This window comes from Aplidium turbinatum, chromosome 1 (genome assembly GCF_918807975.1).
Source record: "Aplidium turbinatum chromosome 1, kaAplTurb1.1, whole genome shotgun sequence".
Taxonomy (NCBI): Eukaryota; Metazoa; Chordata; class Ascidiacea; order Aplousobranchia; family Polyclinidae; genus Aplidium; species Aplidium turbinatum.
This window is the reverse complement of record NC_137472.1, coordinates 17808425-17880513: the sequence shown is the minus strand read 5'-3', so window position 1 is coordinate 17880513 and position 72089 is coordinate 17808425. Positions and strand designations below refer to the sequence as shown.

At 38.5% G+C, this 72089-nt stretch overlaps 1 protein-coding gene across 1 annotated transcript; it reads right to left on the bottom strand.

Moving 5' to 3' along the window:
* Positions 1-23524: 23524 nt before the first annotated feature.
* On the bottom strand, positions 23525-53807 carry LOC145785834 (alpha-1,3-mannosyl-glycoprotein 2-beta-N-acetylglucosaminyltransferase-like). The gene is made up of 7 exons (XM_082597575.1): positions 53621-53807; positions 52549-52787; positions 33599-33733; positions 32707-32880; positions 24845-24952; positions 24429-24662; positions 23525-24040 (listed from the first exon to the last, which is right to left on the bottom strand). Exons 1-7 carry the CDS (start codon positions 53805-53807, stop codon positions 23525-23527), a joined length of 1593 nt encoding a protein of 530 aa, XP_082453701.1.
* Between the last annotated feature and the right edge of the window lie 18282 nt (positions 53808-72089).

Sequence of the window (72089 nt, the reverse complement as noted above, 5' to 3'; positions counted from 1 at the left end):
TTTTGGCTCATTGCAAAGCTTTAGCAAACAAGAGCACTTGTGAGCAGGAATATTGGAATGAAACAGCAGTTTGTTTATTGAATCAACAATTCAACATGTATCTCACTCTTGGTGTATCGAAGACAATGATACATTTAGGAATGCATTACTACTTTTTTGATCGAGCAATTACAGCTGCTTTTACGAAAAAAAGGATGAGGAAGATGTTCAATCAAAACTACAACAATGGCATTGTTGTAGCAAATGAACAGCACAGGTTTGTACCAAAAAACAAGAGAATTTTTCATTCTTCCTGCTGTTAGTAGACATCGTGTGTACTCTAGTCACTCTAGTGGATGTCTGTCAGAGCTGGAGTTTTAGATTTGCGTTATTTAAAGAAAAGTATTAGAGATTAGGAATCATATCAACAGATTGTAACCCTAATGATTAATGAAGTATATACTGCCAAAAGAACAGAATACAATAATGGTTCATTTGTTGGTGTCATAAAAGATGGTTCACTTGCACTAACAGTGCTTGCTTTTATGGATCAGTCAGCTTGTAGTAATTAAACTTTCTGGACGCTGGAATTGCAAAAATGTGTTAAAAAACATTCAAATTTTGCATTTATTCTTCAAATAGTGTTTAACTGCTTTGCAAAAAGTTAACTGAAGCGATTAAACTACTGCAACATTGACGAGCCCATGAAGAATGAAGATGTCTAGAAAAGTGCGTATACATACAGCTAAAGGATAATTGTTAGGAAGAAAGTTATACTTTTGATTACGTTATAAGTTAATACGTCATAAGAAAGTTATATCGCCATTGATATTATGTAACTCATGACCAGCGCTGCACAATCAGTCACCTTCAGCGTTTTCTGGTACAGACGTTGGAATTGATTACCACTGCACACTCAGTTAAGCAAGTATCAAGGGGTCAATGGATTTTCACTTACTTGGTTGGCTATAATTATTATCACTACGTTTTGTATGACGACAGTTTATTTGCCACTGCGACCTTACTAACTTCATTTTTATTTTATCTGTCTAAAAATGCAGCAATAAGACATTTTTAACTGAGACTAGTCTAGAATGTTGGCTATTTTTTAGACTGAGCACAATAACTTGAAAGACTTGTTGTCAATGTCAACTGTAATCATTTGAGACATGCATTGGACTGGTGCACTAGTAAAGAGCAAATAATTAGTTAATAAATTAAGCTAGTTCATTCTTGAAGAACACAAGTAAATTTGCTCTGAACTTGTGACGTCAGTCTCAGTAGTGGATACGGCACCCTTTGGAATTGCATGTTTTATTGTAGAATCTATGTATTTTTTGTAGAAAACTACAGTATTACAATTTCAAGAGATTAACTTTCAATTAAATACAATCATTTGTGTGTACAGTTAATTAATTTATCGTGCAACACTCTACACCAGAGAGAAATGAAGGAATATACAATAGTTTAGTGGGTGTTGTATATGTGATCTTGACTGTATTAACAGCAACCTCGAGTTTATATGTACCTTAACTTTATTCACAGCAGCTCAGTTGATTTGTCTTTGTTGGTGGAAAAACTGTATAATCACAACTTATAATTCGCACAAGTGTAGTTGGAATTTGATTATCACTTCATTAAAGCATAATAACTTCTCACCACAAATTGATGCTCCAGATAGCAAAAAGTAGACCATTTTGTTTTTACTGATGAGTGAAATAATGGTAAATTAACTACGTATATATGCCAGTGGCTGCTTGTGATTATTTGTAATGGGTGGGCTGCAATCTTGGTTCGATATATTTATTAGCCAATAAATATTTCATTAGAGTATTAAAAAATAAAGCTTTGGTAGAGAGTTTGCTTTGTTGAACTATGTATTAAAAAATGTACAAGAAATATGAGTGAAATATGTACCGTAACCGAAAATTGAGCTAAAAACCTCTCACTGATTTGAGTTTTATTTATCAAGCTATATTCTTAAAAAAAAACTTTGAAAATAATTGTGTTTGGGCTTGAGATGAGGGTAGTTACTTTTCATTACGGAGTGATTTACTCACGTGCTTTGTTTAAATTGTGATGCAATGAACCCCAGGATTTGACAAAAACCAGTCCCTGCGGCCCTATGGATGAGCAGCCACTGATATACAAGAAATTTACAGAACTGAGTACACCCAAAAAAGAACGATGAGTTGAGAAGCTTGTGGAAGATATCAGAAATAATGCAGCCGGTGAAGAACCGCTTGAAGAAATAATCACTCTGAACTTCTTTGCAGCTGATGACGTTTTACAGAGAAAAACACCAGATAAACGATGGATGTGAGAGAGTGAAAAGGTTAACCTGCTGATTGACAACTTGCAGGCATATAAAAATGACATGGACATGAGAGGCCTAGACTTTCAGTCTGATTTGGTTCAATGCTATTCCAAAGTTAAAGAAATGATGGCGGAGTCTTTTCCGATCGATTTTGGGCCTTCTTGCAATGCAGCATCGCAAGACACAGAGAATATGACTCAGCAAGAGTTTCAAGTGCACAGAAGAAATGTTCAAAAACTAGACAACTCAGAAAAGATGGGTACAATCGTATAAAAAGTAAGGTGAAAGAACTTAGATCTGGATACAAGGCTGCAAATTGACAAAGGATCGAGGTCTGGTTCTGGACGGCTTCGTATTTGAGAACTATGTGAGGATGCAAGCAATATGGGGTGGGTCACTTTCAGTTATCTCACTTACTTGTGGAGAAACTGGCTTGAACATCTCCAATAATACAATTGCTGGTGATGACACTGCTGAGCAATGCGATGCTAGTTGCAGCTCGCAACAGCAAGACAACGACAGCAGAAGAAGTAAACTCAGCAAGAAGTTGTCTGTTCACCTACGCGATGTGTTGCAAATGAAGCTCAGTCTGGAAGAGCTGGACCTAAAGAGAGAAGCCATCAACGTCATGAAAGAGCACGCCCAAGCAACCCGTGATGCCATTTGGTCAATGTCACAGTCAATGGAAACGATTGCAGAGAGCTTCAAAGAGGGCTTTGCAGCAATAGCTAGTTCTATTGTGCAATCCCAGCAAGTGCACGTTTCTGAACGTGGCCATAGAGCAAGTGAAGATGACCGCATGTAAGATTATGGTGTATAAACAACTGATTATTCTAATTCTGATCAGTAAATCTGCATATGTTGTCGAGTTTGATGGGTGAACACACTGAGTGCATAGCCGTGTAATACGAACCGCTGTGTATTAATTATGAACCCCCTGCTGTTTACAGAAAACGTGGCAATAAAAATGTTTGGCTTCTAACAGCTTTAATTAAGTAAGTTTGCTGGTCATTCGACCAGAAATGTTTTTGGTGAAAGTAGCCATGCTGCTGAAGTTTTGAGGGCATGAAGGTTTAGAGCTTGTGTGATATTATTTTGCAGATGAAAATTTTTTTTTTTTTATCAGTATATGAATGGACTTGTAATTTTTTGTTTAATATATCCTCAAGTAGACTTGATAGTGGGAATCACAACAAGTTTTGTTTAAAAAATGGATTATTTAGTTGATTATCAGCATTTTAACTGGAACCACCACAAGTGTGCAACATGAACCCTAGCTGAATGTGTAATATGAACCGAGGTTCATATTACCAAATGCTTTATGATGGTGTAATGAATTTTTCTTGGACATAACTAAATTGGATTTGTATTACAGTAAATTTTAACAAAACAAATGTTATTGGTGCACGGTTTATTTGTGTGCTAGTCTTGAGTTTTTTCTTCTATATCAATCACTTTTGCAAGCTGTAGTTCTTTACGTTAAGTAGTATAAACTAAACAAAACTGCTACAGTACTACAGTGGCGCTCAAAAGTTTAAGACCATTTGTCAAAATTTTAAATTCTTATAATAATCTATGCATTCTATGGAAATCATTTTAAATGTTATGTCATATTGGGTTTCATGCCATTACTGCAGTGTTATGTAACAGAGCCTGCTGTTTAAGCCATTATGAATGAGCTAGTTCTTTCAGAAATAAAAAAGTTAAACTCTTTTTCGAGATTTGTTGCTGAAAAAAATGGGCAAAAAAAGGAGCTATCAGCTGTGGAGAGGTCAAAAATTGTTATATTAAAGGAAGAAGGGTACGGTACTCAGAAAAATATCCGAAAAACTAAAGTTCAGCAAGACAACAGTCCATTAGGCAACAGTCAAATTTTAAAAAAAATTGGAAGTTTAGTGGACTTGAAAAAGGGTGGTAAACCCAGGGTTACCAGTCCAAGAGATGACCATGCGATGAGGAGGATGGTAGTGCGCTCACCCACGTGTTCCAGTAAAAAAATAGATCGGCTTTGTTGTGTAAAGGTACAAATACATCTATCATAAAACGCCGTCTTAGCGATGAATTTGGCCTCAAAGCCAATATAGCAGCCAAAAAACCGAGGCTTACATCTTCCATAAAAGCGAAAAAAATTTGTATTTGCAAAGGCCCACCTCGACTGGACAGCTGAAATGTGGAGAGTGTTATTTTCTGACGAATCAAGTGTGCATCAGTTTACCTCTCGCAAGCATCTCGTTAGAAGACCAGTTGGTTGTGGGTATGAATATCGTTTCACCGTTCGAACTATGAAACACCCCTCAGCATCATGGTCTGGGGGGGTAATGTCTGCAAATGGTACAGTTGGTCACTGTAATACTGTATACCTAAAGTGATTGCACTGCATGCAACGTGGTATTGCCTGTAGTGTAGCTGCTAGCCTATTATTGTATTGTTGCAACAAACTGTATGCGCTTAACAGTAGCTTGGTAGTCAACCTAACGTCAGGTTGTCTGTTTTGTTAGTATACGTATCTCTTGTTAAATGCATGTTTTTGTTTTCTAGACACTTTCGTTATAAGTTAGTTTAAGCTTTTATAAAGCAACTACGATGTACAGAATATTTTCATTTCACTTCCTACAGCCATGAATGGTGCCAAATATCTAAATCTCCTCAAGGAAAAGTTAGATATCCACATGATGGTGCATGATTGCAATGTTTTCATGCACGATGGCGCTGCATGTCATGGGTCAAAGCAACGCCACCTAGAGGAAGAAGGCCGTTTCATTGCGTATTGACGTCATCACTGGTAGATCGTTACGCCTCACTAAGCAGGCTTTCTTTTCCTAACCACATCGCAATTCGCAAGACCCTCAATGCAGTGTCATGGGTTGACTGTTGATCAGTGGATGAGCTTTGAGAAGTTAATATCTAGCAGAAATCAGAAATTATAGCAGTATTTATTTAGCAGGTTAATAATTCTGAAAACTAAATAATTAGATTATTTCACACATTTGTTCAAGCTCTTTTTGTTACCTTATTGCAAGGTGTTGTGAATGCTGGATAACTTAGTTATAAATGTAAACTGAAAGGAAAGGCAGCGATGGATGACCAAACTATCTTTGTGTTGAAAAGTTAAAATTTGTAGAGATTTTTTAAATTTGGCTGATTAATTATTTTTTGCCTTGGCTTTTTGGTGTGTTGGTTAGTTGCTAGAATTCATCTTGAAATAGATTCTGTAACTCTGGTGAGAAAACAACAAAAAGTTTGCAATGCCTTATATGTGCTGTGTTCCCAACTGCAATGGAAATTATCATGGTGGATTAAAAGTGCAAGTTTTTCAGCTTTCCAAAAACGAGGAATTAAAAAAAGTGGCTTCATGTTGTAGGGACCCGCAAGGCAATTTCCATTGTTTTTAACGTTCTACAAAATATAATTCTCCCATAACCTTTACGTTTCTAAAAAAAAACTCACTTGTTGTGCACAAATATAATTTTGATAAATGATTTTCTACTTAAATAACCTACCACCCGCAGCTTCACCAAGTGATTCTGTCCAACGGCAATTTATCGCTTTCAATCTCCGCTTTAACAAAACGCTTTATCCGCGGTTCACCTCAGTTCATAAACATGTTGTCGGAATTTTCCCTTTTTTAATTACGTAATTGTCTGCTTTTTCTTTCATTTTGAAAATGTTTTATATACAGCCGCACAAACAAGTTTCACAGACATAATAATTATAACAACATAAAAAATTGGTGTATTTCTAAATTCAATTCGAACAATTGGGATGGGCGACAAATGGCTCCTCGTGCCCCATCCTGTGAGTACCATCTGCTTTCAACCAGATGAGAAACGAAATTTGTCAACAAAGAGCCTCCACCCGGACGGCACAGCTGCAAGGGGCAATTGATAGCAAGTTCAGACGCCCCACCATTCTGCAGCTCAACATAGAAGGCTACACAACAAGCAAGACCAAAGTTGTGGAGCAGCTTGCCCATACCAACCGGGCACTCGTCATCCTCCTCCAGGAGACCCACTGCACTTCTGCAGATAGGCTAGCCATTCCCAACTACACGCTAGCCGGGTCTACTTTAAGCAGGAAGCACGGCATTGCCACGTTTGTGCATGAGAGCCTGAAGTGGACGTTTGTCGACCAATCTCCAACTGATGCCGAGATTGAGTGGGTGTGCATATGTATCTCAGACTACAACATCGTCAACATCTACAAGCCCCTACCCTCGCGAATGTTGCCATCATCCCTTCCAACGTTCCCCTCCCCCAGTCTCTACGCTGGCGACTTCAAGTGCCAGCACATCGACTGGGGCTACAACAACACAAGCAGCGACGGAGAATTGCTGGCTGACTGGGCCTCTACAAACCATCTTGCCCTCCTATTCAATCCAAAGGAACCAGCCAGTTTTCACTCCGGCCGCTGGGGAACAGGGACAAACCCTGACTTGGCCTTCGCGAGTGTCGACAGCTCTCTTCCAGACAGACGTGTGCTTGAGAAGTTCCCGCGGTCCCAACATCGGCCGTCCCTCATCACCGCCCCAAAACTTGTGGCTCCCGTCCCGAGTTCACCGGTGAAGCGATGGAACTTCAAAAAAGCCGATTGGAATCAATACAGCCTCCTGACCAATGAGTCTGCTGCAAAGTTACCACCGACTGAAACATGCAACGCAGACGAGGCATACCAGGACTTCTGCAATGCCATAATAACTGCGGCAAAGGCCACAATACCACGTGGCCATCGAACCAGCTATAAACCATGCTGGGACTCTGAGTGTGAAACTCTCTACCGCTCATACCTAGCCGCCACAAGTGGTGCTGCTTCAAACACCGCCGCCACCAGACTACTTGAGCGGCTGTACACAAAGAAGCTTGAGCAGTGGAACGAAGCTGTCCAAACCATCGACTTCTCACACTCAAGCCGCAAAGCATGGAGCATCATCAACAACCTCACTGGGCGCTCAGCAAACTCCCCTCGTCAGTGCCCCGTTTCTGCTAATGCCATCGCTTCCCAGCTAGTGCAGAACGGGGTGTACAAGACAAAGGACCGCAAGGCATCCCGCCTTGTTGCCAAGGAAGTGTCTGCCCTATGGCGAGTGGAAACACCACCAGAAGAAACAATCTCTGGAGACTTCACTCCAGAGGAATTCGCCACCGCCCTCCGCCTAGTGAAACCACACAAGTCTCCAGGGCCCGATAAGATCTGCCCTGAGCTTGTGCTCCATGCTGGCCATGCCCTAAAGTCCTGGTTACGTAGATTCCTCTCTTCCTGCCTGCACCACCTCACAATCCCAAAAATCTGGAGAAGAGCTTTAGTAGTTGCGATCCCTAAGCCTCACAAGCCACCAGAGGACCCAAGGAGTTATCGTCCGATATCCCTCCTCTGTGTTCCTTTCAAGATCCTCGAAAGACTGATCTATGCCCGCGTCAACCCAATCATCGACCCGCTCCTTCCAAAAGAGCAAGCTGGGTTTCGGCGCGGAAAATCCACTGTAGATCAGGTCACACTGTTGACCCAAGACATCGAGGACTGCTTTGAGGCAAAAAAGAAGGCCGGCGCTGTCTTTCTAGATCTCACAGCTGCCTACGATACCGTATGGCATCGCGGCCTTACTTACAAGCTGCTTCGCCTGCTTCCTGACCGACATATGGTCCATATGATTATGGAACTTGTCAGGAATCGAAGCTTCACCCTCACCACCGGCAACCCACGGCGAAGCAGACTGAGACACCTGAAAAACGGCGTCCCACAGGGATCGGTCCTGGCTCCACTTCTTTTCAACATCTACACCCACGACCTGCCAACCACGGTCTCCGCAAAATACGCTTATGCGGACGATCTGGCAATTCTCTACTCCACAAAGTCGTGGGAAAATCTAGAAGACACCTTGAGCCAGGACATGCAAACCATCTCAGCTTATCTCCAGAACTGGCGACTGAAACTCAGCGAAACCAAAACTGTGGCGGCAGCTTTCCACCTACACAATCGGGAAGCTGATCGTGAGCTACATGTCCACAACAACGGAAAACCTCTGTCCTTCTGCCCCGAGCCAAGGTACCTTGGGGTGACACTAGACAGATCGCTCACATACCGCCACCATTTGGTGTCACTGCGCAAGAAACTGACATCCCGCGCTGCATTACTGAAGCGCCTGGCAGGCTCTAGCTGGGGGGCGAGGGCTGACACTTTGCGAATAGCAGCCTTAGCCCTTGTCTACTCTTCAGCAGAGTACTGTGCATCTGTCTGGTGACGCAGTGCTCACTGCCACAACATCGACACTGCCATAAACAGCGCCCTGCGCACAGTGACCGGATGCCTGCGTCCCACACCATTGGACAATCTCCCCATTCTCGCTGGCATCCAACCTGCTGAGCTTCGTCGCGAAGAAGCCACTCTGTCCCTCGGTCGACGGGCACTGGAGCCTAATCATCTTCTCCACCACAAGATCTCTGCCTTCCCAAACGGGCACCCCCGCCGACTGAAATCAAGACACCCATTCGTGCCAGCCGCTCGGCTTCTGATCAACGAAGCTGATGAACAAGACATCTCTGCGGCTACTTGGGCGGACCATAAATGGAATTCTGAATGGAGGTCAAGCACCACCAGACTCCATTCATTCATCCCCGACGCCGACACACGCCCAATCGGCCTGACACTACAGAGACAGGCGTGGGTGCGCCTCAACCGTCTCCGTACGGGCGTCGGCCTTTTCCGCTCAACCATGCACCAATGGGGAATGGCTTCTTCCTCCTCCTGTGAATGTGGTGCCGAGGAACAGACCGCAGACCACATCATCAATGACTGTACCATCTTCAAGCCACCTAACGGAGTGGAAGGTCTGCGCGTCATGGATGATGAAACTAAAGACTGGTTGCTCTCTAGCAGCCTTCCAGTGTAGTCCGGGAACATCGTGAATCTGGGGTGGTAAAAGGATAGACCCTCGGCCCCAGAAGCTCAGACGACGACGAATTCGAACTCACAAATAAATTATTGAGACTCATTTGCGTTACGTCTGTTGCCATTGAAGCTTTGTTACGCCAGCAGCGTATCTGCTGTCATTCAGGGGAATAAACATTTAAATTTCAATAAAACCTTAAACCCCTGCATTGGTGCCCCGAGTGTTGTCTTGAAAGAAAGAAGAAAAGAACAAGCAAACTCAATTAAAAGGAATAGTCAACTTCAAGCCAAAGATCGAAAAGCAAAGACTTTCCGCAATACAACAACATTCCGTTCCATCGAAGAAATCAAGTAACGGCAAGTGCTTATTTTAATTTTGTTTTTAATTTACCAATTGCCTTTCATCCAAAGCCCAATTTTTAAATGGAAGCGTTAATGTTTTATCTCCTATTGCTAAACATTTTCTTATTTACAACACTATTAGACGTTGTAAAAACTACATTGCTAATAAACTTATACTTGTCTGCTCGTCTCACATACTGTCCTTCATATTGTATTTTAACCGTTAAGCAAAAAGCGCCTTTGCCTAAGTTACAAAAACAACGTCATTTTACATCGATGATCGTCGATAGAGACTGACAAATGCCTGTAATTCCAAAGCTACAGCGCCTAATTTTTGTTGACGACTTTCGCCTTCTAATCACAATCCACTAACAAAACGGCTTGTTGAATGATTGAACACGTAGTATTTTTGTTGACAGTCTTTTCGAAAGTATTATTAATTGCAAATTGGTACGCGTTAAACTCTCTCGTATTTTCTTTCATTTATCTTTACTCTCTGTTCTACAAAATTTTGGCATAGTTCTTACTATAAATAAATCGCTATCGTTTCTAAATATACACAAATTTACGCTGGCGTCATTTTGTTGACGTGAAACAAAATTTCTGACGTAATAACGCCTTTTTAGATGGCACTGATTTTTTACAAGCTACTATGCTTGAACATTTTTGTTTATTCCCTGAGCAGCATGGCTAATGGAGCCAAACTAGGCCCCCACGGGCCCACGCACTCTTCTCTAAGCAACGTGGCTATGGAGCCAAACTAGGCCCCCACGTACCCTTTCAAAGCATGTGGCTAATGGTACCTAAATACGGTCCCCACATAGCATTATTTTTACTTTTATCGAGGTCAACCGACAACCTGGCATGTTGTAAGTGCATGGATTGACATTGCCTGATAAATAGCACAGTCTATTCTCATTTGTAAAACAACATTGCTTAGGCCCTCAATCGCATCGCGATACACTGCAACTATAGCAGTTTTTTTTTGCAGCTCAAGCTAAATCGCTGGCATGTATTTTTTTTGCCGAAACTTTTTGCAACTTGCAAGCCAAGTTCAACTTCAGCAAATTGCCATCCCTCAGTTGTGGTCAGATATTTTGGTTCGCGTCAATCAATCGCGTTAGCCAAATGCGTGTGTTTTTCTTCGTTTCCATACTCTACATTCTTTCAACGTAATCTTGCAGCCTTTTTTATGTTTCTTTACCTTTTTCTACCTTCCAGACGGTATGTCTAAATTATCTCTAATTCTCTATCTATAATTTGACTACTGTATTTGCTTTTTTCGGGATAACACGTCATGTAGTGAGTGCTGCCTTTATTTTTAATCGCTCGTGCTCAATTTAATTCGCTTAGCATTGTGACGTTTTTATAATTTCGTTACTTACTGTTTGTGCTGTAACACATTATTTCTGCACCCTGTCGTTTCATTACTTTCAGGAGAAATCACCAGAGTACATTTACTGGCAGTGACGCACAAAGCCTGGTTCAATTCGGAAAGCTCGAAACGCCACAGAACACTCTGATGAAGTGAGCAACGAGAGGCCTAATCATACAGAAACGAGAAGCCTAATCATACAGACGCTTCACAACGGACACTGAAGTATAAAGACATTATCCGAATCAAGCCAGAGACTTAAAGACGAACACACGCCATGCTCGCATGATTTCTCTTTAAGACAAAAAATATATATATAAAAAAAAAGAACATAGCAAGTCAAGGCTTGCTTGCGCCAGACTTTCATCTGATGAAACTTGTGATTATTTTCAATGCGTTTCTATATTTTTGTGTCTTTGTTTGTTTGACATTTCTTCATGCTCTTTGAAAGGATTTTTCAATCCGATTTTTATGACCTGCATAACCACATTATTACATCTATTGTCGTGTTTAATTTTTAGTTTTACTTTCACCTTTTTGTTAATTTTAACACGTGTGATCTTCTATCCCACGGTCTTAAAATTTGCAGGGAGTGATTGTAGGGACCCACGAGGCAATTTCCATTGTTTTTAATGTTCTACAAAGTATAATTCTCCCATAACCTTTACGTTTCTAAAAAAAACTCACTTGTTGTGCACAAATATAATTTTGATAAATGATTTTCTACTTAAATAACCTACCACCCGCAGCTTCACCAAGTGATTCTGTCCAACGGCAATTTATCGCTTTCAATCTCCACTTTAACAAAACGCTTTATCCACGGTTCACCTCAGTTCGTAAACATGTTGTCGGAATTTGCCGTTTTTCAATTACGTAATTGTTTGCTTTTTCTTTTAGTTTGAAAATGCTTTATATACAGCCGCACAAACAAGTTTCACAGACATAATAATTATAACAACATAAAAAATTGGTGTATTTTTAAATTCAATCACAAAACTCACAAATAAATTATTGAGACTCATTTGCGTTACGTCTGTTGCCATTGAAGCTTTGTTACGCCAGCAGCGTATCTGCTGTCATTCAGGGGAATAAACATTTAAATTTCAATAAAACCTTAAACCCCTGTAAGTTATCAAAGGTAAAGATTTTGTTCCAACAAAGTCCAGTCAAGTATGTACTCTCAACTTATTTTGTCAACTTGTTTCAATCATAACAGAAAATCACTCCTTTTTTGAAATGTCTGCAGACGGTGAATTAATGTAAAAAAACAATCGATTTTCTGTCTGGGAAGTAATGTCTGACTGCTGAACCGTTTAGTTTGACTGTTTCAAATAAATCCTATTCATAATTAATGGCATTGTTTTCTCTGTTGATTTCTCTGCTCTTACGAAATTTTCTAGTAATCCTCTCTAGACTCTAACGTGCTTTCGATGTATGTGTATGTTCTCTGTAGGCACAGAAATAGCTTTTCAAACCGGCGACTTGGCAGAACAACCACTTTTAAGTTTACGCTTAAATAGCGTTGCTCTGCTTGTTTCATCATCATCATCATTATCAGCCATTGTTGTTCCACTGCAGGATGAAGGCCTTCCCAATATCTTTATAATTTTGTCTGTCTTTGCAAGTTTGTGTCCAGTGTTTGTCGAATTGGTCGAGTTCGTCTCACCATCTTGTTTTCTGTTTCCCTCTTTTGCATTTATTGTCAAGTGGTATCCAGTCAGTAGCTCTTCTTGTCCATCTGTTGTCAGTTGTTCGCATGATATGTCCTGCCCAATTCCACTTTAAACTTTTTATTGTTTGAATGATATCTTTGATTTGTGTTTGTTGTCGTATCCATTTGGCTGGTTTCCTGTCTTTCCATGTAATGCCTAGGAGTACTTTTTCATGTGACCTTTGCGCAGTGCGTAGTTTGAGTGTTAGTGCTTTCGTTAAGTTCCATGTTTCTGCTCCATATGTCATTGTTGGGAGAATGCATTGATTATCTGCTTGTTTAGATTAATTAATTGTTCGAAACAGTGTGATGCCTTTTTGAATCAGCAAATGTTTCCTTTTTACAGAGTTTTTACATTGTCAGATGCTTGTTAGCTGTTTACTCTTAGCAGACTGCTGAGCTGTTAGCTCTTAGCTGGATTACAGCTTTCACAAATGCCTGAACTGCAAAATGAGGAATATATAAGCAAGTCAATGCAAATTAATGAGTCTGAATGCAATGTCGATTTTGTTTAAAAATATTTGTAATTTTTAGGTAAGTGAACTTCACTTTCACAAATATGACAACAAGACTGTTTCTGCATTTGAAGAGAGAACAGGAAAACAGCTATCCTATGATTTGAATGTTTCGAAATGAGTACCTGACGCCATGCTATCTCAATTACCAAATTGTGCATCATATTTGAGCAAACCTTCCAAAAGAGCAAGTCATGATGACAAACTTGAGACAATAGAAAACGCTCAGCTCTCTCAAGCCATTGCAAACAGCAAAGAAGAGCTTGCCATTGCTCTGAAAAGAGACAGCTTGACTTCAATTGAAGATCTGTGAGGAAAAGTTCAAATTCAATTCTTCATGGCAGATTGTGGACGAACGTGATAAAATATTGATTTGTGAAATAAAGAGCCATGTTATAACTGTGCCTGTTGTTACCAGTGCAGCGGTTTTAGATGAGCCATTGAGCATGACCGTACACAGAAGCTCAGTAAATTTGCCAAAAATTGGTGATTACGTTTTCCATTGCATGTAAATTCCAGATCCACATTGGAGAGTGTATTACAATTGTTGTTTTTGTCTTTTGAAAATTGTACCCTACCAAGTGAAAGTGATTTTGTATTAAAGTGCAAGCTTGTTATCAGTATTTTAATGTCTATTAATTTAAATTATGAAAATGTGGGTTGTTTAAAATATGGGTTGTTTAAACTATGAAAATGTTATTTGGTTTATTTGTCAACAGCTAACTTTAATGACACAAAAGCTACCGGTTTGTCCACCATACTTTTTAATATTTTTGTCATTATTTGTGTGAAATGTGAAACTGTATTGCCTGTCACTACCTACCTTGCTGGATATTGTTGTTATACCGTTTGTAAAAAAATGAAATGTGAGGAATGCAAAGAACGCATGACTTGTGCAATGTCGGATGTAAATAGTATAAGTAATAGCTACATTAGTGCAATCACTTCAGGAGGATTATTATACCTTGATGAGATTATAAAGATTGTTTAAATAAATTACCTTATTATGGAACAACTATCTGCAACTAAACAATTTCTATTCTCAAAAAACCAACGGCAGCTGGTTTTACAAACAACGTTATGTGCTATTTTGGATTGCGATGTTGATTACTTGTCAACAAATACTTGTGAAAATGGTCACAGCATGTCAACAATAGCAAACATGACTTGCTGCCTGCTGGGCATCTACAAATTCTTTACTCAATAATTTTTGTCGCAAGGAAAATGATGAAATTGTTTAACAAACACTGACAAAGAAACGTAAACTGCAAACTGTTAATTCGTAATCTGCTGTCATTTATATGGTATTTAGTGATTGTGCAATTTATGTTGATCGCCAACTGTGATAGAATTGTAGCCTAGATCCGTACAACATTTAATGTGTGATAATGCTCTTTTCTCTAATATTAGATTATAAAGAAATTGTAATGTTTATCAATCGTGCGTATCAAGTTTACAACAATTATTTGTTTATTGTTGCATGATTTTTGACAAGACGTTGATTAAATTTTAAATGAGATCTGACTTTCATTTGTATTCGTGATTCATGTTTCAATACAATAGCATTATGTGAGCATCACTTGATCTTGTGTATTTGTTTGCGTGTGTGGAACTATGGTCTTGAATATTTAAAATAAAAAATTGTTGATTTGTGGTACATACATTTGCTTACAAACACAGGGGTCACAATGATTTCTTACATTCGTGTGACATTAAGACACAGATTGCTGGTTTACTACAACAAAACACAAGAACATAATGAAGCAAGCTTAAAAGCCATTGCAGAACTCTATTCACCATACGCGTTTCGCTGACAATCTGAACTACTCGTGATGACGTCACAAGTTTTGCCTTTTTCTCATGAAATGGCCTTCTTCTCTAGATGGCGTTGGTCAAAGATAGTTAAAAACTATCTGCAGGATCAAAATGTTGTAGTCCTGGATTGGCCAGGTAACAGTCCGGATTTGAATCCTATTGAAAACTTGTGGCACATAATGAAGAACAAAGTCGCAGATCAACATCCTACCAGCATAGAATCATTAAAAACAGCAATAAAAGTAGTGTGGACTCAAAAAATTACCTCTGAATACTGCAGTAATCTTGTGGAGAGTATGCCTCGCAGAATGGCTGCAGTGGTCAAAAATAAAGGAGGTCATACAAAATATTGAATAAAATGAACTTGTTTGTGTTTTTTGAAAACGTGTATTGTGTTTAGCGTTTGTTAATCAAAAATGAATAAACAGACAAAATATTGAGCGTGAATGAGTGAATACAAATGAGTTATTGAGAGTAAATGCAACTAGAGCGAAAAATCGTAAGTAGTCTTAAACTTTTTGAGCGCAACTGTATTACTTTTCAACGCCATCCAACTTTAGTGATATCATTGTTTTTAAATTTAATAGCAGCCAGCTAGGCCACTGCTAAACCATTTCCAATGTCTACTCGTTCAGATAGAAGATCTAAAGAAATTCGTTTCAAATGGAGCGAAGAAGACATGCAGAATGCTATTTCAGCCATCACAAATGGTATGGTACTATGAGCAAAACTGAAGCATGTAAAACTTTTGGCATCAACAAAGCAACTTTGTTACGACATCTACGAAAATCAAATAAATTTGGCAATGGTGCTCAAAAACATATTGGACGACAACCTAACTTGCCTGATGAATTAGAAAAACAATTGGCAACTCACATTATTGAATTGGAATCTCGATTTTATGGATTGACATCCTTTGATTTACGAAAACTCGCCTTTCAAATAGCAAAAGTTAATAATTTAAAAACAAGATTCAATTTAAAAAAGAAATTGCTGGAAAAGAGTGGTTGTCAGGTTTTTTATGGCGTCATCCAGAGATTTTTTTCCATTTACCAGAAGCAACATCCTTGGCAAAGCTTCTGGGTTCAATAGAGTTCAAATTAAAACATTTTTTGATCTGCTGAGCAACATCGTTGAGAGCAATAATATCAGTGCCTACAATGCGTATAATATTGATAAGTCTGGAGACTTTGGATTGACTGTTGTCCAAATACTCTCGAAGGTCTATGCCAGGGGTCACCAACCTTTTTTTCACGCGGGCCACATTGGCACCAAGTAGAGCTGTGGCGGGCCGCACTAATAAAATTTTAGGTAGGTTGATTCTTATGCTAGAAAAGAACGCATTTCGTACCCAGTATCCAGTGTTACATTTTGTTAATATGTATCTTAGAATACTGCAGCAACAAAATTAGTCGAACAATGCTACTGCCAGGCTAAGCTCCTTTAACAACACTTTTGACTTCTTTAACAATGCCTAATAAACGAAGCCACTTGTTTTGCGCACATAGCGAGGCGAGCGATTGCATCAGAATACTCATCGCCAAGCAAGAGTATGGTGTTGTTACTTCGCTTCACAAAAGATATCTTGCAAGTTGCAATTAACAGTCTCAGTAAACAAGGAAATGTTTGACACCGTGACAGGAAGATTGCCCACCGGAAAATTGCCCGTGTTGGAAGATTGCCGTCGAGAAAATTGCCACCCGGAAAATTGCCCATTTTTGAGTAAGAAATAGCTGCAAAAAATCCAGCTGTGAAGCTGTATTGAACCATTGTTTCTCAAATAGTTTAAACTTAGCATCCTTGCAACTGTGGCGTTCCCCTTTACAATTCTGCCTGCGTCTGAATAGTTCTGTCCGCTAGAGGTCGCCAAGGCTGGAACGTGGCTCACGCCGCGGATGAATACTAAACAGAAACTTTTGAAAACAACAACTCAGCGATCGGACGTGAAGTGAAGGAAAGCGATACACAAAAGACAATAAAGAAATGATATTCGGAAATCGGAACATGGCTACAGGATTGAACCTGGACTATTGATTAAGGACATTTATTCTATTAAGTAATATTACTGTGTGTGTAACCTGGTCTACCCTGGTGACTTTAATTTGTATTAGCTTCTACCATTGTTAATTAATGTTATTGTGTTTACTTTGAATTATTATACTACTTCTACAATGCTTACTTTTGTGTGGTATTAATAGACAGTGCACTCTAGAAGAGATAAGGTTAGAACATCGCCCCTTCTGAGCTAGGAGTCGCATGTCGGTAGTGCTTAGCGTACACTATTCGACCACAACCTCTACAACCCATACGCCAAACTGGTGACCCCCGACAAAGCCTTCTTCTAGCAGTGCATTGCCTGTTAGTGTTTTGTGTAAATTTGTATACCATAATGTGTGTACAGGCCTCGAAATTCACGGCGGACACGGCGGACATGTCCGCCGTCACAGCATGTGATGTCCGCGGGAAGTACCCTCTCGATCGGTCATATTTGTCCGCCGAGAAATATCGCAGAAACTAGCGATACAAATCGTCATTGCATAGCACGAACAACTGTTGCAAGAATATAATTTGCGCTGGGAATGCGAAATTATCGCATTCCAAGCGCGCATCTAGAAAAAGTTAATACTGTATCTCTTGGCTTCCATTCAAGCAAAAAAACTTTCGAATTTTACGTTGCTTCAACGATTGATGACATTGAATCAGCGTAACAAAGGTGAATTCTTCACTAAGAATCGATGGGAGTACCGTACCGGTACTTCTACACTAATCACGCGCAGCTTAGTTCAAGTCTTATGTCACAATGTCTGGCTTTGATCTCCGAGTAATATTGATAAGGAAAGGTTGGTTACAAAGTTAGATTATAAGAGTAGGCTACTACAGCAAGATGCGGCAAAACTTAAGTTTTGGTATTACAGTAAGAAAGAAAAGGCCCAGGGAAAATTCTGAAAGTGAGAATGAGGGCGATGAACCTACTACTAGGAAATTTAGTGGTGATAGACACATAGGAACAACGAATGTAAGGATTAGCTCTGTCAAAGATCACAACACATCGTTTACTCCACAAGCCACCAATTTCCGATCATCAAGGCGATCGACAATATGAGCGACAACGAAAAAAAATCAAAATTACGAGGTTGTTTGAAATCGCATATTTCATCGCTAAAGAAGAGCTCGCATTTACGCTTTTCCCTCAACTAGCCGGTCTGGAGAAAAGACACGGAATAGATCTCGGTATCACGTGTCTTAACGACAAGCAGTGATCTCGTGGAGATTGGCGCACGTCTTTGAAGATCGATGCTATTGAAGCTCTCATCATGCGCATATGTTTGGATGGCCTTGGCTGCGCTGATTATAACTCCGACCCTGCCGTGGTCTCGTGGAATACTGATACTATTTTGGAAAGGCGACCGCATCACGGAGAGGGGAAAAAATAATTGTGCTTTTTCTAATGTTTTGTTTATTCTTTTCGTCATTTTCGCTCACATGACACGTAAAAATAAACCTAAAGAAAAAAGCCTATATAGTGAAACTTTGCACATCAGAAAATAGTAGCGTTACGCGTTACAGTTTTCCGACTCGTGCCCAGAGCATTGTGACGCAAGAAGCCACACGACCTCGTTCGGTGGAAGTTAATCAGTTATGCGGCGTATTATTTTTTTTATTATTTTTTTGCATCAGACACAAAAAGTTCATAGAATTCAAATTTTTAACAATCATCATCACCATATTTAGTAGCTACACGGCGTCAAGCGCACGTTGTTGGTCTGATGAAAGCCTTTCAGAGTAACTTTGCTGAAATTTTAAAGAGCCTAAACCGTAGCTATGGTTCTCAAATGGCTAAGATTTATCAAGATGAAGGGATTAAGTATGACGATCGACGTTAAAACTGGTGTGTCCGCCGTGAGACTTAATATGTCCGCCGAGATAGCTGCTCAGACCGGACACGTTTGTCCGCCGTCAACAAAAACGAATTTCGAGGCCTGTGTGTAGACTAACTTAATCTGTTTTTCTAATCATTTTTTGTTATCATTGTGGCTACACACACCTACAATACACGCCACCAATCACGCATCACACAAAACAATTCTCATACCTCACCAAACACTAGTAACAGCGTGATGACAGAGAACAACCCAACAACTTCCATTTTAAAACCGGGTAAACGAGTCACCCAAGAATTTTGCAAATCTGCCCCTAAGGCATGGTTTGCTAATTTTAATAGAGTGTGCCAGAAGTGGAGCATAGTTGAGGATTCAGACAAGATTGAAGCTTTAATGTCTTGTCTGGATTCATCAACTATGATTGCAGTGCAACCACTTTTGGCAAGAAAAAAGCAATTCCCGGACATCCAAAGCTTTCTGATAAGCAAATTCACAGAACCCTTATGCGACCAAATTCAAAAGTTAGTTTCTGTCAAGCAGTTAGGTGATGTGAAACCTTCGAAATTTGTGGCTAACATGAGAATAAATATCTCGGAGTCTGACATGTCTGACTCTGTGGTTAAGTCCATGTTGGTCGACAAACTTCCTCAAGAAGTTAAAATTGCATTGGCACCACTTCATGAGGCTTCACTAGAGGAGTATGCAATAGCAGCAGACCATGCTATGAAGCATACCGCCCCTTTATCTTTTGTGGGTGCTGTAAACAAAGAGCCCCAGCAGTCTGAAATGGTTAGGGTAAATTTACAGCTGAAGTCATTGACAAAGTCAGTGCAAGAATTAATGAGGACTCTTCCAAGCCAAGCTTTTTCCCAGAACACAGGTCCATCACATGCTAGGTTTGCACCAAAACCACAAGCTCCACCCTCAAATTACTCTCGCGTGGCTAGAACACACAATACAATGTGTTTCTATCACCAACCTGGACTATTGATTAAGGACATTTATTCTATTAAGTAATATTACTGTGTGTGTAACCTGGTCTACCCTGGTGACTTTAATTTGTATTAGCTTCTACCATTGTTAATTAATGTTATTGTGTTTACTTTGAATTATTATACTACTTCTACAATGCTTACTTTTGTGTGGTATTAATAGACAGTGCACTCTAGAAGAGATAAGGTTAGAACATCGCCCCTTCTGAGCTAGGAGTCGCATGTCGGTAGTGCTTAGCGTACACTATTCGACCACAACCACTACAACCCATACGCCAAACAACCAGATTGGTGCGACGAGCTTTAATTATCACGTTTTGACACTGATCTTTGTCATGTATTAAGCGAAATTCATGAATAAGCCTACTTTAATCTGTAGCAAACTTGAAAATGTACATTAGGTAATTCGCAGTAATAAAGGCACATCACATCATAAATTTATCATTTAGGCATTCAAAGTAGAAACAACTTTCATGCGGGAATGACAAGTAGGTATGGGGAAGGTTTAATTGATATCAGAAATTGCATGATTACTATTGTTGCTCATGTGTTAGGCCTAACCAAAGCGGTCATACAGAAGGCAATTTAATAAAAATTGCATGCTTGTTGTCTCCAATTACTAACATTTCTACTCATGTCATTTAAACTTGGCATTTGGGAAAGTGCATATTCGTCTAGAGATGTAACTCACTCAGAAACTAAGGCACGACATGATTGGCGAGAAGAAACTACCTTATCTTTCAAAGCTTGTTTTGCTTCCACAATATCTTTACCTGGTGAATGTGTATTGTGTATGTTCATTTACTTTCTTTAAAATTTGAATATTGTCAATATGCGAGTTCGTGTGTAATCTTGCTTTGCAACTTGTAGATTTTCTTTCACTGCACTCCCAATAAATCGTAGTACCACTTTTTTTCGTCTTATTCCGATGATACATAAATTGCAATTCATCTACAAGAATGTCTTTTCCGCACTTACTTGTTATGACGGTCACCATTTTGGGGTGACAAAATTTGAGACAATAGCGGAATCTGAAAGAAGACTGTCCTCAGAACTCAGTGTAAAGCTGTATGCTTTTGTGGGTTTGAAATAGCTTAGAGAGTTGATATTTATATTCCCCAGAAGCATTTTTTTATTTATTCTATCAAATAAGCTATGACTCCACACGGGTGTAGCAGACTTGATGATCAGGTCGGTCCTCTGCCACTCCCATCATCATCAGCAAACAACCTAACTCACATTGTAATCTTGTATTGTTTTTCGTTTTTTTTTTCACATGTGCTGATGATGCAATATAAAAGAACTTCTTCTTCTTTGGCATTTGCAGATTAAAATTTATCACCCCTTTTATCAGAGCTGGGTACTAAGCTTAAACTATTAGAGGAACAATGGTTCATTACAGACTCACAGCAGAACTTTTTTCGCAGCTATCTCTAACTCAAAGACAGGCAATTTTCCAGGGGGCAATTTTCTCGACGATAATGTTCCCACACGGGCAATTTTCCGGTGGGCAATTTTTCTAGTGCCGTTTGACACATCGCAATACAGGCAACCTAGTGACCTGCAAACATATCAGCAAAAAAGAGGCTTGAATAACAGGGAGAAAGAAACCAGGCACCATGAAACAAATGCTTGTGGAAATCACCGCCGCCAGTTGGTTACCTCTGGTCTATGCTAAAAGTGGAAGACATCGAGTTGGCTCAAGCACGAGTAAGAAAAGAGGGCAGACAACTACCATAATTTACTGCATGAATGCAACAGGAAATTATGTTCCACCTGCTTTAATTTTTCCTTGATGTCAAATGAAAGGAGAGCTGCAGGATGGTGCTCCTCCTGAAAGCATGTTTGCTTGTTAGGTTAGTAGAGATTTTGTAGCCTGTTGTAAAAAGTGATTGTTAGTATTGCATACTAAGATCTTTTTTTTTGTGTATTTTTAGAAAAAGGGATGGATGAACTGAGAGATTTTTTGTCCGTGGCTTGAACATTTCGTCAAACATGTAAAGCCCAGTCAAGACAATAAAGTCCTTCTAATCTTGGATGGCCATAAAAGCCACACTCACAACATTGCTGTATTGCAAAGTTCATCTGAGTGTAGAGTTGTTATGCTTTCATTGCCACCGCATACCAGCCACAAGATAAAACCATTGAATCTAACTTTTTTTAAACCCTTCAAGGCATACTATTACCAAAACAGTGAGCGGTGGATGCGTTCTCATCCAGGCAGAGCTGTGACCATGTTTCAATTGAGCAATTGTTTTGGTTTGGCATATGGAAAAGCTTCCTGTCAATCCACTCATTTTTGATGAGCATGAATTTTGTCCTGCAGATGTGACAGACGAAAATAGTAGTAGTGAAAACTTTGACATTGCTGACACTGACAAGAAAAACACTGGCCAAGAAGTTGCTCTGGCCCAGTAGAAACCTGTTTGAGATGCATCTGAGAAGTATCGGTGCTTTACTGGTATTTAGAAATTGTGCCATAATTTGCATAGGATTTGAATAAGAGTAAATGAGATGATATTGATAAGATAATGAGTAGATGGGAGTCGTATTACTATACATTGTATAGTAATACAAGTAATAAAAGCTGGAGACGGTTGTAAAAGTTGTAGCTGTTATCGATTGAGAGTTGAATTGAGAAGTTGCTGTCGAAATTATTGAGAGCTTAGTTTGATTATTTATTGGAAATACTGAACCATTCATTAAAGTCTTTTAAGAATTTCTATCAACAATTCACTATTCGATCATTCATTTGACTGTTAAACGTTTGATAGCCCAATAAACTAGTCGTAAAACTTTCCAAGTCTCTTTACGTGTAAGAGATAGAAAGAACAGTGATACTTGCTTTTTCCAGTCAGCTACCCTTTTGCATTTTACCACAAACAGAGCCACCGCAAGAAAAAAATCCGAGTTATGACAGAGCATATAACATTAGATATGTCACTCACCATATCATTTCAAGACTGGAAATAACTAGAAAAGCAGTACAGCTTAGTTGAAAGAATAGATAAAATTTAAGGTCACAATGTCATGTCTAACGCATACAAAGTAAACCTGTAACATTGGGATTTAAACAAAGGGTGAGATCAGATGTGGTATGTATACGTTGTTAAAGGTTAAACTAAAAAATTATTTAATCAACAATTCAACATGAATCTGTTGAACTTAAAAACAATTGTTCTTGACTTTAACTCGATTGAAACTGTTTGCATGACTTTTATAAACAATTTTTTTCATCTTTTTCGACTCTTTGTACATGGCAGTGGCTATGATGGCTACTAAACCAACTTGGAAAAAAAAGGAAAATATTTGCCTCCCAAGTGAATGGTAACAATAAAATTATACGTGTTTTATTGTTTTTAATTGCAGATAGCTAGATATTCCTGAAGAACAAGGCACAAGTGTTGTAATAAAAGACATTTGATTTTGTTCTAATTTGATTCATAGATACGTCAAATGTGAAAGAAACATTGATTTTGGTCCATTTTGATTCCTACATACGTTGGATGTGATTCAACCTACTGGTTACTGTGACTCAATTACTTTGATGATTGCATGTGAGGGAGCTTCTGGTGCTGCTCATATTTAAGCTTGGGGCAGAAACGAACAAAAAGGCAGCATTTTTTTGTTTGCCCTGGGTGATTAAAAAAAAATGAACAAACATGTTGGAACACTGCATAATGAAGCACAGCAATAGAAATAACACTGAAAACAACTACTTTTCTGTGTAGCCATGCCAAGGCCTGCGTGGAGCCAAGTAAATTCTAATTCCGTTGTACATAAAACTTACAATGCCTTGGTATGCCATCCGAGGAACTCCAGCTTTTAAGTCTTCCATTATACCAAATACTCTTGCATATGTTTTGAACTGATTGTTGTTAAAAAACTCTAACCTTGCTTCTTTTATGTTAGTTCTTGATGCTGATTGAATTGATGTTAAGGTTTCTAAAGGAAGATTGTATATTTTACTTACAAAATCGTTTTTATATCTTTTTTCTTCTAAGTAGGATAAATCTATGTCAGTCCAGTCGACGGATTGATCATTGAGTTTGATATACTTTAAATATTTGTCAAAAAACTGTCCATTACTGACACCGATTCTGCCAAACGTTTTCGTTCGTGATATTTCTGGTCGTATGCAAGCACGGTTTCTACGTTGTGCGGGAAGCCTAAACCAATCATCCCAAAAAGCGCTTGGCCATTTCGCTTCAACCTCATCCCAAGTGGATTTCTGTGACAAAATTTTCGAAAAAGTAAATGATTAATTGTTCCACCTGCAACACTCAGCAAACCAGCATCAACTTTACACCGTCAGCTACACCTGCTTCGAAAATTAAAGATGCCTGTGCAAAGACAACAGTAGATTTTTGATTGAACAAAGCTAAGTTGAATAATGAGGCCATATCTTACTGTATTGATTCTTACATTTCATCAGTTGAACAAACTTAACTGATTTCTTCATGAAGCCAGAACCGATAATAACACAAAATCTACTTAGTTTACAAGTGTTTACAAAAGTAGAGTGCAAATATAAAAAACACAAGTAGGTAGCAATAATAAACAATACTTGCAAGTACTGTAATAATCTTACATTAATGATTCAACAGCAAATAGCTTACCTTCAACATCCATCCCAGGCCAGGAAAAAAATCAGAGCGGTACAAAATGGTGGTACCAGCATTGTCAACCAAATTTTCTTTCCCATTGTCATTCCACGCAGACACACAATAAAGCGACTCATCTCGAAGGAACATCGAATATGTTGAGAGAAAATAAAGAAAAAAATCTGGAGCTATCTCCAAGTCATCTTCTACTATAATAACGGCTTTGGATTTTGGGAACAGTTTAAATGCCTGTGAAACATGAATACAATCACTAGTGAAGTAAAATAATCAATATTTTAAATTTGATTTGATGCAAACTATTCACAAAAGCTTCCCAAAACAATACTGTAGTTGAACCAAAATGGTTGGAGACTTGAGACTAATGATACAGTGCTAGACTGTATCAATGGTAGTATCACTATTGTTCTTACCTCAGAAATACCCCATTTGTAGTGCTTTGATATTTTGTAGTATCCAATAAATTTCTTTTGACTTGAAGGCACATCAATATATTCATTGGGATGTCTCAAATGTGTGACCTTAAATTTACAACACAAGCTTTCATGAATTCCTTTCGTAAAATAATGTAAGCATTTGCCTCCATGTATCAAATTGAGTTACAGCAGAAGCAGAGTTTGTAAACATATAAACCAAAACGAGTCGTTTAACTAAAAAATGTGTTCTTATGTCACATCAAGAATAAAACAATCTGCTTTTTCAAGCCCAATCTTCTTGTATTGCTTTAACTTTTTCTTTCAAATGGGTTTTTAAACGACACAAAATCAACAAACAAATTTGTTGCAAACGTTTGTTTGAAATTTTTTCCTTTTTAAATTAATCATCATATTCATTAATATTATACTTTTATGACAAGAGAGACTAAAATACCTGTGACCATGAACTGGACTAAACTCAATCCATTAATTTATCCATCTGATGAAATATTTCTACAAATATACATTGTTCAATTTTGACACTGACTTCCGCCTTTTCACTACTCAAAATTGTGCTCACTGTACCTCATCATAAAATACAGCTAAGAAACTGGTTGTTATACTGGCTAACTGCTTGCTCGGACGATGAATTCCATGATACACAGAATGATAATAAAATTTAAAAATTGTGAAAAAGATCTACGATGTAGGCTACTGTTGTTGTTTGGATTCTATCCATTTATGGCATGGAATGTGATAAATACATCCATATCTGCAGCCACAATAATCAATATCTACAGGGAGGGTCATCAATAAATAACGTTACAACTTCAACTCAACTGTATTTAACAAATGGTAGACAATTTTTGAGTAATAGACGTATAATATTTTTGTAAACATAAATGAATATTTAGGAAAAACAAGTTTTACTCAATGTGTCCGCCATTTGCGTCGACAACAAGTCGGAGACGCTTCGAAAAGGACCTGCAAGAGTATATATCATTTCGGCAGTTTTCTTGGTTCAATTTCACTCCTGGGTCCACAAAAATCAATGGACTCCTTCCTGATTCGTTGACTGCGGCCCACACCATCACAGATGCCGCCCCTCGTCTCGAGTGACTACCTGGGGTTTACAATCCACATCACCATCTCTTGACCAAACAGGATCATTCTGACTGTTAAAATGATGCTGGACATCAAATTCCTTCTCATCGCTAAACACAAGGTTTGGCAGCGTGCCTCTGCCTTCAATGCGTGAGAGCAGAATTCTGGAGATCTGGAGAGATGTTTCTCAATAGTATTGGCATTTAATAAACATATAATATTATTGTCAATATAAATATATATTTATGAAAAACAAGTTTTACTCAATGTGTCCGCCATTTGCGTCGATAACAAGTCGAAGACGCTTCGAAAAGAACATGCAAGAGTCACGAATAGAGATGTAAAAAAACCGTTTTTTTTGTTTTAAAAAAAAACGAGCTCGTTTTTTTTGTTTTTTATCGTTTTTTTTGTTTTTTATTCGTTTTTTTTGTTTTTTTTACCCATTTTGACATTAAATGTCACAATATGCAGCAATTAGGGTAAACTTATTGCAATACCGTCTATTTCAACAAAGAAACAGTCTCATAACTCGTATAACTTATTTCAAATCAGACTATATGTCTGGTATATTGTTTCATTGCAATTTTGTAATCTCAAGTCTGAACACACGAGCCATAAAGATTTCTCATCGTCTCAAATGGTAGTAACAGTGTCCTATGGTTGGCACATCTCAAGTATTGTCTGTAATTTGGTTCAGTCAGTTGTTAAATGCAGTACCACACTCGTGTACAGTTTCGAAGCCACCTGGGACTTTGGTTAATGGACATGTTAGGACTAGGTGGTCACTGGTCAGTGTCCTGTTTCTCTGCTTCACAAAGGCACTTTTGACCAGCACACCACACCTTTTCCAGTACAACGTCAAGAGTTGTTCCAGTTGATGTGCATTTGGTGCAAACTTGCTGAAAACCACACAAGCGGTTCTCGAGTTATAAGTGAAATAACCTTAGCCACTAGATGGCTTCATAGATAAGGAGCAATAGAAAAGCGGCAATATCTCAAGAACCGCTCAACATATTTGGATAATTTTCAGCACTAACCCCATGTTTTCTGGGTGGCCTATCTGTTTATGAACATTAAAACAAGTTTTGGCTACTGCTTTTTGAAATAAAAAGAAATTAACCTCTTGTCGTTACGCACCGATAAAACCATGATGCGTAAATTTAAAAAAAAAATTATTATTGGGTAGACTAGAGGAAAGATTGATGAAAAGTTTGACAAAAGCAGTCTAGTGCTAAAGTCCCAACTTTTAGCCCAAATCACATTTAAATGTAGTGAAAGATGGAAACATTTTGATGTTTTTTATTTTCCCTGAAGAGGTTCAATATTCCTTTGTGATGTCATAGTCATGTTTGTTTTCCCTTAATCATACCATTGTGTTGTCATAGACATGTTTAAAAGAAGTATTGTTGCACTTAATTGATCCAATTTGAACTAGTTTGCAGGACTTTGAAACTTTAGCACTTTTTGTTTTTGCCAAACTTTTCGTCAATCTTTCCTCTACCCAATAAAAAAAAAAAAAATTAAAGTTATGCATCATGGTTTTATTGGTGCATAACGACATGAGGTCAATTTCTTTTTATCTCAAAATGTAGTTGGCCTAGTTCCCAAATAAATTAAGTTTTCATCTTTGATGTTTGTTTTGTATTTTTATCCTGCATTGCGGGAATATGGGTAAAACTTTACACTTGTCAGGAAAAGTATTATGAAGCATTTATTCACTATGTGAACACTGAGCAGTGCTGAAAAACTCCACTTTAAAGGGAAAATTTCTTCATTCAGGGTTGGTAGATACTAGCAATAGTCAACATGGGTGGTTGGCATTTGAAAGGAACATTAACCTAAACCTTTTCTGACAAATGCACTTACTTTTGACGACTAAAAATATCAGTGATAAGATCTCTTGCATTACGTCACAAATGATCTGCAAGAAGCATCAATGACAAAGTGTCTAAAACCTTACAAGTTACAACACACGAAAAGAATACTTCTGTTTCAACATTTATAAACCATATACATCGTTGTTAAGCTATCAGTTAAAAAACATGTTTAAACAGGCTATTGGCAATAGCTTACATTAGTAAATTATATACCACAAACAAGGTAATGTGTGCTTTGAATACTGCCATCTTGTTTTTGCCAAAATTTCGTCAACCCATTGAGTGTGTAGCCTACAAGAATAACCAGTCCCGGTATACTAACATCGTAGGCTAACTTCCATAAAAGGTAAAAGAAATTAACTCATCTACATTATGTCATGTATCAATTTGCATTAATTCAATGTTTGTCAGGTCTACTGCCACAAACATGCCTGAGAATGAAGAAGAAAGCAAAACAACGTAGGACTAGGCTATGCAAAAAACATATGCTGCTGCCAAGCACGAACACTTAGGAATTTCAGCACAATCATAAAAACCATTTTTACTAGTTTAACGTTTTTCAAGAGCACTGTAATGAAATTAAACTGCAAATAGTAAAAAATTTACAACTTTTCCAGAAAAATATGAAAAAAAAACAAAAAAAAACAAAAAACGGGTGTTTTTTTTGGCCCAAGTTGTTTTTGAAAAAAAACACGTTTTTAAAAAAAAAAAACGGTTCGTTTTTTTTGCATTTACATCTCTAGTCACGAATAACTCTGAGGTGTTTTGGCTTATTCTTTTTTCAGATTAGCCTTCAGCGCTTCCAAACTTTGGTGGTGTTTAGTCGAAACTTTCCTCTCCAGGTAAGACCAGATGCCAAAGTATAGGGGGTTCAGGTCTGGGGATGAAGGAGGCCATTATTCCTTGGAAATGAAGAACTGCACATTGGCTGAAATCCAGTTTTGAGTTCTCTTAGCTCCATGTGAAGGGGCAGAATCTTGTTGGAATGACCAATTACGTTTTTTGAAGTGTTTCCCAAGGCATGTTCAATGAACCCTCAAGAATATCATTTCGGCAGCTTTCTTGGTTCAATATAATTCCTTGGTCCACAAAAATCAATGGACTCCTTCCTGATTCGTTGACTGTGGCCCACACCATCACAGATGCCGCCCCTTGTCTCCGAGTGACTACCTGGGGTTCCACAATCCGCATCACCATCTCTTGACCAAACACGGTCATTCTGAATGTTAAAATGATGCTGGACATCAAATTTCTGCTCATTGCTGAACACAAGGTTTGGCAGCGTGCCTCCTCCTTTAATGGGTGAGAGGCGAGAGCAGAATTCTGGCTCTGGAGAGACGTTTCTCATTGGTATTGGCATTTAGCAACTGTTTCTTCATGTGTTTGAATGGAATGTGTCTTCATCTTCAAATCCTTCTTGAAAACTGTGAATATGGTTCCATAGGCCATGCTTGCCTCCTTTGCCAGTTTTTGAATTGGATCTCTTGTAACGTTAATTATTGATGACCCTGTATAGCCAATTTTTCATTGAATATTGAATACATCACGACCAGATTTTGTTGAAGAAGTACCATAAAGACCGAAGTTCAGATACACTCTTCACCATAAAGTAAAATTACTGCTTTAGTTTGCTTGTTTTCATTATACGTCACGATATATATTGCACAGTAGGGAGGGCCGTCGGAAACAGATCGCTTAGCAACTCGAGTTTCTTAGGAGGTTTGTCGAGTAAATGGCGAAATCGAAAACCATTTTTTAATTGAACGCCAGGAAGACGGTGCACAACAGGGACCTAATCGGTAAATCACCCCATTCCAGGGATATTGACAGGGTTGCCATACCGTCCTTATTTCTAAGATTTGTCCTTATTTTGAAGAACTCTATCTTAGAAAATATTACTGTCCTTATTGCTAGGAAATGTCCTTCTTTTTGATTTGAGTCCTTATTTTGTCTTATTTTCAACAATTAGTGAATAAACTTAGTGGAATGACAGCCAAATCCCTACTACAGTAAAAGTAAACCTAGACCTGAGTTGTCGTGAGATGCACAAAGTATTTTTTTACGAACAAGGAGTTGCTGGAACACATTGTTTCTGGCAAACAATATGGCATGTGATATATAATGGCTCGTATAAATGCTGAGATTTGTTCAAAAACGTTTGTTTTACTTTGTATGAAAATTTAATTTTTCTGTTGCTTATTTTGGGGTTCATGTCGATGGCAACCCTAGATATTGCAGTGGCGTATATTCAGAGTTTGTGCGCCGCACACCCATCAAACACGGTTGATTCATCAATCATCATACAGTTAAACATGCAAGTAGGCTACTTGGTAGCCTATATAAATGGTGAAGGCAGGGTATACAAGTAGCCTAAGTGCTTGGTAGCCTATACAAAAGGTGATGGCAGGGTATACAAGTAAGTAGGCTTCTTGGTAGCCTATATAAAAGGTGAAGGTTTGGCATGCAAGTAACTAGGCTCTTGGTAGCCTACATAAAAGGTGAAGGCATGGTATGCAAGTAAGTAGGTTACTTGGTAGCCTATATAAATGATGAAGGCAGGGTATACAAGTACGGTAGCCTAAGTACTTGGTAGCCTACATAAAAGGTGATGGCAGGGTATGCAAGTAAGTAGGCTACTTGGTAGCCTATATAAAAGGTGAAGGCATGGTATGCAAGTAAGTAGGCTACTTGGTAGCCTATATAAAAGGTGAAGGCATGGTATGCAAGTAAGTAGGCTACTTGGTGGCCTATATAAAAGGTGAATGCATGGTATGTAAGTAAGTAGGCCACTTGGTAGCCTATGGAATTGGTAAAGGCATGGTATGCAAGTAGGCTACTTTGTAGCCTATTTAAAAGGTGAAGGCATGGTATGTAAATAAGTAGGCCACTTGGTAGCCTATATAAATGGTGAAGGCAGGGTATGCAAGTAGCCTAAGTACTTGGTAGCGTATATAAAAGGTGATGAAAGGGTAGCCTATGGAAGTAAGTAGGCTACTTGATAGCTACTTGGTAGCCTATATAAAAGGCGGGCATGATATGCACGTAAGTCGGTTTCTTGGTAGCCTATATAAAAGGTGAAGGAACGGTATGTAAGTAAGTAGGCTACTTAGTAGCCTATATAGGGCCTATAAAAGGTGAAGTCAGGGTATATGGACGACACAGGTATCAGATAAGTATCAGTGCTCAGTGAAGGCAGAACAGGTAGGGTGTTACCCTACTGACCGAAGCAAGTACCATAATTGGGTTCTGTTTCAGTGAAACATATAATCATAATAGTGAAGTGAAGGGATATTTAAAACACAATTCGCAATTTATTACAGGTATTCAGGACAGTAATTCGTAATAGTGCTAGTGTGGTAGCCTACCAGTCGTATTTTACGTTGATTGATTGAATGCAAATAATGACAACATACTAGTTGCTCTGGTGTAGTCAGCAGAAACTCACTGAGCCATCAATTCTACGCGATTTCAGCATCCAACAGCTCACAGAGCTTTTCGTCGAGACCGATGTTCCTACATCGATTTACAGTTTTCCATGCTGCACACAAGCAGTTGAGCGCGCAGTCAAACTCGCCACCGAAGTGAGCGATGAAGTCATCGGCGTCGTAGACATGAACTTATTCTGATGCAAACTGCTGCTCGTTCACAGCGTCCACGTTTTGAGTCAAAGAAAGATTACGTTCTGTGATAGTTTTTGACTATTTACGTCGTTTTGTGTATTTTTTATTTTTTTAATTACTTTTTTTTTGGAAAAACAATTTTTTTTATTTTATTTGGGTGATATTGATTTTTTTGTGCGGCGTCTTCCGGCGGCCCGATCTAAAAAAGGTTTTCAGATTATTCGTTTGTGACCTAAGCCTCCTATCTGAGCCGAGTTACTAAGGGATTTGACAAAAAAGTGCATTGACGGCCCTCCCTATTGCACAGTACTGGCTTTCATGCTATCATAATAAGCAGTGTTTGGCTTTCCATAGACACTTTATTGTTGGTACATGACTTAAAAATGCTGCGGTTCAAATGACGCAAACACAAATGGTGCCATCTCTAGGCCACAAGGTACGATTGATGCAAGGACCGAATGCTGCGATACATGAATGATGCAAGACCTGGTTATTTCTTTAGGCATCACAAATAGATCCTACTGTGCATTATTTGAACATGAGACGACTTTGATGTAATAAACCAAAAATTGTCTATGACTAAATAATATGCATTTCAGGTTAAATATCACTGTTTGACTGCACGTCCGAACCTAATCGGTCGTCTTCACAAACAAGAGGGCGTTACTGACCTTTTGTGTTGCTCCTCAAACAGCGAGGAACGAGATTAACTATGGGTAGCCAGACTGAGCTTACACTTTGAGTTTGTCAGATGTTTCTAATTAGTAACATTTCTCAGTAAACGTGTCCATTAAGACCAAAAAGCAACCAAAAAACTGAAAATAGCTACCGTGACAAATGAAAATACATGTACTGTACTACCAATCTACCATGCCATATTTTTGTTGTTGAAATTTTAGAAAAGAGGAGAAAAAAAATTGTTGAAATTGCTACCATGACGAGTGTGATTTGTACCATATTCAAAAAAACAATTATCTTTAGTATATAAGAAAATAACCGAGTCTCGCGTCATTCATGCCTTGTGGCTAAGGAATGGCGTCATTTATGTTCGCGCCATTCATGTTCGCGTCATTCAGAATGCGGCATAAAGTAATGCATACATCCCTTTATTGTCACTGAGCGGTGAGTACATTGTATTTTGTTTCAATCTTGAAGCAGCCATAGCTGGGCGCGGGCTCAAGCAGAACTTACAGTTAAAGCTAGATGTCAAGCTGAAATGTAGGTAGCCTATGAAGCCATTACAAATATTATTTTGTACCTCATCATTGTGAATGTAGGATTGAATAACTTCTGTTGTTTTTTCGTGATTCCCATCTTGGCTGACAATGATAGGAAATTCTGCATTTTTCACATTGTTATATTGCAGGAGTAAGTCAATGCAGCGTGAAACTGAAGGACGATTGTAAGCAAACACAATGACAGGTATCACAACCTGTGCAACAAACAAAATATATAAACAAGATCAGTGAGCACACAATGTTTTGTTTCGAAATTTATTTTGCATGTTTGATTTTTATGTATGGCTCTGTGTTCTGCCATGACTATGGGACATTGAAAGTTGAGTTTATTTTTGCATAAGAACAGCCATAAATCAAATGCTCAATGAACAATTCTTACATCTGATATTTAGGAATATTAAAGTGCTTAAAAACTATGTAGCAATGTTAGTGAGGACATGAGGAATGAAAAAAAAGTGCCTGGTAGTACGTAGTCTCCATTTTAATTCAACTTATTGTTCAAATTATCATCGGCAGAAGTATTTTGTATAATGTATATTTGTATATATACATCAGCTTCACTAAGCAGAACTTGAAAGACTTTATGGCTGGCACAAATGAGTGTGTTGGTTTTATCCAAGCAGAGTTTTTACTGGAAAGAATATAAGACTTTGAAGTGGAGGTAACAGTTTGATTTTGATGCTTGTCAACTGAGGGACAAAGTGGCTTCTCCATTTCCAACATGGCATTATAATTTTTTTTTATGTTGTTGTTGATACCGGAATAATTCATATGCAATTTGTATATTTATCAAAATAAAATTAAAAGCACTTTACTATACATTCACAGTTCTAAATAAATACATTTGCACAAACAAGGTTTATAGTTTTTTTTTCATAAAAGTCCATAATGCTTCAAGAAACTAACACATACTTTCTCAGAACCCTTGTAACTGGAAGTCGTCATAACATCTGCTTGTGGCAGTAAATTGTTCTTTCCATTTTCATCATCATTGTACTGGAAATGATCACTGAGTTTATTCAAAACAGGATGGTAGTTATTTGAGTTCTGGAAAATACAAAAAGATTAATAAAATATGTCTGTTGCTCAATTAATAAGATGGTTTAAATTATTTTAAAAAAAACAATTGCTGTTTCATACCAAAATACATCTATATGGATACACCAGCAATATGTTATTTTCTAAAAAAATGAATAGCCTTGAAACTCAAAGGGTATTGTCGGAATGGCCCGTTTCGGTGAGTCCGATCCCTTAATGGGGGATTTTTTTAATTTTTTTTTTAAATTATCGGGTACCGTAGCCTAATTATCATTGTCGTTTTAGGGTTAGGAGTTAGGGTTAGGGGTTAGAGGTTAGGAACTCACCGAATAGTAGCAGACCCGGGTATTGTACTGTAACTCACATTACAACCTGTTTTTTTTTTTCGGTTATTGACCGATTTTTTAGTAAAATGTCCAAAAAAAATATAGTCAATTTGGTCAAAATGTTCAAAAAAATACGTATAGTCAATTCTCTTCTCAGATAAAACACCACAACATTTGTCAGCGAAAATTAATGTTGTAGCTAGTGAGAAAGTGCAAATTTTGGTTTGTATCAGCTACTTGAAAGGAAATATTTTCATTAGAAAAAATGACCGAATTTTTTCAAGTCATTTTGGACAAATGACCGAAACGTCAAACAACCCAGATTACAACAAAACTAAAAATTATGTCAGTGGTCAGTAATATTTTCATGGTGACTCAAACTACTATCCCTGTCAGGTTTAATGACCTAGGTTCCTCGGGTTGGATGGCATGCCAAATCGATTCAAAGATTTTCTGTGAAGTGTGGGTCTCATTGTACTATGATTGTATGCAGTCGAATAGCGATGCAAAAAAGGTCTTTTGTGTAGATTATGCCTTCATTTTTTCTTCTGGCCTGTAAGAACATTCAAACTAAGAACTTCGTGTAACATATTTTTTGACATTTCTAGACCGGCATAGATGACAATGACCACAGGTATCAAAAAATATAATTGAAATGAATCAATTTATGGAATTTCACATTGCAACTAGGAGCAGTATCACCTATGGCTATCACTAATTTCATGGGTGCAGAAAAAATAAAATTTTGAGTTAAAAAAAATAGTTCTAGAATGGTAGCCTAGGCCTAAAAAACTGTAATATCATATTTTATAGATAGTTGCCAAAACTCTGTCTGAACACCTGGGGGAGTGTGAATCACAGAAGGAAAAATCAATCTATAAAAATACATCAAGCCTCGAAATTCACGGCGGACATGTTCGTGGGAAGTACCCTGTAGAGTCTAGATCGGTCATATTTGTCCGCCGAGAAATAACACAGGAATTAGCGATACAAATCATCATTGCATAGCACGAATGCGAGAATATAATTTCCTCGCATCTGCAAAATGTGAATATTGTATCGTATCCCTTAGTTTCCGTTCAAGGAGGAAAACTTTCGATTTTTACGTTGCTTTGACTGATGACATTGAATCAGCGTAACAAAGGTGAATTCTTCGCCAAGAATCGATGAGAGTATGGTACTTCTACACTATTCATGCGCAACTTAGTTCAGGTCTTACGTCACAATGTCTGGCTTTGATTTTCGAGTAATATTGATACGACAAGGTTGGTTACAAAATTTGTTAAGCTTTGGTATTACAGTTGAAAGAAAAGGCCCATGGAAAATTCACTTTCGCTCACATGACACGCAAAAATAAACCTAAAGAAAAAAACCTAGTGAAACTTTGCACAGCAGAAAATCGTATGAAACTTTGCACAGCAGAAAATAGTATGAAACTTTACACAGCAGAAAATAGAATGAAACTTTGCACAGCAGAAAATAGTAGCGTCAGTGTAGAAGTTTTCCGACTCCAGAGCGCTGTGACGCAAAAAGCCACACGACCTCATTCGGTGGAAGTTAATCAGTTATGCGGCGTATTAAGCAGCTACACAGCGATTTGACTCTTCAAGCGCACATCGTTGGTCTGATGAAAGCCTTTCAGAGTAACTACACTGCAATTTTAACAAGCCTTCTAAACCGTAGGTATAGTTTTCAAATGGTGAAGAATTATCAAGATAAAGTGATTAAGCATGACGATCGACTCTAAAACTGGTGTGTCCGCCGTGAGACTTAATTTGTCCGCGGAGATAGCTGCTCAGACCGGACACGTTTATCTGCCGTCAACAAAAACGAATTTTGAGGCCTGGGTAAGGATGGGTAAAATAGAATACCGAATATAGAATAACCGGTTGTGAAGCCTAACCGGTTTCAAAATGCATATGAAATCGGATAATTGAAACCGCTTTAACGATCAACTTCGTACCACTACGCCTGGTCACAACGAATTCGCTACAGCGAAAGTAGAATTGTTTATCGATTTGGTGCAATCCGGCGTAGGGAAAATGCACAAGTTTTGTTGTTCACATTACTATGCCAGTACAGTGACATGGACGACTTGTTCAGCTGTGGGATTGAAGATGCTACATGCAGTAGCGAAGATGAATCAGCAAATTCAGCTTCCCCACCTTCAGAAATAGCTGCCTATCTCATGTTCTTGAAAACATCCACTACCCGGTAGTGGATGTAGGTGGTGTAGGGTAGTGACTACCGTACACCTTTTGAAAACGTCCATGTTTGGTGGAAGCAAATAAAAACCAATTTCTTGTTTTTTATCAGTTTGTTTCAAAATGTTTTTGTGTACCTGCCACATCTGTTTCTTCAGAGAGATGTTTTTCAAGTGCAAGTTTAACTGCCACCAAGTTGAAATCCCGTTTGACCAGTGAACATTTAGAAAGCCTAAATTTGTTACACTGTAATAAGCAATTTTTGTGATGTTCATTGTTTTTGTAAACTTATCAAAATTATTAAAATGTGTCCATAATAAAAACGGTCAATTATTCTAGAATAGATATCTGTATTCTATATTCGGTTTCAGTAAATTCTAGAATACCGTAGCTAATTATTCTATTTTGCCCATCCCTAAAAATAGTATAACTTGTGAATGTGAACCCTCGGTCCTAGAAACCTGATTTTTGGTTCTTTGGATTTAGACATATTATATACGTACGATATGTTTGTATTTGCTCTAAGAGGAGTTACGTTTTTTGAAAAATAATAGATTTTTTGTAAATTAAAAAAAAATCCACACTTTGAATCAAATTAGATCTTTTTAAAGCAGGCACTTTTGTGTATATTTGTAAAAAAATTAAATTTTTTTAAATTTAAAAAAAAACTATAAATTTCAGAGAATTTCCTCTTGTAGCAGATAGGAACAATGGAACGGAACATAATATTTCTAAATGGATAGAATCTAAAATCAGAGTTTTATGGTGCAATGTTTACATGGCATATAATGCATTTGTAGAGGCTTTGAATCACTGATACAGGCCCGGTCATCGAAATTGACAGAGTAAAGCCTTCGATTGTTGAAGTCTTGTTGCCGGGGAATTATTTCATCCAATTATCTTCCTATCTGCACCAATGGCGCCTCAAGTTGAGTGAAGCGAATACGGTGACTTCTGTCTTCCACCTATGTAATAGAGACTCAAACAGGAAAATTAACATCCAAAATAACGGCCGAACACTTCCTTTCGAAGCCACACCCACATACCTTGGAGTTTGACTTGATCGGTCCCTTACATACCGCAAACACCTAGAACACTTACGCGGAAAAGTGACAGCTCGTACTGCTCTCATGAAACGTCTTGCTGGTACAAGGTGGGGTGCTAGCCCCTCAGTGCTGACAACAAGTGGTTTAGCCTTAGTCTACGCCCCTGCTGAATACTGTGCTGCTACTTGGTGCAGAAGTGCCCATACTGACCTTGTCGATGTACCAATCAACAACTGCCTGCGAACTGTCACAGGTTGCCTCCGCCCAACTCCAACTGACTGTTTGCCTGTCCTTGCAAACATTGAGCCAGCTGCACTACGCGCCAACGTGCTGTTCTTTCCCTGAGCCGTAAAGCCCTAAACCCTGGCTATCCGCTACACACAACCACGCTGAGATATCCACCAAAGCAGCGGCTAAAATCAAGAAAGTCATTTGTACGCGCTGCACAAGACCTTCTGGCAGCCTCTGGTGGAAGCCCTAGCAAACAGTGGTGCCACGCGGCGTGGTGTGAACAATGGTCAAGCAGCACGTCCCCACTTCGCCAAGTATTCAGATCTCCGTTCGAAAACCAGCTGGGACATGGCCTCTCTAGACTTGCCTCATCAAGGCGTAACCGTTTGCTCACTGGTGTTGGACGCTATGGTGCAGACATGTTGCGCTGGGGCTTGGCAGAGAGTGCTGCTTGTGAGTGTGGCGAAATGCAGACGGCAGCCCACATTATCAAGGATTGCCGGCTATATAGACCACCCCATGGTATGGAAGGCCTAATTTCCATCGATGACGACACCAGGCAGTGGCTAACCAACGGATGCCCTGACATATAGCAACAATACGAGAGAAGAAGATTTCATCCAATAGATGTCGCTGAATGGAGAGCTGACCTTAACGCGCGTTGCTCAAGAGCACACCCAGAGAGTAGAACCAGTGCAGCTTGATCTTGAAGCCTCTTTGTTCCAGAAGTGACGCGCTATTTGCGCTAACCAACTGAGCTATCTGGTAATTTTGGCAACTCAATTTATGTTTGAGACTGAAATTTTTGTTACAAATATGTCTGAGAAACAAGCGACCCAAAAATGTAATCAGGCCACCCAACTTTGGGTCGCGACCCATGCATTGAGAACGGGTCCGCGTCTTTTAGGCGCAGACAGTTAGGCGCCGGTCAAATAGGCGCGCACACTGTGGCGTCTGGATATTTAGGTGCGGAGCACTGTGGCGCCCGTTCATTTAGGTGCTATTACTAGTAAAGTCTACAGATTGTATCAGCTTGGCAGGTTGGGCAATGCTTTTTACACGAAATCTTATATTGAACAGAAAGATAAAATGTTGTTTTGTTAATGCGCGTGTGGAGATGAAGTGCGAGACAACGCTCTACTACTCTTGATATTAGCACATCTCCACAGGACATTTGCTATGCATCCTTTACACAGGTTGCAGCCAGATGGAACCTTACTTAATCTGTTATCTTTCGCAATTACTTCTACTCGGAATGGATTGGTAGTGTGGCGAGTTCGTATGGGACAATGCTCTACTACAGGGCATATGAACCCTGGCTACAAGCTGCAAGCATAATGGTGCGACTTTGCTCGTTATTAAACCTAGTCGGGGTTTTGACAGAAAACTAAGTTACTCTTCACTCAAGCCTACCACCTGCTTGAACATAGGCTACGGTATATTTTTTACTGATGTTTAGTGTAGTTATTATTTGACTCACTAAAAGTGAACTCAGTCATGTTTGGAAACTTGAGTATTTATTGATAACGCTTTCGCCAACGCAAACTTGGACTAACAACAAATAAATGCCGAACACGCTCATTAAAAGACAATATATTTTTCTGTTCAATATAACATTTTGTGTGAAAAGCATTGCCGGTTTAAGCAGCTTCACGCACGGAAGCCATGACATATTTTTCTGTTCAAAATAAGATTTTGTGTGAAAAGCATTGCCCTACCTGCCAAGCTGATACAATTTGCAGACTTAACTAGGAATAGCACCTAAATGAATGGGCGCCACAGTGCTCCGCACCTAAATATCTAGACGCCACAGTGTGCGCACCTCTTTGACCAGCGCCTAACTGTCTGCGCCTAAAAGACTTGTTCCCTTGAGAACCACTGGTCTAGGTACTTACCACCACTGGTAGTTTGATAATTTCAATGTGAGAACTTTTAAGCTCCAGCTTCTTTGGTACATGTTGAAAACTTTTATTCAACTTTATAGAGTACCGGTATATTCCATATAAAACAAGAATAACAAATACTACAAAAAATGGAAGTCTTCTACACAAAACAACCTTCATGTATGAGGCCGGCTACAAGTAATTTAAAAGCAATCTGCATTATACATATGAAAAGTCAGAAAGTTCATTTTTGTGCATGCAAGAAAGGGAAGCTATTTCTTCCCCTGAACATTTTGTCCCAGCACCAGAATTTGTCCCTTGAAAAGATGCACATCCAGATATCATAAAAGATGAAGCTGGGCTAAACAAAAATCTCAACACATGATCATAGAATTATCATTATTAAAATTTTTCCTCTCGTCTAGGAGATGGTGATGAACTGTTTTATTTTGATCAACAATGCACAAGTACAAAATAATAGACACGGCAAAAAGAACACAATAAACATAGCCAGGTCAGAGACTGTAAAGAACCGGCCTGCCACGCCCCGTGGAGGCGGGGAGCGGTGTGGTTAAAAAAAAAAATAATATATATATATATAAATAAGGGAAGTTCACCACCACCAGCTTAAGTCGCGGGGGCCAGGCTGGGGAGTCTAGGTACCTGTGGAAGGAAAGTGTGGATCGAGAATTTTGTGCGACTCGTCCGCATGGTGTCAGAATGGCGGAACAGGCCAGGGAGACGGGCTTAGCTTTCTGCAAACGTAAAAAGGTCACCTCACGACGAGCCGGGCGACCAGAATCAAATAAAAAGAAGTGGCTATTTTTCCACACTTAATGCCATGGTTACAATCAGGTGTAGCCAGAGTTAGAATTCAAGTTAGGAAGGGGGTAAGGGTTAGAGGTAGGAATAAGATTAGGGTTTTGATGTTACTCCTACAGAATCCACCTCCTTGGTCAATATGATGTCACCAAACGGATGCAACTATTATTGGGAAGAAAAATGAGGGTGAAAAAGGTGAAAAGCGGCAGAATGGAGGTGATAAGGCGGAATGGATATGGAATTTTTGACAACTTTACTGTTTTTACAATAAAAACAATAAACCAACGTCGAGTATTCCATATAAGTTCCTAAAACGACTTAAAATTCATCAATTTGCAATTTGCATCAATTCAACTAAAATGCCACTAAATGTGTTGTAACTTTTTCATTTTTACTCGAATTTTAACAGCTTTACCATCGTTGGAAAGCACGATCGTACATCTACCAGCATAGGCGCCGACTTTTCAAAAAACCTTAGGGGGCGAGAAAGGTGATGACGTCATAACCATAACGCTATTTTACTCAATTGAAATAGTCTTTGATTAAATAAGCTTAGGGTCATGCGGGGTCAAACGGGACACTTTTTCAGTTTTTTGAATGCCACATAAAACCTATGATGAAATTTAAAAAAAAAATATTTACCACAGAGCATTACACCTTTCAGCAATGAAAAAAGACATTTTTCAGAAAAATTAAAAACTTGCAAAGACATAAAAAAATGTGCTAAGCTGGGGTAGTTGTGGCCCATTTGACCCCATCAGCTGTGGGGTCAAATGGGCCACAACTTCTATACGTCTAAATGGTAAGGAAAGAACTTCATTTTTGCTATTTTATCACAGACCTGTTGGGTGGCATGTATTTTGTTCAAATGATGCTCAACAATTTTAGCAATAAAGGCCTTCTACGCCCTGTTTAGATGAAGGTAGAACACATAATTTGCACTGCTCTTTTTTGCAACTAAAATTGAACAATATGAATAAGGAAACATTTTACAAATGTTCAATTTTAAACGAGCAGTCATAAACAGAGTTGAAGGGGCCAAGTCAAACAGCAGGGTCCATAGTTGATAAATGAAATAGGATAGCCTACTATACAATAGGGTGATTCATGAATTGGGGAAAAATTAAAAGTTTGAAATTCAAATTGGGCACCCTCTAGCATCGTGTCAATATCTGAAAAAATATTCCTGTCAAATTTTTGGGGCAACTGAAAACATTTTTAAGGTTGCTACCTACTTTGAAAGCTTCACAGAATACACTAATAGCAACACGGGATTACATGATAGGAATATAATGACAAAATTACTCAAAATTAATTAGTTCAGTGTTGACAGATGTCCAGAATGTTATTAGTTATAGTTATTGCATCAGTGTAGACTTATTCCTATCTGGATACAGCTGTGTGAAGTTTTAGACTGTCATGAGGAGGAACTACTTTTGCTCTTTGTCATTGGTGTGCAGAAAATTGTGTTTGCTCATCACGCTCAAATTTGTATTCGCCACACCACATTCAGTTATGTCATTCACAACTCTCATGCCAAGTAGAGTCGATTTTGTAGCAATGTAGGTGTCAGTGGGTTCCTAAAGAGGTGGGTCTTGACTCAAAAAGTCAAAATGCAGTTCAGTAATTTTTTTATATCGTGTGTTGTTTGCTGTGATGAAGTCCTGCAATTCTTTCCTATTGACAGTCATCAAGTCCACAATGGCACGTTTACAAGGGTTCTCAAATCTTGGACTTTTCAAAGCCTTTACCACTTTCAGTTTATGCTTTCTATTTTCTTTTTGCTCAAAGAGAAAAGGCATGTCTAGAGCTAATCATGCAACCAACAGCTATGTCTAGTAGGGTGTTCCATTTTGACAAAAATTTTTGAAATTACACTTGTAATAGTGATTATGAGATGGGATTTTTGGTCAAACAAAGTATCCTTTTTAAATTTTTGACCAACTCCAACTTTTTGAGGTCCCACGACCCCCTTGAAATTTAGAGAAATACCCCCTCGGTAGACATAAATTTCAAATGTTTGAATGATCATAAGTTCTGGTTAGAATGTAGTAGAACCCTTATCTTCTCATAATTCTGCATGGTTTTTCATGCTGAACAAGATTACATGGCTTTTAAGGTGTTAGAGTAATTTAAAAAAAAATTTTTTTTTCAAATTTTCAAAAAAAATTACAATACCGTATTTCGCGGCATATAAGACGACCCCTGACTTTACAAGCAAAAATCTGTGATTTAAGGTACGTTCGCCAGATAAAACGACCCCCCACTTCCATCGGTTGCTATGCCGTAGGTGACACTGCAAGTCACTAGTGATATATACTGCTCCAAGTTGATCGCTTCTTTGCTGTATTTCACGTAATTAATGTTACAATTGCATAACACCGAAATCCTGGCATTGCACTGTTGGACGTGCACCTTCTATTTATCCAATGAAAACTCGGTTATAATCCCTTCGTTAAATAGGTCCTTCCCGCTGTGAACAGCCGCTTACTATTTCCATTATCTGCCCAGCTGAGTTACACGTTGATTTACTGTCTCAAGACGTAGCTCTACCAAGTCCGACTTTGGATTCTCAGTTACAATTGCGCAACGCATACTGGTAGTCTTATTATTCCAATCAGCACCATCAGCAATGACAAGTCATTCAACATGGCATCGCAATGCCATTGCATATAGAAAGAAGATCACTGATGATGGTTTGTTGAAATTGAGGAATGCTGTTATCCATCAGCTTTGTTTCGATGGAAAAAAGCTATTCAATCAGGAAAGACTGGCAGTGGCTGTTATTTCCAATTTTATATATGGTTGCTTTTTCATTGCCCTCAAAATGTTCAGGGAAAAGGAAAGTGCTAGGGGGAGGCAAGTTTTACATCTATAAAATAAAGCTTGTTGCAATCGATGACATGCAAAATATCTTGTGAGTAATTTCTGACAGGACTGCAGTTACCACAGGCTCAAAAAAATGAATAGTGACAATAATCGTGAAATATTGCAATCTGAAATACGGCCATGATGTAATATCACTTGAATGTTTGTATCATTGCATTGAGCTGCTGTTAGGAGATGTCATAACAGCTATTGATGGCAATACAAAATCACCGGATCTTTTAAGTAATGGAGCTGTGTTTAATTTCATTAGCCAACTAACAAAAAATCACTTAATGGTTGATGAACTGCAAAATTACAGAGATACTTTAATTAAGCCATCAGAGAAAACCAAAAAAATTCTTCTTTGGGAAAGATAGCAACATCAACTCCAGGCAACAAATTCATAAGAGCTGACCAAGCTTTACTCTTAGTCCCAAGTTGTGCAACATTCCAGGACATTCCTGATGAGTTGAAACAATATAATTGTTCGTTGCACAGGAGGCTGCCCAGTGTCCATCATACTCGCTGTTTGACCAACGGCTATCTTCCTATTCTACTTTTTAAGCCATTTGCACTCAATGTCACCTAACTTGCTGGATTGTCTACCAGCCAATTTATAGTTGATGTGTATGCTCCAATGTTTATTTCAATTTTTTCCCACCTCAGTGCTGTAAACGGACCAGCCATTACACTTCCCAATAGAGATTTGATGGCAGCGTCTGATCAATGATCATGCTATTGTAAAGTATGCAATTGTGTTATAGTCGTCATTTTATTTACGTTGAATATATGTAACTCGTGACCAGCGTCACTACATAATCACCGTTCAGCGTTTTCTGGTACAGACGTTGGAATTGATTACCACCGCACTGCGCGTGTAATCAATTGAGCGTTCTGTACCACGTTCCTCAGTTGATTGCTTTGCGTTTCTTTCTTACTATATATTGCGTTGATTTCATACACTGAATCAGTAAGTAACAAGAGGTAAATGGTTTTCTCACTTGGTTGGCTATCGCTACAATTATTATTGTTTATTTTATATTAAACGTCTGGAAATACAACAGACATTTAACTGGCGTCGCCGGCAGGATCTTTACAGAATTTCTACAGGATTTTAGAAACATGGAGAAACTTATCGAAGTCCTGCAACAACAAATTGCCAACCAAGAACGCCAGACGAAGGAGCAAATGGCCAGACAAGAAGAACGTCACCAAGATCAGACAAAACTACTCATGGAGCAACTACGAGAAATGCGAGCCCAAACTTCAAGACCACAACCAACAACAATACAACAACAGGTATCTTTACCTAAGTTCGTAACGTTCGATGCCACCGCTGAACTGTGGGCAGACTATTGGAAGAGGTTTAACACCTTTGTAGCAGCACATTCAGTCGCACAAGACAAAATGCCGCAGGTTTTTCTCACCTATCAATCACCTACAATCTACAAAATGTTAACAAATTTGGCTGCGCAGGAAACAAACCCAAAAGAAGTCAACGATCTCACCATGACGGAAATAACAAATTACATGGCTCAACAATTCGACCCAAAACGCTTCATCGTGAGGGAGCGATTCCGTTTCTGGAGCAAAATGAAGCGCAAGCCCGGTGAAACAGCTCAAGAACTAGCCGTCCGCATACGCCAAGCAGCTGCCACCTGTGACTTCTCGTCCATTTCAAATCCATTGGACGAAGCTTTACGTACTCGTTTTATTTGTTCAATAGGTAACGAGGCGGTGCTTAAGGCGTTATTCAAAATCAGAGCTGATGAACTTACTTTCAAACGTGCGGTGGAGGTTGCATCAGAAACCGAAGAGGCAGCCAAAGTGGCCAAAGAAACTGTTTACGGCACTCCACCAGCACCAGTTGCGAAAGTAAGGACCATCAGCAAACCTCCAAAAACTAGGCAACTTACAGGTACTTTCTTTACTTCTAAAAATAAAGAATGCTATCGTTGTGGTAATTCCAACCACAACGCCAATGACTGTAGGTTTAACAAAGCCACTTGCCATTTCTGCAATATTACGGGACACTTACAGAGTGTTTGTCGAAAGAAAGCTAGACAGTTTAAACCTTCTAAGGTAAATTGTATCGAGGAAATTAACATGCTTTCTAGTTCTTGCAGAAAACCTCGAAATTCAAAGTTGGAAGTACCGATCTCCATTAATTCGGTAACCACACACTTAGAACTGGACACTGCTACAAATGGAAATTTCCTTTCCAGCGACGTCTGGACTCGGGTAGGCGCACCTCAATTGCAAGCACCAGTGTCGCAGTTCCAATCTGCTACCAAGCATCTAGTACCAATCACGGGTTCTTTCACGGCCCAGGTAACTTGTCCTTCCACGGGAATGTCAGATAATATTTCTTTTGTAGTCACGACAGTCAAAGGACTAAACTTGCTAGGTCGTGATGCAATCTCGTTTTTAGGAATTTCTATCGATAAATTCCTTCTGTCTAACTGTTCTACTTTACAGAGCATCCAGTCATGCGACAAGCCTGATAAGAGTCTGGAGAAGGCATGCTCCCTCTTATGTGACGAGTTCAAAGATGTTTTTAAGCCTGAATTCGGGTGCTTGCAAGATTATGAACTAGACATAGATTTTAAGTCTGATGCTAAACCTGTTTTTCTAAAACCTAGGCCTGTACCTTTCGCGCTAAAGAAGGACTTAGCACAAGCCTATGATTCGGGCATTGCACGTGGTGTATGGACACCAGTTCAGTTTTGCGATTGGGGCACACCGGTTGTTCCAGTCCGTAAGCGTTCAAATTCTTCAGAAGCGAAGGCCAAGTTACGCATTTGTGGCTATTATTCAGTCACGGTGAACCCTTCCCTGGAGACCCATCGTCACCCGTTACCCTTACCAGAAGACTTAATGCAAAAGTTGGGTGGTGGGTATGGTTTCAGCAAGATAGACTTGGCTGATGCCTACAATCAGATTCGACTTGGTCCTGACAGTCGAAAACGACTCGCATTAAGCACTCACCGTGGCGTACTTTTACAAAATGTTTTACCTTTTGGCATATCTTCTGCTCCAGGTTATTTTCAGAAGATCATGGACGACCTTACAGCCGACCTTCCAGGGGTCGCAGTCTACCTAGACGACATTCTTGTCAGTGGCACTACGGCTGAGGAGCATCTCCAGAATCTTAGACGGCTCCTCGATCGACTTCACTCAAAAGGCCTGAGGTGTAGGAAAGACAAGTGTAAGTTTGCACAACCTCAGGTAGAGTATCTCGGACACATTTTGTCCAGGCAGGGCATCTCCAAAGGTCCCAAAGTAAACGCCGTACTGGAGATGTCTGCCCCCACTGACGTATCTTCTCTTCGTTCATTTTTAGGTTCCTTACAATTTTACTCAAAGTTTCTACCGTTGAACGCTTCTACTGTAGCAGAACCACTATACCATCTCACGAAAAAGGACATTCCTTGGAGATGGGGAAAACAAGAGGAAAACTCTTTTGTTCAGCTGAAGCATTATCTTTCTACTGATGAGGTTCTTACACATTTCAATGCTTCACTTCCGGTAGGTATCGCATGTGATGCTTCTAGTGTGGGCATCGGTGCTACTTTGTTTCACCGTTACCCAGATGGCACAGAACGGCCTATAGCAAACGTTTCAAAGATATTAACAGCTTCGCAGAGAAACTATAGTCAAATTCAGAAAGAGGCTTTGTCGATAATTTTTGCACTAAAGAAATTCTATCAATTTCTTTTTGGTAGATCATTCATTTTGGTCACAGATCATAAACCATTGCTTAGTCTTTTTGGCCCGATCAAATCGACACCTTCTTTGGCAGCAAATCGTTTGGCTCGTTTGGCACTCGTTTTGTCGCAATTTACATACTCTATTGAGTACAGGAAGACGAAGGATCATCAAAACGCTGATGCTTTGAGTCGCTTACCAGCAGGAGGGGATAAAGTCTTCGATGAAGAGGAAAGTGCGGATGACATTGATATCGTCTGTGCTATCGATGCTTTGGATTTGCAGGTCCAGACCCCAAATGCTGCCTCACTACGTAAAGAATCTTCTAAAGATCCTATCATTTCCACGGTAATGCGTTTCATTCATGAAGGATGGCCGGCCAAGTCTTCTCCACAAGACCCGGTCGAACCGTTTCGTAAGTATGCAGACTCTCTTTCTACTTGTTACGGATGTCTACTTTACGGTTCCAGAGTGGTCATCCCTTCCAAATTTCGTCCTTCAGTTGCTTCATGAAGGACATTTCGGCATTGAGAGCATGAAGCAGTTGGCAAGGACGTCCGTCTACTGGCCAAACATTGATCGAGACATCGCGGAACTTTGTCACAAGTGCAGTACCTGTGGCGAATATCAACCGCAATCTAAAACCCAGGTCCAATCATGGACGGTTCCAGAAGCACCGTGGAGTCGCTTACACATAGATCATGCGGTAGAATTCATGGGTTACCATTGGTTACTCAGCATTGATGCTTTTTCTAAATACCCATGTATTCATGCTACTACTTCTTTATCTTCAACAGCTACTATCAACCTGCTAGAAGAAGATTTTGCTCATTTCGGCTATCCCCATACTGTAGTTACCGATAATGCTACTACTTTTAAATCCACAGAATTCCAAACTTTCTGTACAGGAGAGGGGTATGGTACACATCACGGGTGCCCCTTACCATCCGGAAACCAATAGAGCGACTGAGCGCCTCGTACGTACGTTCAAGCAAGCACTTCGCAAATCTTCCTTGCCCCCAAAACAAGCCGTCTTGGAATTCCTACAGCAATATCGACGCACGCCCACTCCGAGTGGCTACTCTCCCAGCCAATTACTCAACAATCGTCAGATTCGAACCAAGATCGACACGCTTCTCCCCACACCGTCTCAAGTGGTACCCCGACAAAACCCTCACAACACGAACGCCTCTGAAGTTACAAAACGACATTTCAAACTGGGAGATCCCTGTTACGCGCTATCATTCACTCCACGACGGAGCCAGGATCCTCGTTGGGTTCCAGCCGAGGTGATTAAGCGACAGGGTAGCCGAATCTTCCTGGTACGTCTGCTGCCACATGGTCTGACGTGGAGGCGCCATATGGACCAACTGCAACCTCGCTATGCATCATCGGAGGACCAGGAGCCGGGAGAAACTCCTGCACCAACAGTCGACTCCTCCGCTGTCTCCACTTCAGCTCGAACGGATTCGGACGACACACCGACTGTACCGGAATTCGGGCCACACAACCCACGAAGGTCGAGCCGTCGCCGCAGACCTCCGGCCCGTTTCGGACTTTGAGAGTTATTGTTTAATTCGGTGTCTTGTTCATATTTTTCTTTGTGTATAAAAATTATCGGGGAGGTGTTATAGTCGTCATTTTATTTACGTTGAATATATGTAACTCGTGACCAGCGTCACTACATAATCACCGTTCAGCGATTTCTGGTACAGACGTTGGAATTGATTACCACCGCACTGCGCGTGTAATCAATTGAGCGTTCTGTACCACGTTCCTCAGTTGATTGCTTTGCGTTTCTTTCTTACTATATATTGCGTTGATTTCATACACTGAATCAGTAAGTAACAAGAGGTAAATGGTTTTCTCACTTGGTTGGCTATCGCTACAATTATTATTGTTTATTTTATATTAAACGTCTGGAAATACAACAAATTGAATTCCAAGCTTTATAAGGAATGGAAGCTTGTGGGTTTCCCCAAAAATGTCACCCTGGCATCTCATTCTGATAAACCACCAATTTTGCCACAAAACGTCAGCAAGATTGCAACAAAGCCAATAGATACCAAAAAAACTGAGTCAATGCTTGCGCTATCAGGTAAAAAGACACTCATTTCATTTTATGATGTCACCAGTCAGTGTTCTCCATGTCTTTCATTGGGCACACCGGCTGCATGGAGATCGTTCAAAAACAGTCAGATGAACAATGAAAGAGTCATTGGACTGCTGAAACGATGTGTCATCGAAAAACGAGTCAAGGATAGTACAGATGCCAATGATGATGATATACAATTGAAAAGACTGACAATGATATTCGCCAATATGTGGTTGCAATGATGCAATAAGAATGCATGTTTAGTTATGGTTTAGCATGTTACAAGTTTATTACGAAAATTTAGTAGGCTACGTTATCGTGAATGTTTTACATTAACTTTGGTTAGCCTTTTGTGTTTTCCTATCTTGTATTTTCTAAGTTGCCTCTGGAGTGTATTGAAATTCTTTGTATTATTTTCTAAGTAGTGAATGCCATTATCAAGTTTTGTTTCAAAAAAAGTATCAAAATCTAATTTTTTTGCAATTTTTAAATTTTTTTTTTATTTTTTATTTTACGATTTTAAAAACCATGTAATCTTGTTTAGCATGAAAAATTATGCAGAATTAATGAAAAGATGATGGTTTTATTACATTCTAACCAGAAGTTATGACCATTCAAACATTTGACTTTAATGTCTAATAAGGGGGTATTTCTCTATTTTTCAAGGGGGGTGTGGGACCTCAAAAAATTGGAGTTGGTCAAAAATTAAAAAAGGATACTTTGTTTGACCAAAAATCCCATCTCATAATCACTATTACAAAAAAACTTTTTTGAAATGGAACACCCTAATGTCTAGTAGTAATAATAGGCCTGTTTACCTAAAAAATACCATATAAATTAAATAGAATTAAAAAAGTTGTGCAAGTGAGCTATAACTTGTCAAAAAGTCAATGTGGCCCATTTGACCCCATTTTGTTTAAACAGAAAAATTACAAAAAGTAAAAAAGTGGGACTATTAATATTTTCAACATACTAATTCAGCATTCTGGGGTGTATGCTGTTCAGTAAATTTTCATTCCAGCTTAATTAGTTTTTGTGGTATACCAAAGTTTTTTTGGTAAATTTTCAAATTTTAATATTTTCACATTTTTTGGCCACTTTTTGCATCATCTGAAGTATATTTTCCAAATGTACATCTGTTTTTGTATTACATGATGCAAATCTATGGGAAAGCAGCTTTAAAATGAGCTATTAACTTCCGATTTTAGAAAAGAATAAGTAGGAAAAAAAATGTGATAAGTAAACAGAGTAACAGAATGGCCCGTTTGCCCCGCGTCCCATTTGACCCCGCTTGACCCTACCGTCTTCTGTATATTGACACCTAGGTCGCAAGCCGAATTTATTAGAACCGCTGCTCGAAACGATTAGTTTTACGCATGCACTACGCCTAGTCGTAAAAATTTTGATAGTGTTAGCTCATAATTGGAACAGTTGGAAAACAAGCCGATTCATTTTCTTTCTGCGCGAGTGAATAACAACGATCAAGACAGTAAAGTTATCGAAATAAAACGCAAAAAATCATGATCTCAAGCAGAGTGGAAACCCGCTATCAGTTTTATTAACCTCGTTTCGCTCGTTTTGCTATTTACTAACCTTCAATGCGTTAACAACGGCGAAGTGTTTTCTGTTTTTTATTGAAAGTCTTTATCGCTTATTATTTTACATCTAAAATGAGTAGATATTTACTCAACTTTTTTAGTTTCTATTTAAGTGGTCTTTGGTATTTAAGTGGTCTATTTAAGACTTAACAATTAAGAGATATGTTAAATAGAGTAAAGATGGCCAGTGAAGGGTGCAAAAAAAGGTTTGGAGGAATTTATTAAAGGTTTTTGCTCAGTTTTACTTTTTGTGATGAATGTGAAGGTAGTATGAATGTTTAAATGTTATGTTTATTGTGAGTACTATGTTGTGAGGCTACTTGATGCAACAAAGACTGGAGCCTCCAAATGTTTGTGTAGATTATTGAGGTGTTTTTTTACTCCAATAAATTTCGTGTGATTTTTGGCTTTATTTGGGGTAAAAAAAACAGTGCATTTTATGGAATGTTTTAGCTTTGTATTGGTGTTACATCAACTGCCAAGCACTCAAGCAGTATATCATCCAAAAATAGAAAAACAAACTTATGGATGCATCAGTTCCAATGTATGCATGTGTTATGCACAAGCAACTGATGTAGTTGGAATTGGGAGTCCGAGGTTAAGATTAGTGTTACAGTTAGTCGATCAATAGCGCAGATTGAGAGCATCGATCGATAATGCAGCAATTGTGCATAACACATACAATCAACGGCGCAACTAGAAAAAATCAAAAAGGGTCGGCAACGAGAGAGAAAACTAACAATTATTTCAGCGGGTTTAACATGATGTATTACATACACAAATATAACATAATAAGAATTAACTCTAACGTTTTCGACACAATCGTAGGTATATATAAAATGAAAATTGTAAGGTAAATTTGACTCTGTACTATAACAAGGCAGCGAAATTCGTTTTTGTTGACGGCGGACAAACGTGTCCGGTCTGAGCAGCTATCTCGGCGAACAAATTAAGTCTCACGGCGGACACACCAGTTATAACATCGATCGTCATGCTTAATCCCTTTATAGTGATAAGTTTTCGGCATTTGAGAACCATAGCTACGGTCTCACGGCGGACACACCAGTTATTACATCGATCGTCATGCTTAATCCCTTTATCTTGATAAGTCTTTGGCATTTGAGAACCATAGCTACGGTTTAGGCTTTTTAAAATTTCAGCAAAGTCACTCTAGAAGGCTTTCATCAGACCAACGACATGCGCTTGACGCCGTGTAGCTACTAAATATGATGATGATGATAATATGATGATTGTTAAAAATTTAAATTCTATGGACTTTTTGTGTCTGATGCAAATAAATAATAAAAAAATAATCTGCCGTATAACTGATTAACTTCCACCGAACGAGGTCGTGTGGCTTCTTGCGTCACAATGCTCTGAGCACGAGTCGGAAAACTTTTACACTCACGCTAGGGTGATTCAAACGCCCCTTAAAATTTCAAAAACTGCCTGGGACTGCCGCAAATTTTTTTATGGTGGAGGCTAGACCTGAAATGTATTTTGCCATCAAAATTTTCAAGATTGATTAACTTTTCACACTTGCCCTTTTCGTTTTATCATTTTCCAAAAATTGTGAAAAACAGTGAAAATACTGTCAATGTTTAAAGTAAATATAAAATATTTAAAGCAATATAAAATGAATTTTATTTCAACCAAAGACTTGTTTTGCACTTTTATTTCTCAGGAAAAATTTGCTTTACTAGAAACAATTATGTCCATGAATATACGTGCTCTAAATTTTTCAAACATTTGAATCAAAACCATAAATTTTTCATTTTTTTGTGATTTAAAAAAATAAAATTGAACCATAAATATCATATTTAATGGAACATAATATTTTGAACTATCAACACTATGCATTTTTGAACATGAGGTGAGGAGAGGATTAGGTACCTAGTACCTACACACAGTATATACAGACATAGTTCAGCCAAATCATACAGTGGTTTTAAATGCACAGTGCACGACACAATAAATGGTGGTTTATGAAGTTTCCATTCTATTCATGCATTTAATGTCCATGTTCTTCCTGATATTTGTTACCAATTGTCGATTTTCTTCAACTACTTGAAGAGTATTTTGAAAATTTTCTTCTTCCCGACAGGATGAAATAATATCTGTTGCCAACTTCACCCCTCGTTCAGCGGCGTCATTAACAACCATGATATTGGTAGCTCGTTTTTGACAATCTTGGAATGATCTATGTTCGGGCCATTTGTCAGGATCCTCGGATAGAAAGGAAGTGTCTTGTACACCCAGAGCTTGGAAGAAAATCCATGAACCTTCACCAATAAGACAGGATACATCCGATACTGAGCTTGTGAGGATATCTATCGAGGGGAACAGGGCTTCCCATATCCCAGACCATGAGGTCTTACATTTTGTTGGTCATTCTTGACCACTTGACCAGAGACAACTTCTTGGCTACAGTGACCTTTTCTTCCACTGTTATTTCTTAATATTCTCGGCAGCCGTGGCCGAGTGGTTAGCGCGTTGGGCTCGCAGTCGAGAGCCTGTGTGTTCGACTCCAGCCACCCGCACTTGCTGTTGTTTCTCTGGGCAAGAAACTTAACGATAATTGCCTCTACCTAGTGATCGATTTCGAGTAATGGGTAGTACCAAATTTAAATCATACGTAGAGTAGACAACCGGAAACAGACATTGCCGTCGGCTGCAGCGTGGGTCAGGTGTATGTCGGAAAGCGTACACCGATGCATAGCGCTCAAGTCCGCTTTCCCGCAATGCAGGATAAAGATAAACAAACAAACATAAACAACTTGACTAAATAGAATGATTGGTGCAAATTCTGTTGTTAAGCTCCATAAGTGGCGTTTCAATGCATTCATCGCGGGCGTTGCTGCCTTCGAATCAACTGAATCGTACATCTGAATGTCTTTGATTAATTTCAAATCGTTTATCGGAGTATCCATGGCACTTGGACACTTAAACCAATACTTTGCATAGACAAGCACTCCAAAATTTACAAATCGTTGTAACTTGATCATTCTTTTACTGGTAATTATTTTTTTGTTCAATTTGAGCACCTGGTCTTTTAATAGAACCATCTTAATTGCATATATCAGTTTTGCCATCCACCTAGCCTTGTGAATGGCACCTGGTCGTCGAAAGGTAAAGTTAACACTGTTTTCTCTTTCACTCAGATACAATTTGGTCAGTTGGATTAATTTATTGTAATCGTCACGAAGTAAATACTTCTTATCCAATGTTTCAAGATCGATGACTGTTGTTTCTTTTAATGTGTTAGCAGCATCATGAATGCAGATATAATCATCATTATTCATGGTGAATATTGGCACGGATTTGGATTCAATGAAATGCCACGAATCTCGAAATTTCGTAAATAGGTTAACTTCTGGTTAAATAGGTCAAATTATTCAAATATTGGACACAAAGTAAACTATTCAGTAACAATAAGTGACTGTGAGACAGATAAAACTGTATTGTATTTTACCTGCCTAAACATTCTGACTTTTTGAAGCAAACTACCTTTACTGCAATTACATTCCATACTAACCCATATAGTGAATGATATTATGGGATTAAAATATTATACAGCTGAGTAAAATGATATTAAAACCTGTTTGTCACATAATAAAATTTGAGCAAAAGTGAGCATCAGGTCATTTTCAAATGTATTTTACCAAAAATTTACACAGGTTGAACATTTTCAATTGAGTGTGTGTATTTGATAACATTTTTCTGGATAACATAAAGCAAAATCCAGGCTTTTATCTTCACCAAGATTTTATTTCTGAGGCTAGAAACAAGGGGCGTTGAACGTTTTTTGCTTAAAAATATGAAAAAAGTGAAAATAAGGGCAATTTTAAACGCATTTTACAAAAATATGAATAAGTCAAGTATGTGCAATTTATTGTTTATATTTAAAATAATTTTTCTAGACAACATAAAGCCAAATCCAGACTTTTGTCTGCAACAAAATTGTATTTATGAACTTGTAAACTAGGCGAGATAATTGTTTTTTTGCATTATGGAGATCTTACTTCAATCGAAAAGAGCAAATGTGAAATTTTAATATTACTCTATAATTTTGATACCAACATTCATTTTAGAGTTAACCTCCATTGTAAAAAAATTTGTGGCTATATTTAAAAGGGTCGGGGCGTTTGAATCACCCTAACTAACGCGTAACGCTACTATTTTCTGATGTGCAAAGTTTCACTAGGCTCTTTTCTTTAGGTTTATTTTTGGGTGTCATGTGAGTGAAAGTGACGAAAAGAATAAACAAAACATTAGAAAAAGCACAATTATTTTTCCCCTTCTCCGTGATGCGGTCGCCTCTCCAAAATAGTATCAGTATTCCACGAGACCACGGCAGGGTCGGAGTTATAATCAGCGCAGTCAAGGCCATTCACACATTATGCGCATAATGAGAGCTTCAATAACATCGATCTTCAAAGATGTGCGCCAATCTCCACGAGATCACTGCTTGTCGTTAAGATACGTGATACCGAAATCTATTCCGTGTTTTTTTCTCCAGACCGGCTAGTTGAAGGAAAAGTGTAAATGTGAGCTCTTCTTTAGTGATAAAATATGCGATTTCAAACAACCTCTTAATTTTGATTTTTTTTTTTTGTCACTCATATTGTCGATGGCCTTGATGATCGGAAATTGATGGCTTGGGGTAAACAATGTGTTGCGATCTTTGACAGAGCTAATCCTTACATTCGTTGTTCTTTTAATATATGCGTCTATCATCACTAAATTTCCTAGTAGTAGGTTCATCGCCCCTCATTCCATCACTTTCAGAAACTTCACTGGGCCTTTTCTTTCTTACTGTAAACTTAAGTTTTGCGGCATCTTGCTGTAGTAGCCTACTCTTATAATCTGATTTTGTAACCAACCTTGCCTTATCAATATTACTCGAAGATCAAAGCCAGACATTGTGACATAATAAAAAAAATAATTGAATCAATTTTAAGATATTAACGTCTACCCTTCAAAGTACGTGTTAATTTGAAGAGAAGGAGACATTATTTGTGGTCTCTGTTAAAGAAGGACCTTTACTGCAAACTAGCACACGTTAAAATTATTTGGATTTGAACCAGTCAATTCATAGAACTCACGACGTGGTACATCTTCTTTTCCACCATACTATACTTCCAAGTTTGATCAACTAATAAAATGATAGATTTAGAAGTCTTTCTGATATTATTTGTTTCTGTTTCTTGCTTTTAGCCATCATAAAGTAATACACTGTTCACTTCAAACTCTGTTATTTATAATGAATACAAAGGACACAGCTTGATAAAATGAAGATGAAGCATAAAAGCAAAAAAAACAATTGAATCGTCACAAACGAAATAATGAAGAATCATGTTGGCCACGTAATGGAATATTACAGAGTAGGTAAAATCCACTGCGCGACCAACATGATTTGCAAAACAGATTGCAGAACGCGTTTTCGGCTCTTAAAGCCTCATCAGTACAATTGTGGATTGCGAAAAGTAGTTTAAAAAGTATGAAATACATTAAAACTATTCAAAGGCGTGTTTAAATTCTAACAACAAGAAAGGGGGTCAGTCAAGCTGACATTCACCCTAACCTGGGACTAGTCAAGCCAGCCTCCTGTATTTATTATCAATAACAGAGTTTGAAGTGAACAGTGTATTACTTTATGATGGTTAAAAGCAAGAAACAGAAACAAGTAAATAATACCAGAAAGACTTCTAAATCTATCATTTCATTAGTTGATCAAACTTGGAAGTATAGTAGCCTATGGTGGAAAAGAAGATGTACCACGTCGTGAGTTCTATGAATCGACTGGTTCAAATCCAAATAATTTTAACGTGTGCTAGTTTGCAGTAAAGGTCCTTCTTTCACAGAGACCACAAATAATGTATCCTTCTCTTCAAATTAACATGTACTTTGAAGGGTAGACGTTAATATGTTAAAATTGATTCAAATATTTTTTCACTATATTTAGATGCTTTAAGTATGATATCTGCTTTACGTGGATCCCTTGTGGACTTTAGGCCAATTTAAGGTTAAAAAGTGTCGCAAACCCATCTTTTTTAATTTGTGACATAAGACTTGAACTAAGTTGCGCGTGATTAGTGTAGAAGTACCGGTACTCCCATCAATTCTTAGCTAAGAATTCACCTCTGTTACGCTGATTCAATGTCATCAATCGTTGAAGCAACGTAAAATTCGAAAGTTTTTCTGCTTGAATGGAAGCTAAGAGATACCGTATAATATTAACTCTTTCTAGATGCGCGCTTGGAATGCAATAATTTTGATTCCCAGCGCAAATTATATTCTTGCAACAGTTGTTCGTGCTATGCAATGACGATTTGTAACGCCAGTTTCTGCGATATTTCTCGGCGGACAAATATGACCGATCTAGAGGGTACTTTCCGCGAACATCACATGCTGTGACGGCGGACATGTCCGCCGTGAATTTCGAGGCCTGATAACTGTAACTGTATACTAACGACACTCCAGACTGAAAAGCACAAATTGAACAAGTGACACAGGATTGATTACAAGTAAATTATACGGTGGAAAACAGATTACATGAGGTGTAAACTACAGGCATTTGTCAAATGTCTGCTGCTGTGACACATCTTTTGGATTTGATTACACCAGTATTTTTTTTTTTTTTTTTTTTTTGAAAAAAAAAAAAAAAACACCAGTATTTATACCTAAAGACAGAACCAAAACTTTGGGGAAACTAAATATTTTTTTACTCATAGTACAGTTCACACTTTTACATTTACAACATGGTAACATTTCGCCGTCAACGAGCAAGTTCTTTAGATATAAGAATAAAAGATTATTTTCTGAAATCCAGTGGTCTATTGGTAGAAATAATACTTTTTCGTTATTTGTATGAAGCTCACTTTTTAAACCGCATTCAATATTGGTGATACGTGACGTATTCCAGTGCCAATGTTATATCAGAGTGCTCTAATAACAATGGCAATGACGATTTGCTAAAAAATTCCGCAGGGTCATGTTGCAAGTCCAGTGGAAATTTACTTCTTATATCATTCAACGTGTCTTTAAGTAGTTTTTCTTCTATGTTTCTGTTAACAATAAGGTTATGCATTATAAGAAATAAATTTCTGTTCAGTTTTGCAATACGGTACCCTTGTCGCTTTCCAGCCAGATATTGGCACATCACATGTTATAATTACAAATTTAAGTGCTTGCAATGCAACGTTCAACCAACAGGAGTTACCTACATTTACTAAGCCAGGAGAAGTTCCAGATAGAATCATTAAATCGGGATGAGCTTTGATAGCATTTGTAACGATGTACAATATCATCCAATGTCGATAGGTTGTGAAAAAATCAACATCCAAATTTCTTTGGTTAAGCTTTCCATCGCTGTTGTTGCAGAGAATATCCGCTGTTATGCAAACGGCCACTCCACAAGCATTGTTGTCTGGTTGCATCAAGATGTGTTTAGTGTCTACGGTACAATCATCCTTACATAGCCCGTAATCAACCAAGACATTTAATAAACAATCTACGCCGTCGCGAAAAAACTTTGAAACATCACTGGACATGCCATTGTTTGATGAATCATAGCAATGTAAGAACTCCTTTTGGATGGAAAAATGTAACAAACGAAAATGACCAATGCACAAGAAAGGAAGAAAAATGACGAGTCGGAGTTTGTCCTCGTTTTCTATCATAGCCGTTTTGAAAAATTTTATTGACTTTACAAGTGTCCCTTGAAGAAGCTTGCTTGTTGAATCGCAGTCTAAAGCCCCTATGGTGTTAATGTTGCTTGGTTCATTGACTTTAAGCAAAATTTAAACGTCTACCAGATGTTTACTTAGCCAACCTAGAACCTACGGCTGATGGATTTGTATAGTGCTTTTCCAATTCGCTCTTGATTTTTCTACAGGGGTTATTACATGCCGTAAGTGATTCTAGCCAAGACACTTCATGGTTTTTGTCTATTACGAGAACGTTATCAGATAAACAGTTATTATTTATTGCCAAAGTGTGCCACATCTTAGTTGAAAATTCCTTCATGTACTCAAAATTTTTTTTATAGCAGTCCAAAGTCATTTATTCGTGTGTCATCACACATAGAGGATACAAAAGCAGTGTTTTTATAAACAGCTGATGTGGACATGGACTCACTTATGACATTGACATATCAAATATGCTTTTTTGATTCATTGTTAGTGTAAAACCCAGTTGAACAACGTTTTTTTGGTTTTCTAAATTTAGAAACTACTAGACTAGTGCAATGGTTTGACTCATTGTTCAATGTTTGGTCGCTTTGTTTTTGGAAGAAATTCGAGGTTTTCTGCAACCTTGGTGGATATAATGTGCAGAGTATATTTTTTCGAATGCCACCGATGTCGTCCCCTGGACATGTCGTCCCCCCGATGTCGTCCCACGTCGATGTCGTCCCTGTTGCCAGATGTTCAACTTTTTTTGTCCATTTAAATGTAGGTAAAAATTATGGTTTTTCGAAACGAACTTATTCAAATCGAAACGAAATTTTTGCTACCTTTTTCTTTTGTTGGTTTTGTTCCTGTACTCTATTGTTAAATTTATCATTACTGTTTTACTCGTTACAATATTGTTCAACTTATCATCACTTATACAAAGAAAAATAAAACTGAATTAAAAACAAAAAAATCTTTCTTGCCCTTTTCTGATTCTTCATGAATTTCGCATTGCTTTTTTGTCCGAAGAACATGGATTTCATGTTCTTGCAATCAACACTGTGGCGTAGCTAAGGGGGGGGGGAGGACAGACCGCCCCGGGTGGCACGTCTGGGGGTGGCACTTTAAGACTACGATTTTTGATTTTGATTATAATCTGATAAAAAAACGCATTTCATTTTCACATACTTTTTCTTGAAGGGGTGGCAAAATCTGAATCCGCCCCGGGCGGCACATTTCCAAGCTACGCCACTGAATCAACACTCAATTTCTTTTCATGAACATTTATTTTCACATCGCTAACGTAGCCCACTGCAAATTGGTTCGTTGGTTTTGAATCTTTATCCTCGGACTGACAAAGCCTTGATTGGTTATTCCTGGTACCGTAGCTACGCGTACTTGCAGTGGCTCTTGACGCAGGGCCGGTCACCGAGATTGGCAGAGTGGAGTGAAGTTTTCCGATTGTTGATGTGTTGTTGCCGAGAAATTATTCCATTCACTAGGTGCCGCTGAATGGAGAGCAGTCCTGAAATGCGTTGCTCAAGCGCACATCCCGAGCGTCGAGCTTGCGCCGCGTGATCTTGAGCCGGCGCATAACTGAGCTAACGGAGCGGACAATAAATAAACGCAATAAATGGCGAAAGTAAACATATCTAACCTACGACAAAAAACACAGAAACAGCTAGCAAAAACATTAACTATGACATGCAACAAGTGTGGTCCTACGTTATCTGGTAATGTAGATTAGAGATGTGCTCAACTGTTACTTTTTAATAAGTAGCCCACTTTGAAAATCTGGACTGCTACTTTGAAAGCTAAAACCATGAAAACAGAAAAAAGCTAGGCTAGAGTAAACCTCAGTTAACGTGTGACTAAAAAAAAACAATTGTGTAAACCAGGGTGGTCCAAGACTGCAAACATGAAGGGCCACATTAGGGTCTGAGAAAAACTCCACGGGCCGCATAGTAAGAAATGATAACGCGTTGTTGAAAGTAGAAACGTTGTTAAATAAAAGCTTAACTGGGTTGCGATTTTGAAATTATTTTCTATAGATTTCGATCTGTTTTAGTTATATTCTTACTGTTAGGCTTGACTGGGCTATTTTATGTCTTGATTATCATTCAAAGCATTACTTTTTTGCATTTGGCCTATTGCATGATAGCGAATCCAAGCAAAGAACATAGCGCTTCTGCTTAACAATAATGTTAAAAAAAGGTGCCACGTTACTGCACTGCATCGATGGTTCGCATTTGTTTTCTATATAGTCCGCTTTGTTCGCAAGTCAACATAGGCCTAGGACTAGTCTACTTAGAAAACAAAGCTAACTGTTGTAAGCGGACAGGTATTAGCTTGAAATTTATGCTATAGGCTAGGTCAAGATATAAACACATAATGACTGCAAACTAATTTTAGAATTTGCTCTTCTTCATTTCTGTGATGGTAATTTTCCATTGATAACGTATTTTCAGACACACAATTAAACGGAAGTGAACAGAATTACAAGCCACATTTTTACGACTTCGTTCCCCTAGAGGCAGTAGCACTGCAGTGGTGTAGCTTACCTAGGGTATGGCAGGCATGGCTCGAGCCTTGGGCGCAAAAATCGGTTGGTAAAAAATAAAATTTGTGAGTTATACTTTCTTCAAAATCTAATTTGCGCCCAACAAACATCAAAAAGGGTCACTCTTTACTGTAGCCATTGTCAAACAATGGACGTTGAAAAAGCAACATTGTGCCTCTCCTGGCTCACTTTACGTTCAGTCAGCAACAATTGGAATCAATCAATCAATGGTTTATTTGTCAGTAACAGGAATATAGTACAGTAGGCCTACATGTTGGAAATATGCAAGTAATATACACAATGCAAAAGTTACACAAGTTTCCATACCGACAGGGAGACAACGAGACGACCTAGTCATTTGCCACCCTACGGAAATGACGATTTTGCCATTTAAAAATTGGAAGTTTAGTAAAGTCGCTAAGCAGCGATTAGTTGAAGCTTAGAAGTAGCTCCAGTACTTACTTATTCATTTTTATAAGAATTTATAAATCCAATCTGTTGTATGACTTCAATTTGTCCTGACCAGAGCACTCAGTCTGTTCTAGGAAGAAATTAGCATTGAAGTATTATTGAGCCTATAAGCATCATTATGTGAAATTTTGAGACCAAGAATTATGCTAGGTATGATTTTTTTTACGTGCTGTGCTGGCACTGCCTAGCACTAAGCAGTCTGAAGTTTTGAGGTTCATTGACAACTTCACAAGCTGTGCTTTATAAATATACGGTACCGTACTTTTACCTAACTTCCTCAAGTTGTCAAACGGATAAAATGAACGCAATTCTTAGTAGCTAGTAGCCTACACACCAATGTTGGGATTGATTCGCTATCAGTTTCTTCAATCTCTAGTTAGCATAGGCTATAACCCAACGGTTACAAAACCCGCCGACATGCCAACAAATGTCGGCGACAAATTAAATTAATTAATATTAGTTTTTGAAAAAATCTGCCGGACTTGGGTCGTTTTATTTTTATCCACAGTTATCAGACAAAAATACCCCTATCTACAGGTCGGTCACCGCCGGTTGCATCAACACAGTGCTCTATTGAGATGAATTTTTAATTAAGTTGGCTAGGCCTACGTAAAGAACTAACTTACGAAAACATTTTGCGTATGCCTAGGCTATATATTGTAATTATCGACCAAGGATTTTTTAAATTTAACTTTTACTTGCCCTTTTAGACTCTGAAACAAACCAATACAAAGAAAAAGAAAAGTGGGGCTGAAGGGCGAAAGAGACGAGACTTGCAAGCAGCAGAAGCTGAAAAGTCAAGCAGACAAGCTTATGTCCGATTGATTTTGTCCAATAATTCACTTGGTAGTAGGCTACAGTAGGCTATACACACACAGCGTCAGATGAAAAAGTAATAAGCCGCGTTGGCTAGTTTTTATGTTAGAAATAACTTGGAAAGGCGCAATAGCGCAGCATTCTATCAAATTGATTAGCTCTGCAAAGAGAACAAAATTTGCATGAAGAAACAATCTCTCGTGACTGCCTTTGAACATTATAAAACGGCAATAATACATTGATTTATTTTCTTCACGATTTGTTCATAAAAGGCTTGTATGCAATATTTAACTTAAATTGTTAAAAAGGGCGCACATTTAAACTTTGCCATGGGCGCCATTTTGCATAGATCCGCCACTCGTAGCAGTGGGCTACCGTGTCCGTAGGTTATGTTATTTTAAAGAAATAATAATAAATAAACAAACTGTTTACTCGTCAGCAACAAAATAATTATCCCTGGCTAGCGGACATTTGAAAAAAAATTAACCTAGAAATTAATTTTTATTTTTGAAATTAAAATAATTTGTTTGTTCATCTGAACAAAAAAAAAATTGTTTGTTCATCAACTAATCCCACAAGTTGTACCAAACTGAAAGAATAACGTGAGCATTGACGCTCGAGCTGAAATGCAACAGCCCGCCGCATTTTGAAGTCTGTCGGAAGCGTGATTCATGATCACTCACTGGAGACGACATGGGCATTGACGCTCGAGCTGAAATCCAACAGCGCGCCGCATCTGAAGCTTTTTTTTGCCGGCGTAAATTATTGCGCGTCCCGATGTATGAGGGTACGACATCGGGGGTACGACATCGGCAGGGGACGACATCGTCGCCACCCTATTTTTTCACTAGCCTAGTTCTGATTTCATTTTCATATTGTTCCACAAAATTATCGATAATTACAACTCGCTTTCCTTTTAAATAAATTTGTTTCAAATCCCAAAAATGCTGCTCAATGATTCCTTGAGTTAAATTATCCCGCGAAATATTTCTCAATTCGGAAAAAATAACATTTTTAAACCAAGAGGAATACCAAAAGTAGACTTGATCATTTGGGCGTTGATGATGAGACGAATGCCAAGATAAGTCTCCCAGAATTAGCTGCAAAGTTGTGCTATTTCGACATAAAACAATTCGAATGAGTTGGGAACAAAAGTTCTTGTCCATATTATAAACATTTTCGTGCTCCAGCTTTGAATTGCAATGGTTATTGAGGTGATACGAAAAGTTATTAGAATCTAAAAAAGCGACGACAAGTCGGTTGTGGTAGCGTAAGTAAAATGGAGATTTTATTCTTGTTTTTGATTCTCACGCATGCTGGTATGAAAATGGTCAGTCAGGTCGTTTACATCAGTTTCTTCAATTTCATTTGTTACTTTTGATTTAGTTTCATAAGGTTTAACGCCATGATGCAGTCTGTTAAAATGATAGTCCACTTGAAAAGGCATTCTTTCGTAATTGGTTACCCAAATATAGTACTTTCCATTATTTTGTCCAGTTCATGCAGGGTTGTACATGCAAATAACAACGAAATCCAATGCATTGCAGTCAATCTGTGTTGCTTATGTTTATAATGTTTTTTGCCATGTAACTTCAGCTGCACACATGGCATGACTCAAACAATTGTGAACAAATGTTTTTCCAAGTCGTACGTTATTACCTCTTCTGTAATTACTCTCCAACATCTGTTGTAATAATCTAACCTTGTCTCGTTGCACATAGCACTTAATACAGCATTCCACATAGCCATGGAACCGTCCGTCATCATCAATGCCGGCTTTTTTACTTTCCCACAAATTTTTACAGTGTCCATTAAAAATTTTCACAGAAAACTCTGTATAGGCTACTCTCAGAATTATGAGCAGTGCACTCATAAATGAAAACCTGAAAGTCCCCAAAGCTACGTCAAAAAACTCGGGTGCAACCTAGTTCGTACCTTGAACCATTCGTACAGTCAGTTCGTACCCTGAAAAGATCGAGAAAAAAAATTAAAAAAAGCCAAAGTCGCTGATCGCAGTTTAATAGCACAAAGCCGAAGTCGCTGATGGCCTTCTGCTGCCGTCTTCGGCAGCAGTGGCCGAGTGGTTAGCGCGTTGGGCTCGCAGTCGAGAGCCTGCATGTTCGACTCCAGCCAGCCGCACTTGCTGTTGTTTCTCTGAGCAAGAAACTTTACGATAATTGCCTCTACCCAGTGATCGATTTCGAGTAATGGGTAGTACCAAATTTAAGTCATAAGTAGAGTAGACAACCGGAAACAGACATTGCCGTCGGCTGCAGCGTGGGTCAGGTGTACGTCAAAAGGCGTACACCGATGCATAGCGCTCAAGTCCGCTTTCCCGCAATGCAGGATAAAGATAAACAAACAAACAAACAAACAAGTTTCCTCAAACAATTTGAAACAAACTCGAGGGTTAGGGTTAGTGGAAACTGCAAAACTGCGGAAAATGTTTGCGGAAACTGCAATCAGCGAGGGTTAGGGTTAGAGCATAGATTACTCTATGGTTATAGAGTTAGGGTAAGCGGAAACCGCGGAAAAATGTTTGCAGAAACTGCGATAACTGATCAGCGAGGGTTAGGGTTAAGCACAGTCTGTGGGGTTGGAGCATAGATTACTCTATGGTTAGAATTAGGGTAAGGGTTAACGGAAACTGCGGAAAATTTTTTGCGGAAACTGCGATCAGCGAGGGTTAGGGTTAGAGCATAGATTACTCGGTGCTCTTCCACAAGACGCTCTGTTGGTCAATTGGACAAAATGATGACGTCATTGTACGTCACACACATTGGAATAGACTATTATGAAGGAGAAAATGTGGGGTGAAAATGCAATGAAACACACCAGAAGGAAATTGTCTCCCATTTACTGATTTGTTTTTCAATTTAAACAAATTTGCGATCGTTAAAAAGCACAAGCATAGATCTAACCAACTACATTAATACCAAGTCCCAAAATACTACTAGCTCCATCTGGTGGCCACCTAAACTTGACCAAATTCAAACCATTATCAAAAGTTTATTTGCAAATGATAAACACATTAAACGACAACCAATTGAAAAAACATGTTACTGTTTATTGAAGTGCTAACTTTCATTTTTATATCTTATTCAATATGCGCGCAATCGTTGTTCGAAGACAGCCCCCCAACGAAGCTTTTGCCCAATGCATTTCAATGCCCCGTTAGCTCAGTGGTTACGCGTCGGGCTCAAGATCACGCGGCGCTGGTTCGACTCTCGGGGTGTGCGCTTGAGCAACGCATTGCAGGACTGCTCTCCATTCAGCGGCACCTAGTGAATGGAATAATTTCTCCGCAACAACACTTCAACAATCGGAAAACTTCACTCTGCCAATCTCGGTAACCGGCCCTGCGTCAAGAGCCTCTACAAGTATGCGAACAAGTACCAGGAATAACCTATCAAGGCTTTGTCAGTCCGAGGATAAAGATTCAAAAACCAAACCATTCAAACCAATGGCGAATCGATCGTCTTCCAGTTTACGCCCTGCATGTTTACGATAATTAATTGTCTCCCATTTATTCATTTCTTGCTCAATTTCAACAGATTTGCTATGGTTAAAAAGCACAAGCATAAATCTAACCAACTAAGTTAATACCAAGTTCCAAAATACTACTAGCTCCATCTAGTGGCCACTTAAACTTGACCAAATTCAAACCCATAACAAAAGTTTATTTGCAATGATAAAAACATTAAACGACAACCAATTAAAAGAACATGTTACTGTTTATTGAAGTGCTAACTTTCATTTTTATATCTTATTCAATATGCGCGCAATCGTTGTTCGAAGACAGCCCCCCAACGAAGCTTTTGCCCAATGCATTTCAATGGCGAATCGATCGTCTTCCAGTTCACGCCCTGCATGATCACGAAAATTAATTGTCTCCCATTTATTCATTTCTAGCTCAATTTTAACAGATTTGCTATGGTTGAAAAGCACAAGCATAGATCTAAAAAACTAAGTTAATGCCAAGTCCCAAAATACTACTAGCTCCATCTGGTGGCCACTTAAACTTGAACAAATTCAAACCATTATCAAAAGTTTATTTGCAATGATAAAAACATTAAACGACAGCCAATTGAAAAAACATGTTACTGTTGATTGAAGGGCTAACTTTCATTTTTATATCTTATTCAATATGCGCGCAATCGTTGTTCGAAGACAGCCGCCCAACGAAGCTTTTGCCCAATGCATTTCAATGGCGAATCGATCGTCTTCCAGTTCACGCCCTGCATGATCACGATAATTAATTGTCTCCCATTTATTCATTTCTTACTCAATTTCAACAGATTTGCTATCATAAAAGTAATTTGCGTTCTTCTGGTGACTATTTACTAGGTTACCTCCTGAAAATATAATATATAATATATAATATAATATAATAAAATTTATAATATAATAAAATATAATATAGATTTGCTATCGTTGAAAAGCACAAGGATGGATCTAACCAACTAAATTAATACCAAGTCCCAAAATACTACTAGCTCCATCTAGTGGCTACTTAAACTTGACCAAATTCAAACCATTATCAAAAGTTTATTTGCAATGATAAAAACATTAAACGACAACCAATTAAAAGAACATGTTACTGTTTATTGAAGTGCTAACTTTCATTTTTATATCTTATTCAATATGCGCGCAATCGTTGTTCGAAGACAGCCCCCCAACGAAGCTTTTGCCCAATGCATTTCAATGGCGAATCGATCGTCTTTCAGTTCACGCCCTGCGTGATCAATGGCGAATCGATCGTCTTCCACTTCACGCCCTGCATGCAGTGGCGTAGCCAGGAAAAAATTTTGGGGGGGGCCAAATATTTGATGAATTGAAAAGAACGACAAAGTGTTTAATTTGAGCCATCGCCACCTGATGTGCAGTGGTGTATCCTGGTGGGTTGAGCAAGGAAAGCAATAAAGCTGGTGGGGGTTAGAGCGTGCCGAAGGCACGCGTATTCTAGGGGGTTCCGGGGGCATGCTCCCCCGGAAAATTTTTGCAAAATTACACTCAAATAATGGATTAATAGCGCTTTCTGAAAACACTTATAAGGTAATATTTGTATGAAATTTATTAGCAGATAAACAGCTATTAACTTATTAAAGGTAGAAACTTACACAGGAACGGGCAAAAACTTGTTAACTTACACACGAACGGGCAAAAACTGCGGTTAAAATTAGAGAACACCAAAAACTCAGCTACACAAAAACTCAATAACTACAAAAAACCCAAAAGAGTAAGCCATTCTGAAATTGCTTTTACAAATTAGTTAAAAGAAACGTAAATCGCGTAAATTTTGCGCGATTTACGATTTGCAAAATTTATTGGTGTCTTTCTGTGTGTCTAAAACAAGTCCTTGGGGGTGTTAATAGCCAGATGTCTTGGAAAACGTTATAAATTTCTACAAATTTTATTATATTTTCAACAAAGGAATCAACTTTGGAATCTAAACTTGGAAAATTTGGGGGGGGCCATGGCCCCTTTCGCCCCCGCCCTGGCTACGCCTATGCCTGCATGTTCACGATAATTAATTGTCTCCCATTTATTCATTTCTTGCTCAATTTCAACAGATTTGCTCATGTTGAAAAGCACAAGCATAGATCTAACCAACAAAATTAATACCAAGTCCCAAAATACTACTAGCTCCATCTGGTGGCCACCTAAACTTGACCAAATTCAAACTTTTATCAAAAGTTTATTTGCAATGATAAAAACATTAAACGACAACCAATTGGACAAAATGATGACGTCATTGTACGTCACACACATTGGAATAGACTATTATGAAGGAGGAAATGTGGGGTGAAAATGCAATGAAACACACCAGAAGGAAATTGTCTCCCATTTACTGATTTTTTTTTCAATTTAAACAAATTTGCGATCGTTAAAAAGCACAAGCATAGATCTAACCAACTACATTAATACCAAGTCCCAAAATACTACTAGCTCCATCTGGTGGCCACCTAAACTTGACCAAATTCAAACCATTATCAAAAGTTTATTTGCAAATGATAAACACATTAAACGACAACCAATTAAAAGAACATGTTACTGTTTATTGAAGTGCTAACTTTCATTTTTATATCTTATTCAATATGCGCGCAATCGTTGTTCGAAGACAGCCCCCCAACGAAGCTTTTGCCCAATGCATTTCAATGGCGAATCGATCGTCTTCCAGTTCACGCCCTGCGTGATCACGAAAATTAATTGTCTCCCATTTATTCATTTCTTGCTCAATTTTAACAGATTTGCTATGGTTGAAAAGCACAAGCATAGATCTAAAAAACTAAGTTAATACCAAGTCCCAAAATACTACTAGCTCCATCTGGTGGCCACTTAAACTTGACCAAATTCAAACCATTATCAAAAGTTTATTTGCAATGATAAAAACATTAAACGACAGCCAATTGAAAAAACATGTTACTGTTGATTGAAGGGCTAACTTTCATTTTTATATCTTATTCAATATGCGCGCAATCGTTGTTCGAAGACAGCCGCCCAACGAAGCTTTTGCCCAATGCATTTCAATGGCGAATCGATCGTCTTCCAGTTCACGCCCTGCATGATCACGATAATTAATTGTCTCCCATTTATTCATTTCTTACTCAATTTCAACAGATTTGCTATCGTTGAAAAGCACAAGGATGGATCTAACCAACTAAATTAATACCAAGTCCCAAAATACTACTAGCTCCATCTAGTGGCTACTTAAACTTGACCAAATTCAAACCATTATCAAAAGTTTATTTGCAATGATAAAAACATTAAACGACAACCAATTAAAAGAACATGTTACTGTTTATTGAAGTGCTAACTTTCATTTTTATATCTTATTCAATATGCGCGCAATCGTTGTTCGAAGACAGCCCCCCAACGAAGCTTTTGCCCAATGCATTTCAATGGCGAATCGATCGTCTTTCAGTTCACGCCCTGCGTGATCAATGGCGAATCGATCGTCTTCCACTTCACGCCCTGCATGCAGTGGCGTAGCCAGGAAAAAATTTTGGGGGGGGCCAAATATTTGATGAATTGAAAAGAACGACAAAGTGTTTAATTTGAGCCATCGCCACCTGATGTGCAGTGGTGTATCCTGGTGGGTTGAGCAAGGAAAGCAATAAAGCTGGTGGGGGTTAGAGCGTGCCGAAGGCACGCGTATTCTAGGGGGTTCCGGGGGCATGCTCCCCCGGAAAATTTTTGCAAAATTACACTCAAATAATGGATTAATAGCGCTTTCTGAAAACACTTATAAGGTAATATTTGTATGAAATTTATTAGCAGATAAACAGCTATTAACTTATTAAAGGTAGAAACTTACACAGGAACGGGCAAAAACTTGTTAACTTACACACGAACGGGCAAAAACTGCGGTTAAAATTAGAGAACACCAAAAACTCAGCTACACAAAAACTCAATAACTACAAAAAACCCAAAAGAGTAAGCCATTCTGAAATTGCTTTTACAAATTAGTTAAAAGAAACGTAAATCGCGTAAATTTTGCACGATTTACGATTTGCAAAATTTATTGGTGTCTTTCTGTGTGTCTAAAACAAGTCCTTGGGGGTGTTAATAGCCAGATGTCTTGGAAAACGTTATAAATTTCTACAAATTTTATTATATTTTCAACAAAGGAATCAACTTTGGAATCTAAACTTGGAAAATTTGGGGGGGGCCATGGCCCCTTTCGCCCCCGCCCTGGCTACGCCTATGCCTGCATGTTCACGATAATTAATTGTCTCCCATTTATTCATTTCTTGCTCAATTTCAACAGATTTGCTCATGTTGAAAAGCACAAGCATAGATCTAACCAACAAAATTAATACCAAGTCCCAAAATACTACTAGCTCCATCTGGTGGCCACCTAAACTTGACCAAATTCAAACTTTTATCAAAAGTTTATTTGCAATGATAAAAACATTAAACGACAACCAATTGGACAAAATGATGACGTCATTGTACGTCACACACATTGGAATAGACTATTATGAAGGAGGAAATGTGGGGTGAAAATGCAATGAAACACACCAGAAGGAAATTGTCTCCCATTTACTGATTTTTTTTTCAATTTAAACAAATTTGCGATCGTTAAAAAGCACAAGCATAGATCTAACCAACTACATTAATACCAAGTCCCAAAATACTACTAGCTCCATCTGGTGGCCACCTAAACTTGACCAAATTCAAACCATTATCAAAAGTTTATTTGCAAATGATAAACACATTAAACGACAACCAATTAAAAGAACATGTTACTGTTTATTGAAGTGCTAACTTTCATTTTTATATCTTATTCAATATGCGCGCAATCGTTGTTCGAAGACAGCCCCCCAACGAAGCTTTTGCCCAATGCATTTCAATGGCGAATCGATCGTCTTCCAGTTCACGCCCTGCGTGATCACGAAAATTAATTGTCTCCCATTTATTCATTTCTTGCTCAATTTTAACAGATTTGCTATGGTTGAAAAGCACAAGCATAGATCTAAAAAACTAAGTTAATACCAAGTCCCAAAATACTACTAGCTCCATCTGGTGGCCACTTAAACTTGACCAAATTCAAACCATTATCAAAAGTTTATTTGCAATGATAAAAACATTAAACGACAACCAATTGAAAAAACATGTTACTGTTGATTGAAGGGCTAACTTTCATTTTTATATCTTATTCAATATGCGCGCAATCGTTGTTCGAAGACAGCCGCCCAACGAAGCTTTTGCCCAATGCATTTCAATGGCGAATCGATCGTCTTCCAGTTCACGCCCTGCATGATCACGATAATTAATTGTCTCCCATTTATTCATTTCTTACTCAATTTCAACAGATTTGCTATCGTTGAAAAGCACAAGGATGGATCTAACCAACTAAATTAATACCAAGTCCCAAAATACTACTAGCTCCATCTAGTGGCTACCTAAACTTGACCAAATTCAAACCATTATCAAAAGTTTATTTGCAATGATAAAAACATTAAACGACAACCAATTAAAAGAACTTGTTACTGTTTATTGAAGGGCTAATCTTCATTTTTATACCTTATTTAATATACCAGCAATCGTTGTTCGAAGACAGCCCCCCAACGAAGCTTTTGCCCAATGCATTTCAATGACGAATCGATCGTCTTTCTGGATTCACATTGCGTGATCGCGATAATTAATTGTCTCCCATTTTTATTAAAAAAATGCTAAAGTCATAGAAAGGATTAGGATCAGGCACACAAATAGCCTAATTGGTAGTGTAATGGCTTGTCCGAATCAAGTAATGTAACAAACACTGATCAATAGGAAAGCGATGTGTGCTCTAGAGCGGTGTAGAACTTTGATCTTTTGGAAGGTCGTGGAAAAATTCTTGTCACTCGGCCCTCAGTCGACATCAACTGGTAAAGCTCGTTTGAGGAAGCAAGTGATGTCAGCTCCAAGTGCAGGAGCCAGAAAATTGTTCCTATTTGGATGGAGAAACCTCTGCAAATAATAAAAAGCAACAACAACCAGCGAGACAGTGGGTGCGGATACTTATGTTTTGTTCAATGCTTAGCCAAGAAATTTTTTCACAACTCATAGGCTAAGCCTAATAAACCTAGGCTTAAATATGGATCAAAGGTAAGTAACGAAACCGTAATGAAATGACTTGGGCTTGCATTCTCGTGTTCTTTCATTACCACACAAGTCTTTTTCCCAAAGGCATCCGTGTGTGTAAACAAAATGATTCATATGTCCAAACCTTAAACGTTGACACACAAAAATCATGTTACAAACGTAAGTTAAAAAAATTATTTTGTTTCATCTGACATTGCACTTTTGTTAGCCTAGTTTATTTGGTATAGAATAAATATCACAAAGTATGTGGGCAGCAACTCTTTTTTATCATTAGGTAGCCCTGAAAAGGGCTGTTTTTTGGCAAATGGACGATGTGGCGGCTACAGTAAGGGGTAGGACTCCCTTATAACGCGGAGAACTTCCGGAAAATGTCGTCCCCGTGGAAACTGATGTCGCCACATAAATTCATCAAGATACCCAGGTATCATGTGCCTTGTGGTGCCACCCATTCTTTTAAATTTCCGTTTACAATT

Excerpts from the sequence above, each read along its gene's own strand:
- LOC145785834 (XM_082597575.1), bottom strand. The coding sequence starts at position 53,807 with ATGAATAATGATGATTATATCTGCATTCATGATGCTGCTAACACATTA. Across the intron at positions 32,881-33,598 it reads GTTACAAGGGTTCTGAGAAA|GTTGTGATACCTGTCATTGT; the intron begins GTATGTGTTAGT and ends TTTGTTGCACAG. Across the intron at positions 24,953-32,706 it reads CCTACATTCACAATGATGAG|GTCACACATTTGAGACATCC; the intron begins GTACAAAATAAT and ends TGTAAATTTAAG.